The sequence below is a fragment of the Lathyrus oleraceus genome, chromosome 7, assembly GCF_024323335.1.
Source record: "Lathyrus oleraceus cultivar Zhongwan6 chromosome 7, CAAS_Psat_ZW6_1.0, whole genome shotgun sequence".
In the NCBI taxonomy this organism is placed as follows: Eukaryota; Viridiplantae; Streptophyta; class Magnoliopsida; order Fabales; family Fabaceae; genus Lathyrus; species Lathyrus oleraceus.
Window position 1 is genome coordinate 10,134,219 of NC_066585.1, and position 72,089 is coordinate 10,206,307.

Here is a 72,089-nt window from a genome sequence, read left to right on the forward strand (position 1 = left end):
ACAAAAGTAAGAGAAATAATGATGTATAATTCAAGCATGCTTGGTGATCTCAAACCAATCACAAGGAGTCCCACCCAAAGGCAAAGGGAACCAAGATGCTAAAGATCCTTGAGGCAATGCAAATGCAATGTTATGATGCCATGAGGGATCTTAGGGTCAAAATTGGGGTCTTACAGATGCCCCTATTTAAGGTCATTCTAGCCGGAGAAGTGAAGGTTAAAATCTTCGTCTCGACGGGGTAGAATGGGATTAAATAATAACAAAGAGACGAATTTTGATCCCTAAGAGACCTCATGATGCAAATGTAGGTATGAAAAATGGTAGCACTCTGTGGAGATATGTGTCCACAAAAGCAAAGAAATCAGAAGCCACTGATAATCCATATGAGCAATTCACTCCATGGGACCAAGACCCTGGGGACTCTCCTGGGGATAGAAAATGGATAAAAATGCGCGAGCAGGTCACGACTCAAAGCGTGGGGAACAGAATTCCAAAGGGAAAAGATCCAATGGAAAGACTCGAGCTGACTCGAAGATGCATGTATTGGGGAATATGTCAATACAGCAAAAAACTATCCACAGCGGATACTTCGGATAAAATCCGGATGAAAACAATCCACTAAGGGACTTCGCTGGGGATGTCCACAAGGACACTCCTGGGGAATCAGCGGGACGAGGTATTACCGGTTATTGGGTAATAAGCTCAAGGAGACATGTGATCTGAACGCCAGGTATGAGGGTGAGAGATACAACATGCTCAGGAAGAGATGAATATCCAAGACCGGCATAAGGGTGAGAGATATCAAAACTTCAAAACGTCTGAGGAAAACCTAAAAGGTATACTTCAACTCAGGAATTCTGACTCCACAGGGGACAAAAAGTCATAATAGGGAGCAGAGAGGAAGGAACACCAGGGATACCGGTTACTGGGCATATAATAGGTGACCAACCAAGGCGTGAATTGGGGAATATTCCCAAAACACTCATCATCCAAAAGAGGGCTAAAAGCAAACTCGATTATAGGATGGATATTCAACTCCACAAAGGGGATACGAATCTTACTCAACTGGGGAAGAATAAAAGGCTTCAGACCCGAGAGTGCATGAGATATATTATCTATTACCGTCAGAACGTAGATAATATACTCGCATGGACGATTATCCACAACCGGTTACTGGGTTAATAAAGGATAAATCGACCGAAAAGAAAAGGCATCGGGATACCGAAACTAGGTATATAATGATGACCAATTCAGGGGAGGAACAATCATTACCAACAACAACAAGGCAGACGAGAGATGACCCGCTAGGGATAAATTGCGTAATCAGGGCAATTATCCAAGCAGATGAGGGGATATCATCACCGAATATTGGATGAAGATAACTGTCACCAATTAAAGATGAGCAAAAATAGTTACTCTGCAAAAAGGGAAGAAATATGGTTTACAACTACCGGTATGAGGGTAGAGAAACACAGACTCCGCCGGGGATAATAATTACTAATTATTGAGCAATTATTCATTTACCACAGGGAAATAGGAAAAGAGTCTCAAGAGACCGATCTAGGATCAAACTAGATAGGCACACCAAATCAAGACTTGTCCCGGTGAGGATATAACTCAATGGGGAAAACCATCCCAATATATGTGTCGGGAAGGAACAAAAACAATCGACATCCACGAGGATATAACCCGGTGGGGAATATGCAAGAAAGGATAGACGCTTTCTGCCTATGGAGCTGACTCTATATGGAGAGATCAGACACACACGTCTACTTGGGGAAGTATATCACCAAATAGCAGAAGACAGCAAACAACGATATATGGCAAAGAATGCAACATGAATATCTGAATGTTATAATTATGCATGTATACGCGTGGTTTATGTATGATGTATGCTGACAAACATGACATATCTAACACCACCAGGTCCAGGAATCAACCACCTGGTACTACATCTCAAGAGAGAAAGCCAAGTTCACCGGGGAGTATCCAATCTGCTGGGGATCAGAGATACCAGGAAGCAAAGAACTCTGTAAGGGATGAATCATCAATCATTCCAGCTGGGGACGAGAGTTATCACAGACAAGCTCCACCACACCAACAACTCTACTGGGGACTCTATCCGAGGAGATAAAGGATTTATCGGGATCAACCACCAAATACCGCTCTTGCCCAAAGAGATCCAAGCTGCTAAGGAAGAAAGATTGCTACTCTGCTGAAGGGAAGAGAGGTTACTCTCAACAAGCAATCCACTTGGTAGGATAAACCACAAGGGGTTCCGGAGGGAGGAGATACAGTCATGCCAGGAATATGGACAAAAATCTTACCCTGTTGGGGATCGTACCACCCTTGGGAGAGCACTGAGGATCTCCTAAGTATCCTTTCGTCATTGTGAATGTTCACTTTGTTTAAAAACAAATTATAAAAAATTTGATCGTTCAAAACAATGATATTTTCTTAATCAAAACATGCAAAACATTTGTTGAATAGAAACAGATAAGAGTGCCAATAATTGGATAAAAGGCTCAAATTTATTTGATAGAATGGTAGTCTGCGAATGGCAAGACTCCATAGATCTTTACAAATTTGAAATTGATATATATTGGAAAAGGGCTACATTGAACATAATGACCATTTCTCAACCAATTCTGAATCCGATGTATTTGAAGCTTTAGCTGATAATGAGCAAGGATCTCTGACGGACGACAGTTGTAGAACAAAGTCTTGTCAGGATGCAGTTACTTGCCAAATCCCTAATTTTTGCCTAGATTGCCCCAGGATGAGGTACTCAATCTAGCGGGATACCTATATTCATTTTTCATGTCTCTAACTTTTGCCTGGACCGCCCTTTCGGGTTTTCAATCCACCGAGACGCTCATTTTTGCCTAAGCCGCCCTTTCGGGTTTTCAACTTAGCGAGCTACTCTGTTTTTATTTTTAGGTGAAGTATTTCTTGACTGCATTTGAATTCATAGGACGAGTGAAATCCTCCCCATCCATAGTTGTAAGTATCAAAACACCACCTGAAAATGCTCTCTTAACAACATATGGACCTTCATAGTTTGGAGTCCACTTGCCCCTGGAATCGGGCGCGAAAGACAAGACTTTCTTGAGCACAAGGTCACCTTCTCGGAACACACGAGGCTTGACCTTCTTATCAAAAGCTTTCTTCATTCTCTGCTGATATAACTGACCGTGGCACATGGCAGTCAATCTCTTCTCCTCTATCAAATTTAGTTGGTCATAATGACTCTGAACCCATTCAGCATCAGTCAACTTGGCTTCCATCAAGACTCTCATTGATGGGATCTCCACCTCTACAGGGAGTACAACCTCCGATCTTGACTTAGCGATCATATCGTCAACATACGCCTCAATCTCCTTATGCATCATGTCATGGAACAAGGTAGTCATAGCTCGTTGATACGTGGCTCCGGCGTTCTTCAAACCGAAGGGCATCACTCGATAACAGAATGTTCCCCAAGGTGTGATGAATGTTGTCTTCTCCATATCCTCGGGTGCCATTTTAATCTGATTATATCCGGAAAATCCATCCATAAACGAGAAGACTTTGAATTTAGTTGTATTGTCTACCAACATATCAATATGTGGTAGAGGGAAATCATCTTTTGGACTAGCTTTATTCAAGTCTCTATAATCCACACACATCCAGACCTTTCGATCCTTCTTAGGCACGGGCACAATATTGGTCACCCATTGAGGATACGTAGAAGTCACCAGAAACCCCGCATCAATTTGCTTCTGAACTTCCTCTTTGATCTTCACTGCCATATCAGGATGAGTTCTTCTGAGCTTCTGCTTTACAGGCATGCACTCAGGCTTTAAAGGTAGGAAATGTTGCACAATATCAGTATCTAGACCAGGCATGTCTTCATACGACCAAGCAAAGACGTCGACATATTCTCGTAGCAACTTAATCAACCCCTTCTTAATAGATTCTTCCAGAAGTGCCCCAATCTTCACTTCTCGCACATAATCTTCAGACCCCAAGTTGACTGTCTCCAGATTCTCAAAATGCGGTTGAATGATCCTTTCTTCATGCTCAAGTAGACGGGTAATCTCGTCAGGAATCTCTTCAACATCATCTTCCTCTGCCTCAAATACAGGGAATTCAAAATTGGGAGATGGTGTTGGGTCATTATGTTCAATGGTTTTAGAAATCAACCTGCATAATGATTTTGGATATGAAAAGCTTTAGAATTCAAACAAGGCAAATCATTATGCATATGAAAAAGATCGATTTTACTCTATTTTTTAGGGTTTTATGTGATCACCAATTTCATGCAAAAGCAAAAAGGGAAAATAATTGGAAAACAAACATTTAACATGAATTTATTGAATGAAAATATCATTGTATTTATGCGCCATCAATGTCATCACTCCTCCTTTTGGCATGGGGGAAGGGTTTTTAAACAAAGTGATAATTATGTTGACTTATGGACAACTGTTGGAATATCCACAGCGACCCAATTGTTGCAGACCCCTCCAGGGATGATGAAATTGCCAGAATCCTTTGTATCTTCTTATAAAACGGCCGTCTGAGGTAAGTGAGAAATAAACCACTTATACAACAGAAGCAAACAACACACAATGGTGCCACCACCCTTTGCATTCCTCATATGTAAAGAGAAGTAGGTATCGCCCAACAGAGTCGGAACGGGATTAAGAGTAGAGAAGATCCTAATAGCGTTCACATCCACAAACTTGTCGATGTTGGGGAATAACACTAGCTCATAGATGAGAAGTACAAATATGGCCTCAAAGGCGTCCTCAATCATGGCCTTCCCATACATAGTAGCTTGAGCAATGAGGAACTCAAAAGGGAGACCTTGAATTCCCCCTTTGGTAGTCATATGAGCATCAACCAGAGATTCATCTATGTGTAACATGTCTGCTATCTCTTGAGAAGTGGGAATACTCTCCAAGCCACTGAACGGCAACTGGTCTAGAATAGGTATACCCACAAGGTAAGCATACTCCTCAAGGGTAGGCAAAAGCTGGAAATCCGGAAACGTGAAGCAACGATACAAGGGATCATAAAACTGCACCAATACACTCACCAATCCTTCATCCACCTGAGTAGTCAGAAGAGGAAGAAGCTTCCCAAAACGAGCCTTGAAACCCAAAGGATCTAATACATAGGATGTCAGATTCCTTAACTCTTTCAAATCTGGTTGCCTGAAGCTGTACTTCTTTGTATTCCTTCTTTGTCTTTCCATGTCTGAAATTTTTGCAAATAAACCCCTTAAGTTCCTTGAAAATTTTCTTATTTATTGATGATATGGATGCAAATGGGTGCATGAATGCATGAATGCAACAATCACACTCAAGGATCAAGCAAAGCACACCAAACAAAGGTCATAGGATGGATCATGTTATCCTTAATATCAATCATCCATTTTGGTGGATTATGGTTTACACCTTATCAACACCCAAGTTCCATTGATATTAAGGATTCATGAATGGATCAACCATGAATCAAGGGTTTGTTGTAAGTCACGAGCATGGAGTTAGGTTAAGAACCACCCAAAAGGGAGTGTACTAGGGTTTAAACCTGCCAAACATGTTCTACAAGAGGTTCCCATAGTCATCATCCCATCTTTCGGATATTATTGGAGAAACGACTACTCGTATTCCAAAAATATTCTCAATAGAGACTCTTATGAGTGTAGTATCGCGTAACAATCGTATCAAATCTTACACTTGAACAACTTTCGCACGACATCCTAAGAATATGCCAAGATGGGCTTGGTAAACTAAGGTCCTTGGCTTCTAAGGTCTATATTGGAAAGAGTAATGTCTAACCACAACTTACTTGTGTGACATTATTGATCCCAACATAATCTCCACCAAGTGAATGGACTTGTAAGTCAACTTGCTAAGGAATAACTCCACACAAGTCGACAAGACTACGCCATTCTCCTATCCTAAGTGAACTCGAGTCCGGGTATAGAACTCATCTCACAAAGATCACCAAGCATACAAGGAATTAATATCAAGCAATTCAATCATTACATACAATACAGTAATCCCAAATTGCACAAAAATATGTCACACAAAAAAATACAATACAATACAACAAATATGAAAAGTAGGCAAAACCCACTAGGATGTTTCGATTCTCCAGCAGAGTCGCCACTTTTCTGTAGCGGAGTATTCGTTACCATTAGAGATATTGACTAAATCCAAGGTAAATCATACAAGTCGAGTCGCCACCGCACTTCTATTTATCCAAAGGAATGGTTAGAAAGCGAACAAAAACCTAAAAGTTTTATCGAATCAAAAACTAGTAAAAATGTCAGAGATCTGGGTAAGGGGGTTGGTTATACAATGGGAAGGTATTAGGCACCCAAAGTGTAACGCCCCGATTTTTATTAAGTGTTATTATTATTATTCTTATAATGTTTGATTTATAATTATTTCGGTAAAATATTTTATTGTGTGTTAATATATTATTAGAGTTTAATTATGAAAATTGTGGTATAATAGCTATTGGACCTAGTGGTGTATATAGTAATTAAGGGAGGTGTCACAATTAAGCCCATTAGTTAGTTTTTATTTAATTAAAACAAAGAATAGAAATAGAATAGAAATAAGATAGAAAGAGAAAGAAGAGAAATAGAAAGAAGTAGAGAGAAGGAGGAGAAAAGAGAAGAAAAGAGAGAAAAGTTAGGGTTTGGAGGAGGAAGAGGAAATTGGAGAAGAAGAGCATCATCTTGATCAATCCAAGCTTGCTAGAACACTATAGAGTAACTCAATCATCATCTCTAAGGTAAGGGTGTGAGTTATCATTTCCTATAATTATGAAAATGATGGGTTTTATGTGGGTAATGATTGTTAGAGGATATTGTTGGGTTTTGATGTTGTGATTGGATTCCTTGCTTTGAAAATGTTGTTTGTGTTCTTGATGTAGTGTTGATTGTTTGTGATTATTGAACATGTATCAATTCTTTGCAAAATGTTAGGGTTAGGTTTAGAAGAATGATAAATAACATTGTGTGTTGTGTTGTTGTTGATGGTTTGGGGTTGATGTATGTTGTGAAAAATATGCTATTGTGTTGATGAATCAAAGTATGAGTAATTTCACAAATCGTGAATTTAGGAAGTGTTGGAAATTAATTGAATGATGTTTAGAATGATGAAATAAAAGTTAAATTGTGGTTAGAATGGCTTTGTAATATTGAAAATATTGTAGTTCGTTGAATTCTGAGAATGAGACTTTTTACGGAATCGTAATCGGAGGTCCGGAAGGTATTTAACGATCAAAAACGCATTTTCTCTGTTTTCTGCTAAATTCGCGGCGCGAAAGAGAGTTCGCGGCGCCAACTGAGTTGAAAACAGAATTCTTTTGTAAACTTCAAAAAGTCATAACTTTTGAACCGTAACTCCGTTTTGGTCCCCGTTCGAAGCGTTGCGAAGCTTATGTAATTTTCTACATGTTGTTGATGTTTATAGGCCATTATAAGGGCTTATTTTAATAAGTGATTATTTTAGAAAAGTGATTAATAATTGATATAGTAGGAAGCCTATTTGATTAATGAGGAATACCACTTAACTATATTGTGTAGGTGTGCGATGTAAATAAACATAGCATGAGGTTGAATTACCTAAGAGATTGTATGATGAAACAATTGATTGTGATGAATATTCTCATTTGTTTTATATATAAACATATGTATGAATGTTGGTGAAGATGATGTTGTGTGAATGCTTTTATGCATGTGAATGGCGACGTGGCCTAAATGGCAATAGCGACGTGGGCTTCGGCCATTGTGATGAGTTATGTTGATGCGATGATGATTTTGGTGTATGTGTATCATTTATCATGGAGTCACATACATTTGCATAAGCGACGTGGCCTTTTGGCAATAGCGACGTGGCCTTTTGGCAAAAGCGAAGTGGGCATAAAGCCTTGGCCTTGATGGCAAAGCGACGAGTCGGTACCGCATAGCATTTGCACAGTTGAGTCACATATGTTGGTTATATTTATTTCCGCATTTTGTGATAATTGTTGTTATGTGACGGTTTATGATGTGCGGTGATATTTTGCGATGATGCGATGAATCGTAATGTTTTATGATGGATTGATGAAATCTTTAAAGTGATGAGATGCTATGATGTAACATTGATGTTGTGGATGATTAATGACTTTGTTTATGATTAAATACATAAGCATTCAAGTGAAGGATTGTGCGATGTGGTAACAATATTTCTAACTTTCTGAATTTACTTATATATTGCTTATCATTATCTTGATTATATGATTTGAGTATCTCACCCTTTTGTTGTTGGTCGTTACCTTTATATTGGTAACGTGCAGGTGCTCCGCGTTGAGAGGAGGATAGTGATAGCACACTTTTGGCGTCATTGCTCTGATTAGGATTGTAACACTCAGGGGTTAATGAACGCTTTTCATGATTTTGATAGTAACAATGCCCTTTTGTATATCATTGTATATGATAGTTGTGATGGGCATTTGTTTGCTTGTTTTCTTTTGAATGTGTAAATGTACGACTCAACTTAATTATCTAAATGATTTCCGTTGCGATGTTTTGTGTATTGCTGCTATATGGACTAGGTGAATCCATATACAGTGTTGTTTATTATTTAACAAGGACTAAGTGGATCCTTGCGCAATTGCCGTGTTGTGTAATTTGTTTAAGTGTTGGTGAAATGATATATGTGATGCCTCAATTTTGTGTGAAATTTGTTTACTCTGATTTTTAATTGAATTTACGACGGGTAGAATTGGGGTGTTACATTAGTGGTATCAGAGCAGGTCGGTTCATCCGACCACGTTGTTGAGTCTTTTGTTGTTTAACGACCTTGTGTTGTTAATTTGTTGCTAATCCTTGTTTGTGTTGTGAGAAGAAGTGTAAGATGGCCGGAAGAAACGCTGGGAGGAATGATGAGGCTCTTGCTGCAGCTATGCAGGCAATGGCTCAGGCGTTCTAGAACCCACCCAATGCTGACGAGAACGTGGGGTCTCGTAGTCTGGCGACGTTTCAGAGGGAGAACCCGCCTACTTTTCTGGGTAGGTATGATTCTGAAGTAGCCTTGGCTTGGTTGAAGGAGATTGAAAGAATCTTCAGAGTGATGGATTGCACTCTTGTGCAAAAGATCCGTTATGGAACTCATAAGCTGTCAGGTGAAGCCGATGATTGGTGGGTGGACACTCGTCTAAGGTTGGAAACTGCGGGCGAGGAGATTACTTGGGAAGTGTTTCGTAGATAATTTCTGAGGAAGTATTATCCAGAAGATGTGCGAGGAAAGAAAGAGATTGAATTCCTCGAGTTGAAGCAATGGAACTTGTCAGTCACGGAGTATGCTGCTAAGTTCACTGAATTGGCTAAGTTCTATCCTCACTATGATGGAGCCAATGCCGAATTCTCTAAGTGCATCAAGTTTGAAAATGGATTGCGTCCGGAAATTAAGAAAGTTGTGGGATATCAAAAGATTCGCGTCTTTGCGGATCTGATTGATAGTTGTAGAATCTTTGAAGAGGACAACAATGCACACTATAAGATCTTGTCTGAGAAGAGACGGAAGCATGCGACTTTGTATTGATTATAGACAATTGAATAAGGTGACGATTAAGAATAGGTATCCACTCCCAAGGATCGATGACTTGATGGATCGTTTAGTGGGTGCTCGTATTTTCAGTAAGATTGATCTAAGGTCGGGCTACCATCAAATTAAGGTGAAAGATGAGGACATTCAGAAAACTGCTTTCAGGACTCGTTATGGACACTACGAGTACACGGTGATGCCTTTCGGCGTTACTAATGCGCCGGGAGTATTCATGGAGTACATGAATCGCATTTTCCATCCTTATTTGGATCAATTTGTGGTGGTGTTCATAGACGACATTTTGGTTTATTCTAAGTCGGAGGAAGAGCATGTGGAACATTTGCGTATTGTTTTGCAAGTATTGAAAGAGAAGAGATTGTATGCTAAGTTGTCTAAGTGTGAGTTTTGGTTGAGAGAAGTTAGCTTTCTTGGTCATGTTGTTTCCGGTGACGGAATTGCGGTTGATCCATCGAAGATTGATGCGGTGTTGCAATGGGAAGCTCCTACGTCAGTTACCGAGATAAGAAGTTTCCTAGGCTTGGCGGGTTAATATAGGAGGTTTATAGAAGGCTTTTCTAAGTTGGCACTTCCTTTGACAAAGTTAACTTGTAAGGGTGCTGCTTTTGTGTGGGATGTCCTATGCGAAGAAAGTTTCCTTGAGTTGAAGAAAAGGTTGACAACGGCTCCGATTTTGATTTTGCCAAATCCCGATGAACCGTTTGTGGTTTATTGCGATGCTTCGAAGATGGGATTAAGAGATGGCTGGAATTGCTAAAGGATTATGACTTTGGGTTGAACTACCATCCGGGAAAAGCGAATGTGGTGGCCGATGCTCTAAGTAGGAAGACTTTGCATATGTCGACCTTGATGATGAAAGAGTTGGAGTTGATTGAGAAATTCCGAGATATGAGCTTAGTGATCGAGGTGACACCAAGAAGTGTGATTTTGGGTATGTTAAAGATTAACAATGATTTTCTTGATAGCATTAGAGAGGCTCAGAAGTTGGATATGAAACTTGTTGATGTGATCATTGGACTCGGACAATCTGAGAATGAGGATTTCAAATTGGATGCACAAGGTGTGTTGAGGTTTCGTGATATGATTTGTGTTCCCGATGATGTGGATTTAAAAAGGATGATCTTGGAAGAAAGCCATAGGAGTAATTTGAGTATTCATCCCGGAGCGACTAAGATGTACCAAGATTTGAAAAGATTATTTTGGTGGTCGGGAATGAAGCGTGAAGTAGCTCAGTTCGTGTATGCGTGCTTGACTTGCCAGAAATCAAAGGTGGAGCATCAGAAACCTGCGGGGTTGATGCAACCGTTAGAAATTCCTGAGTGGAAGTGGGATAGCATTTCCATGGACTTTGTGACGGGTTTACCGAATACATCTAGAGGATGTGATGCTATTTGGGTGATTGTTGATAGGCTTACGAAGTCGGCTCACTTTATTCCTATTAACATAAGTTATCCGGTGTCGAAGTTGGCGGAGATTTATACCAATGTTATTGTGAAGCTGCACGGTGTTCCTCTTTGTATTGTTTCGGATAGAGATCTGAGGTTCACTTCAGAATTTTGGAAGAGTTTGCAAGAGGCTTTAGGTTCCAAGTTGAGGTTGAGTTCGGCGTATCATCCTCAGACGGATGGTCAAACGGAGAGGACTATCCAATCCTTGGAAGATTTGTTAAGGGCGTGTATTCTTGAACAAGGAGGTTCATGGGATACTCACCTTCCGTTGGTGGAGTTTACTTACAACAATAGTTACCATTCAAGTATTGGAATGGCGCCTTTTGAAGCTTTATATGGGCGGAGGTGTAGGACTCCGTTGTGTTGGCATGAATCTGGTGAAAGTGTGGTACTTGGACCCGAGATTGTTTGAGAAACTACCAAGACGGTTAAGATGATTCAGGATAAGATGAAGATTTCTCAAAGTAGGCAAAAGAGTTATCATGATAAGAGGAGAAAGGATTTGGTATTTCAAGAGGGTGATCATGTGTTTCTAAGAGTCACACCTACGACCGGTGTTGGACGAGCATTGAAAGCTAAGAAGTTGACTCCTCGTTTCATTGGACCGTATCAAATTACGAGTAGAGTGGGAAAAGTTGCTTATAGAGTGGCGTTACCGCCAAACCTCTCGAATTTGCATGACGTGTTCCATGTGTCTCAACTTAGGAAGTATATTCCGGATCCGTCTCATGTGATTCAAATGGATGATATTCAAGTGCGCGATAACCTTACGGTTGAGACGATGCCTTTGAGGATCGAAGGTCGTGAGACGAAGTCCCTACGGGGAAAGGAAATTGATTTGGTGAAGGTTGTTTGGATTGGTGCAGTCGGAGAAAGCACGACATGGGAATTGGAGAACAGGATGCGCGACTCCTACCCTGAGTTATTCGAATGAGGTAATTTTCGAGGACGAAAATATTTAAGTGGGGGAGAGTTGTAACGCCTCGATTTTTATTAAGTGTTATTATTATTTTTTTTATAATGTTTGATTTATAATTATTTCGGTAAAATATTTTATTGTGTGTTAATATATTATTAGAGTTTAATTATGAAAATTGTGGTATAATAGCTATTGGGCCTAGTGGTGTATATAGTAATTAAGGGAGGTGTAACAATTAAGCCCATTAGTTAGTTTTTATTTAATTAAAACAAAGAATAGAAATAGAATAGAAATAAGATAGAAAGAGAAAGAAGAGAAATAGAAAGAAGTAGAGAGAAGGAGGAGAAAAGAGAAGAAAAGAGAGAAAAGTTAGGGTTTGGAGGAGGAAGAGGAAATTGGAGAAGAAGAGCATCATCTTGATCAACCCAAGCTTGCTAGAACACTATAGAGTAACTCAATCATCATCTCTAAGGTAAGGGTGTGAGTTATCATTTCCTATAATTATGAAAATGATGGGTTTTATGTGGGTAATGATTGTTAGAGGATATTGTTGGGTTTTGATGTTGTGATTGGATTCCTTGCTTTGAAAATGTTGTTTGTGTTCTTGATGTAGTGTTGATTGTTTGTGATTATTGAACATGTATCAATTCTTTGCAAAATGTTAGGGTTAGGTTTAGAAGAATGATAAATAACATTGTGTGTTGTGTTGTTGTTGATGGTTTGGGGTTGATGTATGTTGTGAAAAATATGCTATTGTGTTGATGAATCAAAGTATGAGTAATTTCACAAATCGTGAATTTAGGAAATGTTGGAAATTAATTGAATGATGTTTAGAATGATGAAATAAAAGTTAAATTGTGGTTAGAATGGCTTTGTAATATTGAAAATATTGTAGTTCGTTGAATTCTGAGAATGAGACTTTTTACGGAATCGTAATCGGAGGTCCGGAAGGTATTTAACGGTCAAAAACGCATTTTCTCTGTTTTCTGCTAAATTTGCGGCGCGAAAGAGAGTTCGCGGCGCCAACTGAGTTGAAAACAAAATTCTTTTGTAAACTTCAAAAAGTCATAACTTTTGAACCGTAACTCCGTTTTGGTCCCCGTTCGAAGCGTTGCGAAGCTTATGAAATTTTCTACATGTTGTTGATGTTTATAGGCCATTATAAGGGCTTATTTTAATAAGTGATTATTTTGGAAAAGTGATTAATAATTGATATAGTAGGAAGCTTATTTGATTAAGGAGGAATACCACTTAACTATAGTGTGTAGGTGTGCGATGTAAATAAACATAGCATGAGGTTGAATTACCTAAGAGATTGTATGATGAAATAATTGATTGTGATGAATATTCTCATTTGTTTTATATATAAACATATGTATGAATGTTGGTGAAGATGATGTTGTGTGAATGCTTTTATGCATGTGAATGGCGACGTGGCCTAAATGGCAATAGCGACGTGGGCTTCGGCCATTGTGATGAGTTATGTTGATGCGATGATGATTTTGGTGTATGTGTATCATTTATCATGGAGTCACATACATTTGCATAAGCGACGTGGCCTTTTGGCAATAGCGACGTGGCCTTTTGGCAAAAGCGAAGTGGGCATAAAGCCTTGGCCTTGATGGCAAAGTGACGAGTCGGTACCGCATAGCATTTGCATAGCATTTGCACAGTTGAGTCACATATGTTGGTTATGTTTATTTCCGCATTTTGTGATAATTGTTGTTATGTGACGGTTTATGATGTGCGGTGATATTTTGCGATGATGCGATGAATCGTAATGTTTTATGATGGATTGATGAAATCTTTAAAGTGATGAGATGCTATGATGTAACATTGATGTTATGGATGATTAATGACTTTGTTTATGATTAAATACATAAGCATTCAAGTGAAGGATTGTGCGATGTGGTAACAATATTTCTAACTTTCCGAATTTACTTATATATTGCTTATCATTATCTTGATTATATGATTTGAATATCTCACCCTTTTGTTGTTGGCCGTTACCTTTATATTGGTAACGTGCAAGTGCTCCGCGTTGAGAGGAGGATAGTGATAGCACACTTTTTGCGTCATTGCTCTGATTAGGATTGTAACACTCAGGGGTTAATGAACGTTTTTCATGATTTTGATAGTAACAATGCCCTTTTGTATATCATTATATATGATAGTTGTGATGAGAATTTGTTTGCTTGTTTTCTTTTGAATGTGTAAATGTACGACTCAACTTAATTATCTAAATGATTTCCGTTGCGATGTTTTGTGTATTGCTGCTATATGGACTAGGTGAATCCATATACAGTGTTGTTTATTATTTAACAAGGACTAAGTGGATCCTTGCGCAATTGCCGTGTTGTGTAATTTGTTTAAGTGTTGATGAAATGATATATGTGATGCCTCAATTTTGTGTGAAATTTGTTTACTCTGATTTTTAATTGAATTTACGACGGGTAGAATTGGGGTGTTACACAAATCATCCTAGGTACTCCTAGGGAGCCCTTTTCACACTTGTTGTAAGGTTGGCATTTTGTGAAAATTTATTTGTGCAAACATGATTGAAGGGATGAGAAAAGCGTGTATGTTTATCTAATATACTACTTACTAAAAGAATGGTCAAAAGAAAATGACTCGCACGGACGTCGCATCCGCTGCATACGTATCTCATATGAATCTGAGAATCAGAGTCTTCGTAGCTCGGCTACCTATGGGTTAAAGAGGAGTGTGCTCGCTAAGACATTGCGTCTTATGCCTACGTATCTCATCTGGGATGAAAATCAGAGTAAAACGTAGTTCGACCACCTATGGGGTAAGGGTTGTGTTTTGGGGTGAACGACGTTACTACGCAATCTACCGGATGCTCGACCTTTGGAGACTTACTCGCCTGTAGTAGAAGGAGATAACGTGTTCTTAGGAGAAGAAAAATCAATGAGTTGTTGGTGTTTAGGAATGTTCATGCAAAAGGGGTAATGAGGATAAGACCTCATAGCTCTTAACCCTGGACAGGGTGAACTCATGACAAAAAGTGGGGGTTCAGAAAGGTGGAACCCTCTCCACTGACTGACCGGACGAAAGATCTGGGGTTTTTGTTCTGAAGCATCGACACGTAGTGTGATTTTAAAGAACGACGCACTGAATAACGGGGGATTGATTATTGATCCCTTTTATCCGTCAATCGCCTCTTCATGGAGGTCTTTAGGCAAAAAGTAGTAAAATACGGGAAAGATAAAGGGATCGAGAGATCTACCGTACGGATAAAGGTCCGAAGTAACAGCAATTAGATAAATAAGAAACCCAAAGACTCTTCCAAGCTAACACCATCAAAGAAAGTGAGTCAGTACAGGCAATCGGAATAAACCTCCAGGTGGTACCCCACAAATAAAAAGGAACACCAAGCAAGCTATCCCTGCAGGAGTCATGTGAGCCCTCACAAAAAAACTCAACAAATAGGTTAGAGAAACAAGATAGGGTAATCAAGAGTTGCCCCCCAAATCAAAATGTAACCACATGAATCATGCCATTAAAATTCACAAAAAGCTCACAAAAAGCAACCAAGGGTAGGAGGCCTAAACCTCTTGTCAAACACATGCATCAAAAGGGTATCAAATTCACCCATAATACCTCATACATTCAAAGCATTCAAATTAAAAGCATAAAGTAATGGGAATAAGGCAAACCTGACTGGAGAGATCGAATGAAATTGAATTGCCCGGTTGGGTTTGCAAAGCAATCTGAGGGTTTATATGAGAGGGAATTGGTTCTTTGCCGATGAGTTCCCTTCAGTCTCTGGAGGTTGCTCTGAACTCTGTTAGCTCTTCTCTCACTATCTTTTTCCCTGCCAGGGTAAGAGGAATAGAATTCCCTTTTGTTTCACTGAAACTCTGAATTTATAACCTGATTTTTGTGGACCTGTGAGCTCAAATGAGAGAGGCCCAACCAAAAAATTTCTGTTATATATATATTTTTTTTTTTTGCTTTTTCGTTTTTTTTAAACACGTGGGCTTCGCCTAGCGAGCATGACAGTTCAAGAAATTCCTCTGAGCGTAATTGATTCTGGTGGCTTTTCTTGGGACTCGCTAGGCGACCCATTCTGCTCACCTAGTAAGCATGACAGCTCATGAACAAACTTTTACTCCTTAAAGATTAACGTTTTGACTGACGAATAGACCATATTTGAACCTGTTGGAAGTATCTCAATCCATTCCCTTGTGTTGACTGATCATCTAAATAGAACCCACAAAGTGTCTTGGATGATACTCAAGCTTCAAACAAAATATGTTAGTGACACATTTTTGTGCTTTTGGTTAGTAAACAAAAGTAAGAGAAACAATGATGTATAATTCAAGCATGCTTGGTGATCTCAAACCAATCACAAGGAGTCCCACCCAAAGGCAAAGGGAACCAAGATGCTAAAGATCCTTGAGGCAATGCAAATGCAATATTATGATGCCATGAGGGATCTTAGGGTCAAAATTGGGGTCTTACACTTGGTAGCCCCCAGACGTAGGTGTGTGTGACACCGAACTGGGTAAATAATTCCTTGTGTTATTTACTGCACTTTAAATTTAAGTTCTGCATCATTCTTGTCTGCGCAGAATTGGATGTCATAACATCCAATATTGATCTCTGCTGTGTCTTTGTACCAGATGGACAAAACTGGGTGTTCTTCCATTCTATGGTGATATAGTAGTAGATGTCGTGACATCTGTGAATGTGTGCATATCAGTACTGGGTTTTAATTTGTATAACTGTCTTGCTGTATTAGTAACAATGTTGGATCAGATGTCATTACTTGGAGTAGAACATTTGAACTCTGACTACACCAGAATTTCAATTGGTATCAGAGCGGGCATCCTATTCTGTTTCTGGATGAGATCCATGGGTGATACTTTCTGGTATCTTGCAAGGAGTTATGTTAGTACTGATGTTGGAACCTGTGGAAGGTTCTGTGATTTCCCTGAATGGTCCCTTGAAGTGGGTGGATGGACTATTCATAACAGGAACTGTGTGTACCTGTCTCTGGAGGTTGGCAATTGGCCTTTGTGTGGGACAACTGTGCTAGTATTGAATCATATTCAAACTTGGTATGTTCTTGGAGGCTGATCTAGTGAAGTGTGTGTTCATAGGTTGAGTTGTATTATGATTTCCGCTGCATAATACCTGGCAAAACTCAAACTCTGATGTAGTTTCCCCTCATGTGGATGAAAGGTTGCTGTATTCAAGATTTCATCATAATCTACTGAAGATGTCAAAGATACTTGAGTCTCCTCAAGTCCACTCATCATGGTAAGAATCACCTGATCACTGATTCTTTTACTCTCTTGGGTAGTGTATATGAAGACCTTGAAGACTTTCAAGGAGGGTTTGTTCCAAGGAGGTGGAACTAATGTTCTATGTGATGTTAGAACATGTTGTTCAATAAGTATGCAGGTACTGGTTGAAGAGCAGATGTTTTTAGGTGTCAAACAAAGGGATACTTTTGTTTGGAACCTACTCCTGACCTGGAAGAGGAGACATCTGTGTGTGCTAAGTTGACAATGGTAGGGTCAACTCTGTGTGTGCTCAAGAAGGTCACTTTTAGAAGTCTGATCTCTAGAAGTGGAGCTGGTTGAGATGTGACATTGTGCAATTTCCTGCTGTTTGTCTTATTCCTGTAGATTGATCAGGGTTGGATAGTTGTTCCCTGAAGTACTATGTTGTGTTGGAAGACAAGTCCCCTGGATGTTAGAAGTCAATAATGGGGTAACCTGATTGCTATTTCATTTAAGAGGATTGGGACCATGATTCTTGTTATTCAAACACCACGCTCAGAAGTGGCAGTTCTTTCAAGGAGTGAGAATATGAAGATTCAGAGGTTGGTTGAGGTAGTATGCTCTGGCAATGCATATCTACTATTGACTGGTGTTGTTTTTTTTCACTAGTACTTATGGTCAGCTGGAGTCTGATTGGTGTGATTGGAGTATGTATAGGTATAACTCATAGAGTTAGTTGCCACTGGTAGGGATGGTGTATGTCATGTTGAGACATTTGTGTACAATGCATGGATATTGGTGTGGAGTTTCCATGATTGTTAATTTGAGGGGGAGTTTTGGTTAACCTCCTCACGTTTGGTCAGCCTAGGGTCTGGTTGGCTGTTGACCTGTGTCACATGGGTTCTGGTTGTTGTGTGACACATTTGCAAGGAAGGATTCATCTCTCTCATTCCTAAGGGTGAATCTAATCTGGAAAGATTCTCAAAACTGTTGAGGTGCTCGCAAGCAGAAGATGTTGACACAAGAAGAGTATTTTCAAAGTATTCTTATGGTGGAAGTATCTGAAAGGATAATTGGGAAAAGATTTAAGATCAATGTCTACTTGTGCCAAGTACAAGTATTTAATTGATTATCCTTGGAGCTCAAGATAACTAATGTTCTTAAAGATGTTGGAACATCTCTTCTTCAAGACCCTGTGCAGAATCACAGGAAGGATAGTACATTGGTTTATGATCTATCTCTTTGGTGGCAGCAAAAGCATATGATCTCTGAAAAGGTTTCCTGGCAAGAAACATGTTCAGCCTTGGTGTGTACAAGAAGAAGAAGACATCATAGTCTTGATGGTGGTTACTTGGATCAGTTTATTTCTAATCTAGGTAAGGAAGTGCATTGGCTAATGCACACTGTGGAGTTAAGAACAAGTGGCAGCATTCTTGACATCATGGAAACAGCCTTGCTTTAGGAAGTGGAATCCTTGGTATAGCTGAAGGGTTAGTTTCTAACTGGTCCTTCTGAAGACTCATGCATTAGAGTGTCTGAGGTCTTTGGAGAAGAAGCAGGGATTCATCAAGGTGTGAGCTTGGATGACTTAACTACAAACCTGCAGGATGGAGGTTGTTTATTCAAACTTGGTTCCACAATCAAGTCTATGAGAGTGTTGAACTCTTGTTCTGTGTAGGGAGTGATCGCTCGACTGTGTGAGTCGAGAATGGGGTACAAACTGCAAGTGCACAGTTCTATCGCGTAGTTTTAAAAGATATCGATCCCACAGGGACTTATGAATCGATATACCGTTATCTAAGGTTACTTCGTAAAGCTAAGGTGGATAATGGTTGATTGTTTGGGGGAAAAGCTAAAACTAAAATAAGATCTAGATTAAATATTAATAAAGCGGATATCGGTATGTAGTTCGTCGTAATTAGGGAATCAATTCTTTGTCGGTTTCTTGGTTTTAAAATAAATCGTTTCAGTTAACTTTATTGATTAAAGGTTTTATCTCAAACTCTCGCTCTGTTGAATAAACCATGATTTTATGTTAATGTAGCTGTCACTTATAATTAAGTCAAAAACCATTTTTTGAAAGCAATAAAGTTGCAGAAACTCTTTTTAAGAAAACACTGACCGTTTTAAACACCCTTATCTCAAACTCTCGCTCTGTTGACTTAGGTTATACAATTAAATCCGAATGCTTAACTCTCGTCCTCACATTCAATCTTTAAAAATACTTTTTGGAAAAGGTCAGAATTTAATTAACTCTAAAACTTGCTCTCGCCCTGATCTAGAATTAATGCCTAATTTACACTGTCCAGTTAAAACCTCAAACTCTCGCTCTATTGATTTTAACTTCTTTATGTCTTTTACTTTTGTAAAAAGTCTTGTTATTAAACCTGTAAATTGAGACCGTAAAAAGATTAATTTTAATTTTAAATTTAATTAGACCGACTTAGTCTTGATCCCTTATTCCGCTTACTTTACATACCGATATCTAGGCGAATTAGCCAGACATGCTAAACAAACATAAATATATATCATGCATAAACAGACTCATCCCAGGCAGATAATATAAATAAATAATAAAACAAAGCATTAAATAATAATTAAAGAACCTGAATGCGTTAAACAATAGTCTTGAACACTCCACCACAAGCCGGTAGGATTTGTTCTTGGATTCTTCAATTAAACAATAAATTAAACCAAGGAAATAAAAACTAGATTCTAACGTAAGGTTAGATCCGGTAAAAAGTTACACAATAGTTTCCGGTGTAGAAACTATTGTGCGAAAAGAATTAACTAAATGCTAAAAAGGAAAATGTAAATTGCAAGGGAAATAGTGTAGAACTTGTAAAAAAAATAAATAAAGAAACAATGCCTAAGTTTCTGGAAAAGAAAATTGCAAAAGCGAAAAACGGCAAAGGAAAAAAATTGGAAAAACTTCGGAGGGGAACCACTTTAGGTTTTAAAAGTGGCTATTTATATTGGTGTCATTAAGTAACTGCCTGCTGCCAAAAGGTCTTCAACGTGGCTAATTGCATGGCGTGGATATAGGGCCCAACACTCCTCAACGTCTCTTCAAGTCTCTGAGGCGTTACTTGCGCCCAAAAAGTAGGGGAATGGTGTGACGTTCGTCACACCATGTGTGACGTCCGTCACAAGGCTGTTTTGCGTGACGCTCGTCACGCCCTCTGTGACGTCCGTCACAGGCACAACATTTGTGTCTTGCGCTTTGGGCTGGGCTTTGGCATTTGGTTCTTTTTCTCTCCTTTTTGCACCTCCTTTTCTTCCATTTTTACTTGTGCTTCAAAATAAACCACCTGAGACAAATAGGAAGAAAATACCACGTAATATCTTATAAAATGAAGTGAACTGAAATAAATAGTCATAGAATTTAATGGAATTAAGTCCTAAAATATGATATAATTTCGTGTTATCAAACTCCCCCATACTTAGATCTTTGCTTGTCCTCAAGCAAAATTCAGTATAGAACTCGTTTTAAAAATTTAGCCAGATGAAATTTCAAAACACACATCAATTCGTAATAGGTTGCAAGTGGATTTTGTTTAGAAGCAACTTGAGTTAAATCTTGATATCAACACCCACTGTCACAACCTAGATAACCCCACCTTATGCAAATCAGTTCAAGTACACTATGATAGCTATCCTAGTTCCTTTACTCTTATTTCACCCGTTTTCATTCTAGCGAAATCACATTAAGCCCTTTATCTTTTCGCGCACATAGTGGAGTAACCGGTTAGTGATTATGATTCCCTTTTAGCTAGAAGTTCTGGTACATAAGTCGGATAACTTCGTTATTCAGTCCATTGCAAATTGCGGGGGATCGAACCGTAGTCCGCCCTACCAAGTTCAGTACCAGATACCTACTGAACCAACTCATAATGGATCTTTCATATTGTGTTTTTGTATGATCTGCAACCTTTAGATTAAATGATCTGGTAAGGATCACCTAATTTAATTAGTGCATTTCCTGATATATTTATATATATATATATATATATATATATATATATATATATATATATATATATATATTTTTTTTTAAATAATAATTAAAATAACAATGGAGGGAAAGGTACATACTTGGAAAATGAAAATAGAAAGAACATGGTTTCCCCCCCATACTTAAACTAAACATTGTCCCCAATGTTTTAAGGAAATGAAATACAATATGGAAAGGAAAAAGAAACTACAACTAAGGTTGTCTTCCGCCTCTGGTTCTTGGACCTGGTGATCTCTGACGTAAGTCTAAGTTGTCGAACCTGCTGAACAACTCAGTAAACCGCTGGTCGGTTATGGCATTCCTAGCATCCTGTTGTTGTTGCATTTGATGCATCATCTGCATCATCTCGACATTCTGTGCCTGCATACCATCAATAGCATCCATGATGTCGTCGTTGGTTGCAGGTCTTCTTCGTCGACGACGTTGGGAGGGTGGGCCAGTTGCATTGTCGGAAGGGTTGAGCGGGACTGACTGTTGTGTAGGCGGATGATCACCTTGCTCCATTGCTTCAAACTCGTCTGTGTGCGGGTTTGTTTGTGAAGGCTCGGTGGCTTCGGGAGCGTTTAGATCATAGAGGTGGCGGTCGGGGTTTGTGACATCAGTTAGGGCGATATTTGGTAGAACAACGCTTGGGACTGCCTGGTTGTTCACCATAAGATAATATCCTCCGCCTACTCTGTTCTTAATCAGGCGGCTGGATCGACAGTAGCTGATATCCATAGACAGGGGAGGTAGAGATTCTAAAGTTTGGAGTTTATCCCCTAGGTTTAGGCCAAGTGCTATGGTGGTGATTAATCCACCAATTATAAAAGGTTGCTGGCCTCTAGGACATAAGGTACGGATATGATGAAATAGAAAGGAGGCGGCGTTTACCTGAGTATCCGGTTCGAAGACGCATTGGAGGAAGAATAGCTCCTTTGAGTTGACCTTGCTGTTGTTTGGTCTTCCAAAAACTGTGTTTTGCAAGATGTGGATAAAGTACCGGATAGTGGGGTTATGTACATGGGAAAGAAGGAGCTCTTCCCAGTTGTAGGTATCGATACCGGAAATTTTCTTGAAAAGGCCGAAAACGTCAACTGTGTTCCAGTTTGAGTGTGGAGGGATTCTGGGGTGTAGCAGACCTTCTATGGGAAATTGTAGCATGGTACTCAATTGGTTTTGGGTTAAGGAGTACTCGGTGTTAAACATACGGAAGGTTGCGGTACCGGTTAAAAATTCGTCTTCACCGGCGGGAGTGGTGTAGTCGTATGAACTTAAGAATTCTAAGGTTAGGGATGGGTAGGTGGGTTGATTATGAGTGCAAAGGAAGGTTAAGTCGGCTTGACGGAGCATCCATTCGATACCTTGGAGTAATCCTAATTGTTGTAAATAAGTTAAATCGGGGTACCTGGTGGAAACGACGCCTCGCTGTTGGAAACGCTCGAATTGCTCTCTTTGATAATTTTCATCTTCGGATCGGAAGATGATATTTCCGAAATTCTGATTTCCCGCCATTGTGATGAATGAATTTTGAAGGGGTGATTTGGAAAGAAAAGAAATGTATTTGATAGGAGAGAATGGTTTGTGGTGAATGAAGGAAGGTTTGGTGGGTATTTATAGGAGAAGAATTTGGAAGTTGGAAAGAAAAAGTGGTTGAAAAGTAATTAAGCGTGGTTGAATGGAAATTAATGGGGAAGGTAAAAAGTAAAAAGGTGTAACGTTCGTCTCCAACGGCTCCTTAACGTTCACTAGTCTGAAGGGTGTTACGCTCGTCACAGGGGTGTGACGTTCGTAACAGGCACTTGGCGTGCCGTCCGTTATGGATTGTGTGACGCTCGTCACACATTCCTTTTTTGCAAGGCTTCAGTAGCGTTCCACAAAATCATTTTGGTAAAGGGGTTTCGTTCAGGTTGTAGAGCCAGTTACTGCGGTTATGAATGCTAGTCCTAGGATCGGGCATGGTGAATAGGCAAAGAACCTGGTTATCAATAATAAGCTCAAACTCGTCAGACCCTAGGTTTGCTATAAACATAGTGTTGAAGAGGAAGGGTATACTCATAGTAGTAATGCCACAAAAAGGGCTTAGGTCAAGCATAGGCTGACGTAATCCAATAGCATTACCTATCATAGTTATCAAACCGCCTATTAGGATTGGTGCTCGCTCATCCTGGATAAGGTGGTCCAAATTAGCTAACATAAAAGTAGCACCGTTTACTGGACGGTTCTGGGAAGCACAAAAAATGATGAAGAGTTCATCATGTGAAACTGAAGTACTGTTTGGCTTCTTCCCAAATAAAGTGTGGGTCAGGATCTTATGGAAATAGCGAAAGGCCGGGTTGTGTATGTTTCCAGAGAGAAACTCATGTTCTTCGGGCTCATCATTTCCAGTCAGCTTACCCCAAAAGTGTTCAAGTTCTCTATGTTCAAAAAGTTCTTCCTGGCTTACTGTGAATGTGTCAAAGGAGGTAGGAAAACCCAAAAGGTTGGTAAAGTCTCTAATATTAAATTGGTACTCCATGTTGAACATTCTGAACTGGATAAAACCTCTGCTAATTCCTTTCCCATGGCTGGGTAGATAGATTAATGAGCTAAGGAATTCTAGTGTGAGTCTCCGGTAGGTGGTGAAATGTCTCAGGATAGGGGATGTCTCCCATCCTATCTGGTTCAGCAAATACAGGACACTTTGTCTCAGTCCAAGGGCAGTCATAGCCCAATCATCAGCATATAAACTAGGTAGCATCTCTCTAGTGGCTAGTTCTTCAAACTTTTGTTTCTGAGCCATTCCTCTGAATTTGATACCCATACGATCAATATGTCCCATCTGGTTAGTGCTAGCTAGAGAAAAGAAGACATGAGTTTTAGTCAGGATTTGGCCGAATGCCGAAAGAAGGAAAAATTATTATTATTATATTTTTTTTTCTTCTTTAAAACAAAATAAATCAGGAATGAATACTAAACAGAAATTAAAAGAATAATTGAGGAAGAAATAGGAAAATGATAATAATAGAATAAGAAAATAATAAAATAATTGTGGGTTGTCTCCCACTAAGCGCTTTGTTTAAATGTCGCAAGCTCGACAAAGAAACTGTTAAATATAATCTATAGATCCTGGGGGCATTTCGTCTAAGTGTAGGATTTGCGAATCCCCATTGGTTTCCGCATAGTGATAGTGTTTTAGACGTTGCCCGTTTACGGTAAACGGTTCTGTGGATTTGCCTTTAATTTCTATTGCTCCACTGGGAAAGATGTTAGTGATATGAAAAGGACCTGACCATCTGGGTCGTAGTTTTCCCGGGAATAACTTTAGTCTAGAGTTAAATAAAAGGACTGCGTCGCCTTGCTTGAAGATTTTCCTTGATATACGCTTGTCATGCCATTGTTTTGTTCTTTCTTTATAGATTCTGGCATTTTCATAGGCGTCTCTTCTGAGTTCCTCTAATTCGTTTATGTCAAGGATTCTCTTTTCACCGGCGGCTTTATAGTTTAGATTCAGATTTCTAATAGCCCAATAGGCTTTATGTTCTAACTCTACCGGGAGGTGACAGGATTTTCCATAAATGAGCTTAAATGGGGTCGTCCCTATGGGGGTTTTATAAGCAGTTCGGTATGCCCACAAAGCTTCTGGTAATTTCAATGACCAATCTTTCCTTGAAGTGGCGACCGTTTTTTCTAGTATTTGCTTGATTTCTCTGTTAGATACTTCCACTTGTCCACTGGTCTGAGGGTGGTAAGGTGTCGCTATCCTATGTCTCACTCCATACTTGAGCAGTAGTTTTTCGAGTACCTTGGATATAAAGTGCGATCCACCATCACTGACTACTATTCTTGGGATGCCAAATCTCGGAAATATTATATTCTTAAAGAGTCTAGTTACTACTCGGGTGTCGTTTGTTGGGGAAGCTATAGCTTCGATCCATTTTGATACGTAGTCAACTGCCACGAGTATGTATTTGTTACCGAAAGAGGATGGAAAAGGTCCCATGAAGTCTATTCCCCACACGTCAAAAATCTCTACTTCCAAAATACCTTTTTGCGGCATTTCGTCACGTCTAGATATGTTTCCCGTGCGTTGACATCTGTCACATTCCTTAATAGCCGCGTGTACGTCCTTCCATATAGTTGGCCAATAAAAGCCGGCTTGTAGGATTTTAGAGCAGGTCTTGGATGTGCTTGTGTGTCCACCATAAGGAGCGGAGTGGCAGTGTTGGATTATATTTTCTACCTCTTCTTCGGGTATACATCGACGGAAAATACCATCGGGGCCTCTTTTGAAAAGTAAGGGATCATCCCAGTAATAGTGTTTTATGTCGTAGAAGAATCGTTTCTTCTGCTGGTAAGATAAAGTAGGTGGGACTATTCCGGCAGCTAAATAATTGACGAGATCAGCGTACCATGGTGTGACGGATATAGCTAAGGTGGTTTCTACTTGTTTGTCGGAGTTGCTCTCTTCCAAAGTAGCTATAAGTTTGTCGTACGAGAAATCATCATTAATTGAAGTTCTTTCCGGTTCAAGGTTCTCAAGTCTAGAGAGGTGGTCTGCCACTACGTTTTCAGTTCCTTTCTTGTCCTTGATTTCTAAGTCGAATTCTTGTAGCAACAAGATCCATCTTAGGAGTCTAGGTTTAGCATCTTTTTTTGTTAAAAGGTACTTGATAGCAGCGTGATCAGTGTAAACTATTATTTTGGCTCCGACCAAGTAAGAACGAAATTTATCTAGCGCAAATACCACTGCTAGGAGTTCTTTCTCGGTAGTGGCGTAATTCATTTGCGCTTCATCCAGGGTTCTGCTTGCGTAATATATAACGTGAAGCTTTTTATCCTTTCTTTGTCCTAAAACAGCACCTACAGCATAATCACTGGCATCACACATTATTTCGAATGGCTCATTCCAATCTGGTGTCTGCATTATGGGTGCTGAGATCAATGCTTGCTTAAGCGTTTGAAATGCTTTTAAACAGTTATCGTCGAATATGAATTCAGCATCTTTCATCAATAGTCCGGTTAAAGGTTTAGTTATCTTAGAGAAGTCTTTGATGAATCGTCGGTAAAAACCGGCGTGTCCTAAAAAGCTTCGTACTTCTCTCACGGTTCTTGGGGGTTGAAGATTTTCGATTACCTCTATTTTGGCTTTGTCTACTTCAATTCCTCTGTTCGAGATGATGTGTCCTAAAACAATTCCTTCTTGTACCCTAAAGTGGCACTTTTCCCAGTTAAGTACTAAGTTTACTTTTACACATCGCTCAAGAACTCTTTCTAGGTTTACAAGGCATTCTTCGAAACTTTGTCCGTATACGGAAAAGTCATCCATAAATACTTCCATGATGTTTTCGAGAAAGTCGGCGAAAATTGCCATCATGCATCTTTGAAAGGTTGCAAGAGCATTACACAGACCAAACGGCATTCGTCTATAAGCGAAGGTACCAAAAGGGCACGTGAACGTTGTCTTTTCTTGGTCATCAGGGTGAATTGGTATTTGAAAGAAGCCTGAATAACCGTCTAGATAACAGAAATGTGAATGTTTTGCTAATCGTTCTAACATTTGGTCAATGAATGGTAAAGGGAAATGATCTTTTCGGGTTGCTTTGTTTAGTTTCCTATAGTCAATGCACATTCTCCATCCCGATTCGATTCGTTTAGTTATAGTTTCCCCTTTTTCGTTTTCAATAACGGTTATGCCTCCTTTCTTTGGTACAACGTGAACAGGACTAACCCATTTGCTATCAGATATAGGATATATAATACCTGATTCCAATAACTTGGTTATTTCCTTCTTTACTACCTCACTCAGGATCGGATTTAGTCTTCTCTGGTGTTCCCTAGAGGTTTTACAGTCTTCTTCTAACATGATGCGGTGCATACAAATAGAAGGACTTATTCCTTTAAGATCGGTGATGTGGTACCCTAGTGCGGTTGGATACTTCCTTAAGATATGTAGGAGTTTTTCTGTTTCGAGTCTTCCTAGGTCTGCATTAACTATCACAGGTCGTTCAAGTTCTAAGTCTAGGAATTCATATCTCAGGTTTTTGGGAAGTGTTTTCAGGTCAGGGGTTGGTTTGTTAAGACATTGCGTAGGGTCCGGTGTTATTGCTAAACATTGGTATGATTTGTCTTCTACAAGGCGGTCAGACGATTTGTCTTCTCCTAACTCTGCTTCTTTTATGCATTCATCGATGATATCCATGAAGTAACATGTATCTTCTATTGCAGGTGCTTTCAAGAATTGGGAAAGAATGAACTCAATTTTCTCTTCACCTAATTCGAAGGTGAGCCGTCCTCGTTTTACGTCTATGATTGCACCGGCAGTTGCTAAGAACGGTCTTCCCAGTATAATGGGTGTAATATCATCTTCTCTAATGTCCATAATTGTAAAATCAGTGGGAATGTAGAATTGACCTATGCGTACGGGAACGTTTTCAAGGATTCCTACAGGATATTTGATGGAACGATCTGCTAGTTGCACAGACATTTTGGTTGGTCTTAATTCTCCCATTTCCAGTTTCTTACATATGGATAAAGGCATAACGCTAATTCCGGCTCCTAAATCGCATAAGGCTTTGTCGATGACAAATTTTCCTATGTGACAGGGTATAGAGAAACTACCCGGATCCTTGAGTTTAGGGGGCATGTTTTGGATTATAGCGCTACATTCGGCAGGGAGTGTAACGGTTTCGCTATCCTCAAGTTTCCTCTTATTAGAAAGAATTTCTTTTAAGAATTTAGCATATGAGGGCATCTGCGTAATAGCTTCGGTGAACGGAATTGTAACGTTTAATTGTTTAAGGAGATCAACAAATTTTCTAAATTGGCCCGCATCTTTGGTTTTAACAAGCCTTTGAGGGTAAGGGATAGGTGGTTTGTAAGGTGGTGGAGGTACATAAGGTTCCTTCTTTTCTAGGGTTTCCTTATTACTCTCTTCCTTTTCCTTAGGTTCACTTTCCTCAGTTGATTTCTTAGGGTTTTGGTTTTCTATCCTTGGATCAGACGGTCCTTCCACTTCCGTTCCACTTCTTAATATAATTGCATGAGCGTGGCTTCTCGGGTTAGGTTGGGGCTGTCCAGGGAATGTACCAGTTGGGGCAGCAGTAGGTGCTTGTTGTTGAGCTACTTGTGATATTTGTGTTTCCAGCATTTTGTTATGGGTAGCCAAGGCATCTACTTTGCTTGCTAGTTGTTTAAGTTGTTCGCCAGTGTGTACATTCTGGTTTAAGAAATCTTTATTGGTTTGTTGTTGGGAAGCTATAAAGTTTTCCATCATGATTTCCAAGTTGGATTTCCTAGGGGCGTTATTGTTAGGCATGGATGGGTTCGGTTTCTGATATCCCGGAGGTATAGCTGGGGCTTGATTTGGAGACTGTCCAGGTGCGTACAAAGCGTTATTACTCTTATATGAAAAGTTTGGATGGTTCTTCCAATTTGAGTTATAGGTATTCGAGTAGGGGCTTCCTTGAGCATAGTTTACTTGCTCTGCTTGGATTCCTGTCAAGAGTTGACAATCCGTAGGAGTGTGACCTTGGATTCCACAGACCTCGCAATTCTGAGTTATAGCAACCACGGCGGCTGGAGGTGATACATTTAAACTTTCAATTTTCTGGACCAAAGCATCCACTTTTGCGTTAACGTGATCAAGGTTACTTATCTCGTACATGCCAGTTTTCGTTTGAGGTTTTTCCACCGTTGTTCGTTCGGTTCCCCACTGATAATGGTTTTGGGCCATGCTCTCGATAAGCTGGTAAGCATCAGCATAAGGTTTGTTCATTAATGCACCACCTGCAGCGGCGTCTATTGTTAACCTTGTGTTGTATAAGAGACCATTATAAAATGTGTGAATTACTAACCAGTCTTCCAAACCATGGTGTGGGCAAAGTCTCATCATGTCTTTGTATCTTTCCCATGCTTCGAAAAGAGACTCGTTGTCTTTCTGTTTAAATCCGTTTATCTGGGCTCTTAACATAGCTGTTTTGCTTGGCGGAAAGTATCGGGCAAGAAAAACTTTCTTCAACTCGTTCCATGTGGTGACTGAGTTGGAAGGGAGAGATTGAAGCCATCTTCTAGCGCTATCTCTTAATGAGAAAGGAAAAAGACGAAGTCGAATTGCCTCTGAAGTGACACCATTAGCTTTAACAGTATCAGCGTATTGGACAAATACGGATAAATGAAGGTTTGGACCCTCGGTAGGATTTCCAGAGAATTGGTTCTGTTGCACAGCCTGCAACAGCGAAGGTTTAAGTTCGAAGTTGTTTGCTTCGATTGCGGGCGGAGCAATACTTGAATGCGGCTCATCTTGCGATGGAGCGGCGTAATCTCTAAGAGCGCGAGATGGTTCTGCCATCTCGGTTATCGAAGGAAAAAGGTTTTTGAAATCAGGAAGTTCTACAGGAGGGAGATTGTTTGCAGCACGATATTCCCGAATTCGTCGTAAGACTCGGAGATATAGTTCGATATCGTTGATTCGTAGATAGAGCGGTTCGCCTTGTGAGCGAGTGCGTGGCATACAAATCAACGAAAGAAAGAAATAGAAGAAAAAGAAACCTTAGTCTCTACAGCGTAACGGAAGAGTTACGATATCGATTAAATAAAAGTCCCCGGCAACGGCGCCAAAAACTTGATCGCTCGACTGTGTGAGTCGAGAATGGGGTACAAACTGCAAGTGCACAGTTCTATCGCGTAGTTTTAAAAGATATCGATCCCACAGGGACTTATGAATCGATATACCGTTATCTAAGGTTACTTTGTAAAGCTAAGGTGGATAATGGTTGATTGTTTGGGGGAAAAGCTAAAACTAAAATAAGATCTAGATTAAATATTAATAAAGCGGATATCGGTATGTAGTTCGTCGTAATTAGGGAATCAATTCTTTGTCGGTTTCTTGGTTTTAAAATAAATCGTTTCAGTTAACTTTATTGATTAAAGGTTTTATCTCAAACTCTCGCTCTGTTGAATAAACCATGATTTTATGTTAATGTAGCTGTCACTTATAATTAAGTCAAAAACCATTTTTTGAAAGCAATAAAGTTGCAGAAACTCTTTTTAAGAAAACACTGACCGTTTTAAACACCCTTATCTCAAACTCTCGCTCTGTTGACTTAGGTTATACAATTAAATCCGAATGCTTAACTCTCGTCCTCACATTCAATCTTTAAAAATACTTTTTGGAAAAGGTCAGAATTTAATTAACTCTAAAACTTGCTCTCGCCCTGATCTAGAATTAATGCCTAATTTACACTGTCCAGTTAAAACCTCAAACTCTCGCTCTATTGATTTTAACTTCTTTATGTCTTTTACTTTTGTAAAAAGTCTTGTTATTAAACCTGTAAATTGAGACCGTAAAAAGATTGATTTTAATTTTAAATTTAATTAGACCGACTTAGTCTTGATCCCTTATTCCGCTTACTTTACATACCGATATCTAGGCGAATTAGCCAGACATGCTAAACAAACATAAATATATATCATGCATAAACAGACTCATCCCAGGCAGATAATATAAATAAATAATAAAACAAAGCATTAAATAATAATTAAAGAACCTGAATGCGTTAAACAATAGTCTTGAACACTCCACCACAAGCCGGTAGGATTTGTTCTTGGATTCTTCAATTAAACAATAAATTAAACCAAGGAAATAAAAACTAGATTCTAACGTAAGGTTAGATCCGGTAAAAAGTTACACAATAGTTTCCGGTGTAGAAACTATTGTGCGAAAAGAATTAACTAAATGCTAAAAAGGAAAATGTAAATTGCAAGGGAAATAGTGTAGAACTTGTAAAATAAATAAATAAAGAAACAATGCCTAAGTTGTTGGAAAAGAAAATTGCAAAAGCGAAAAACGGCAAAGGAAAAAAATTGGAAAAACTTCGGAGGGGAACCACTTTAGGTTTTAAAAGTGGCTATTTATATTGGTGTCATTAAGTAACTGCCTGCTGCCAAAAGGTCTTCAACGTGGCTAATTGCATGGCGTGGATATAGGGCCCAACACTCCTCAACGTCTCTTCAAGTCTCTGAGGCGTTACTTGCGCCCAAAAAGTAGGGGAATGGTGTGACGTTCGTCACACCATGTGTGACGTCCGTCACAAGGCTGTTTTGCGTGACGCTCGTCACGCCCTCTGTGACGTCCGTCACAGGCACAACATTTGTGTCTTGCGCTTTGGGCTGGGCTTTGGCATTTGGTTCTTTTTCTCTCCTTTTTGCACCTCCTTTTCTTCCATTTTTACTTGTGCTTCAAAATAAACCACCTGAGACAAATAGGAAGAAAATACCACGTAATATCTTATAAAATGAAGTGAACTGAAATAAATAGTCATAGAATTTAATGGAATTAAGTCCTAAAATATGATATAATTTCGTGTTATCAGGGAGGAAGTTCTTTCAAGTGGCAGAAGAAGGAGCTGAATTCAACAGGTAGATGTTAAAACACAATGTTGTGACATTTAGTTTAATATCAGAATCTTAGTTGGTGAAGTGGCACATGAACTTAAGATAGAAGGGTCTACAGAGTTGTAGATTGGGTACTTCAAAAAGATCGTTCTCATTGCAGTTATTTGGAGTTGCTGGATGGAGAAGATGTTACATGTTCATGTCTTAGAGAATCTAAGTTTTGTTTAACATGTAGCTTGAAGTTCAAGTCTCACTTGGAATGTCAGAATATCTTTGGGAGAAGTCTGATAAACATGGAGAGGTTAAAAAGTGGCATTTGACTTTTTCATATGAGGATTCATGAAGGAGGTAATCAACCAGTGGCATTTGGTCCATCTCAGAAGTGAGTTCAAAGAATCAAGATAATCAACATATGGCAGCTGATTATTCTTGAGGAAAGTCTGAGACAAATTACTTTTGAGCAGAAAAGTAGTAAGTTGAAGACAAAAGGAGGTGTTTTCTATTCATCTCTTGGAGCTTGTGGTAGGAGTTCTGAGCTATCTATGGAAGATTATCTCTTGTAATGGGATGAGAATGTATATGTCCCAATTTGTGTCTGGTTTCTTTTGGATCAAGCGGGTGACTCAGTGATATCTGAAGATTATCAGATGGTGTTCTTTGTTATGTTGTGAAGGATGTCCTAACTAATGTTAGAACATTTTGTGAAGTGGTTTTCTGTTCTGGTTAGAAGAGAGATTGACACAGAGTGTGGATGTGTTCAGCCAAGAGGGTTGAACAGAGGGTGTGCTCTTGAAGACATGAAAATGCGTCTTACGTTTTCCATACATCAAGTGGTTTGGGTTCTCTTTGAATCAGGAAGTATGTGAAGGTCCAACTTTGGGGTGTTGGATATGTTCATGTGTGATCTCCAAGTTTCAAGAGGAGAGTTGGTTGTTCATGACAGGGGGAGTTCTGTCTTTGTGCTGCAAGTAATCATCAAGCTTGTGGTCTATGTGTTCTCAGATAACAAGGTATGGCACCTTGTTAGTTATTGAGATGATGTGGTGTGTGTCAAGGCTGAGTGAGCAGAAGAATGTCTGACCGGATGTCATGACATTGCCTTGGACAATATTGTTATTTCCTTCTGAAACTTACAGTCATAAGGAAATATGGATGTGGTGTGTCTCATTATGATATATTAGAATGAGCCTGTGTGTTTGTGTGTCTTACTAGTTGCATCCTTAACTAGTAATTCTGTTTTTGTTGCACAAATTTAGGGGGAGGAGAAGTACCCTTGTGCATGTGTGTATTAGTAGTAACTATAAAGCTAGTAATTGTGTTGCTTCAGCTGCTGTTTAAACTATTGTTATGTTGTTTAACTGCTGATAGTTTACCTTGTGAACAAAAAGGAAAGATATATGTTTTAGCCAAAATTTGCCAAAGGGGGAGCAATTTTGGTAAAACAAAGAGTGTTCACAAGATGTTATGTGTGATGTCTTAACATAAGATATCCTATGTACCTGCTGGAGTTTAAAAACATGTTCATGCAGTATTTGTTTCAGAATGTCATACACAAGGTCATGGCATCTGATATGATATGTACCTGCTGGAGTTCAAGAACATGTTCATGCAGAAGTGTTTCAAGAAGTCATACACAAAGTTATGGCATTTGATATGATTGTACCTGCTGGAAGTTATAAAAGGAATTATGGAATTATGCAGGAATTTTCCAGGATGTCAGACCCGATGTCATGACACCATGTATACAAAACATTCAGTGTGAATGTAAAATCAAGTGTGTGCTTCTGAAATTTGCTTTGTACTATTAAGTGTTGCTTTGGCAATATTTTTGACAAAAAGGGGGAGTAACAAATGTACCCCAGGACAACAGATTTCATTGAATGTCCTCTAAACAAGAGGTTATGGTGATGTGTGCATTCTACTTGTGTTGCTGCTGTTTGAAGTTTAACTTCTATGAGTGCTGAGTGTATTAGCCAATTTAATTCTCTGCTTGGATGTGTGTTTTCCGCTGCTGTGAACTCTGTTGTGATGCCAAGTTGTTTTAGCCAAAAATTTGCCAAAGGGGGAGTTTGTAGATGTTTTTGATTGACTGCATTTTATGTTAAAACACTTACTGTACTTAGATGTCTTGACTGATGTCATGACATGCTTAAGTAGTATGCTGTAGGATTAGCTAATACAGGATGTACTGAATGTCAAACTGAATGTTATGACATTCATCTTTGACAGCAGATACTGAATTATAGACTAATCAGTTCTGTTATAGTTCAGTATTTATTTCAGGCTGATTTTCTGTTCTGTTATGACAGTCATTCATGACAGCATTCTCTGAATGTTATGACATTCACTCCTGACAGGCCAGTTAGTTTTTCTGTTATTTATCTCAGGCTGATTTTCAGGAAACTAACAGCAGGCTGATTTTCTGTTCTGTTATGACAATCATTCAATACAGGACTTACTGAATGTCAAACTGGATGTTATGACATTCATCCCTGATAGTAGATACTGAACTATAGGCTAGTTGGTTTTTCTGTTATGGTTCAGTATTTATCTCAGGCTGTTTTTCAGGAGAATAACAGACCTAACACATAGCCTACTGTCTGGATGTCAAACTGAATGTTATGACATTCATTCCTGACAGCAGATACTGACTTATAGGCCAGTTAGTTTTTCTGGTATAGTTCAGTATTTATTACAGCTCAGTATTTCTTTCAGACTGGTTTTCAGGAGAATAACAGAGTTAGCATATGGCCTATGTTCTGGACGTCAAGCTGAATGTTGTGACATTCATTCCTGATAGCATATGCTAAAATGTAGGATGGTTAATTTTTCTGTTTCAGTATTTTTCTTAGGCTATTTTTCAGGAATCCAACAGCTGAGCTAAAATCCAGGAAACTAACAACTGAGCTACAATTAATGAACCTAACAAATAGCCTATTTGTTAGCACCCTAATATGTGGAAATTAGGTTAACTTGCTTAACCTTAATTTTAGGGAATACAAGTACAAGGCCCAAGTGCTGCAATATAAAAGGATGGCAATCCTTCTTTCAGAACTCAGGGGTTTTTAGCGTGAAGCATTCATTGTTCCAGTACCCTTCACTGCTGTATTTTATGTGTGTCTTGTATTAGGTGTATCTTGTAAGCCAAGCAATTATCACCTAGATGATTGCATTGGACTAGGGTGTTCATTGAGTTGTAAGTGTTGTGTCACTCTAAGCTTTTAAGCGTGAGTGCTGTGTATCTTGATTAAAGTTGTTAAGCACAATCAAGAGTTGTTTGAAGTGTAACTTCACCATTAACTTTAATCTAATTAAAGGTTGTAATCACTGAGGTGATTGAGGGGGAGTGAGTAGGAACTCTGGTCTTAGTTTAGATTGAAATTGCATTGGGTAAGTATTAAGTGATAGGATTAAACAGGTGGTTTAAGGCCTGAATTAATACTGCTAATAGTGGATTTCCTCCCTGGCTTGGTAGCCCCCAGACGTAGGTGTGTGTGACACCGAATTGGGTAAACAATTCCTTGTGCTATTTACTGCACTTTAAATTTAAGTTCTGCATCATTCTTGTCTGCGCAGGATTGGATGTCATAACATCCAATGTTGATCTCTGCTGTGTCTTTGTACCAGATGGACAGAACTGGGTGTTCTTCCATTCTATGGTGATATAGTAGCAGATGTCGTGACATCTGTGAATGTGTGCATATCAGTACTGGGTTTTAATTTGTATAACTGTCTTGCTGTATTAGTAACAATGTTGGATCAGATGTCATTACTTGGAGTAGAACATCTGAACTCTGACTACACCAAAATTTCAACGTGCACTAAGACACGTAGTATACTAACTAATGTCAAACATAAGCATCATTCAACATTCCATTCATTTTAATTTAATTTTCTTTAGCTATTGAGAAAAATCAACTTGTTAGAATAAAATATAAGAAAAAATTGGATCATAATACATGTAAACAATTGTTCACATGAAGTTGTAATATATTTTATAAACTTTCTAAATATTTGATTTGATCAATTTTGTATATATTTTATTTTAGGAGGGAATGTATTAGTAGACAAAATTGTCGATATGACACATGATTGCAAGGTATGCCCAAATCTTACATACCAAAAAGATGTTTCTCCAAAACATGCACACAACATAATCTTTCTTGAATAACCTTCAAATTGAATAATTTATCAAAATTTATTTTCTAAAGAATAAATTTACCTCACATATATATTTAAAAAAAAATTGACGTAAGAAATGTATGGTTGATGAAGTTGTTTTCGTATTGATATTGTATAATATAATTCAATTTGATTTTAGTGGTATTTAATTTAATTGATGTAATCAAAGTTATAATTCAATTTAAAATACCGGAGATATGATTAGAAAAATATATAATCGATCTATGCATCAAATTGATTAAATAAAATCTAGAAAAATAAAAAGTTGACATAATTCTTATCTAAATTTCAATAGAAAATACAACTAACTCTTAGTTTAATAATAAAGTTAAACATGTGTTTTTTTATAAGCAAAATAGTATTAATGAAAATTATAAGAGATACTCCAACTTGATGTATTACAGACCATTAATTTTCAAAACCTCCAAAGTAGAGGGAGGGGTTCACCCCACCCCACTATTTTCTCTCTCTTAAAACAAAAAAAAACTAACTTTGTAACTCAATTTCTCTCTCCTCCCTGTTGCACCCTATCTTCTTCTTAACAGAATCAGAAACGAGTTTGTCTCTCTCTTTTTTTCCGTTGGGGATTCCTCCTCCCCATCCGTTCTTAACCAATGCCGTATGATTATTTCCTTTCATAAACCCTATTGTGAGGGATCATTTATGTTTTCCTCATATTCAATATTCAATTTTATCATTATTCTAATCATTTTCTGAACCACACAAATAATGATAAAACTTGAATTGGATTTTAGAGGCTCTTACAATTTGGTTATACTTTTGGTGTTTTCTATTGTAATTATCCCTACAACATGTCAAGATGCAGATGTTATGAATATTTTGAAAAGCACCATAAATTCTCCACTTACCTTCCAATGGACAGATCCCGACGTATGCAAATGGAGACGTATTCAATGTGATTCGAGCAAACGCGTGACTGCAATTCAATTAGGGAGCCAGACCCTTCAAGGTTTTCTCCCCAAGGAACTGGGGAAGTTGACGAATTTACAACGGTTTGAGTGTCAGAGCAACGCCCTCACGGGCGCATTCCCTTACCTCTCGAAATCATTACAAAGGCTTGTAATTCACGACAACAAATTCAGTTTCATTCCCGGCGATTTCTTCACGGGAATGAGCAATTTGCAAGAAGTAAGAATTGACGATAACCCGTTTTCTCCATGGCAGATTCCTAATTCTCTTAGAGATTGTGTTGCACTCCAAACCTTCAGTGCTCAAAGTGCTGGAATTGTTGGGACCATCCCAAATTTTTTTGGCCGAGATGGTCCTTTCCCGGGTTTGATTTTCTTGGCACTGTCTAATAATTTTTTAGAAGGTGTTTTGCCTGCAAGTCTTTCTGGAAGTTCAATAGAGACTCTTTTGGTGAATGGCCAAAATGGCAATAATAAACTCAATGGTACCCTTGCTGTGATACAAAATATGGAGTCTTTGAAACAAATATGGGCTAATGGTAACTCGTTTACTGGTCCTATACCTGATTTATCGCGCCTTCATCAATTATCTGATGTAAATTTAAGAGATAACCAGTTGACAGGTGTTGTTCCGCCTTCTCTTGTGAATCTCCCGAGTTTGCAAGTGGTGAATTTAACAAACAATTATCTTCAAGGTTCACCTCCCAAGTTTAGAGACGGTGTTGGAGTTGATAATAATATGGAAGGGAGTAGAAATCAATTCTGCACCAATGTTTCGGGGCAGCCATGTAGTTCTCTTGTGAATGTTTTGTTATCAGTTATTGAACCTTTGGGTTATCCTTTGAAGTTTGCTGAAAGTTGGCAGGGGAATGATCCATGCGCTAATAAATGGTTAGGTGTAGTTTGTTCTGGTGGAAATATTTCAGTTATAAATTTTCAGAGCATGGGAATAACTGGAACTATTTCTCCTAGTTTTGCTAGTCTTTCGTCTTTGACAAAATTGCTTCTCGCGAACAATAGTCTCGTCGGTACTATACCGAATCAGCTTACTAGTATGCCTCTTCTGCAAGAATTGGATGTTTCTAATAATCATTTGTATGGTCGTGTTCCATCGTTTCCTAAAGGCGTGGTTCTGAAATTTGGTGGAAATCCTGATATTGGAAAGGATAAACCCAGTACTACTGCAAGTAGCTACGGGTTTGAAGGTAGTGGTAGTAAAAACAATGCTGTTGGCATCACAATTATGATTTTGGTGGGGGCTATTGTTTTACTTGGTGTTGGGGCATTACTATTTATTAAGTTTTGGAAAAGGCCGGACAATGATTGGAGGAAAAGTAGAAGTCGTCATGAAATTATGGTGGATCATAAATATCAATGGGATGAAAATGTTATGAATGCAAGTGTTGCTGGTGGTGGTGGTGGTGGTGGTGAGGGAGGTGGTGCGTTAAGCCCCACTGGTAACATGGTGATTTCAATTCAAGTTTTGAGACAAGTTACATATAATTTTCGCAAGGAAAACATTATCGGAAAGGGTGGTTTTGGAACGGTTTACAAAGGGGAATTGCACGACGGGACACAAATTGCAGTGAAAAGGATGCAATCAGGAATAACGGACGAGACAAAACCGAATGAGTTCACATCAGAGATCGCGGTGCTTACAAAAGTTCGACATAAACATTTGGTTGCACTCTTAGGATATTGCTTGGATGGAAATGAAAGACTTTTGGTCTATGAGTACATGCCTCAAGGTGCTCTAAGTAAACACTTATTCAATTGTAAAGAGGAAGGGATAAAACCATTAGAATGGAAGACAAGGCTTAGTATTGCATTGGATGTTGCTAGAGGTGTGGAATATCTTCATGGATTGACCGAACAAATTTTTATCCATAGGGATCTTAAACCATCCAACATTTTACTTGGAGAGGATATGCGGGCTAAAGTATCTGATTTTGGATTGGTTCGACTTGCTCCCGAAGGAAAAGCTTCATTTCAAACTAGACTTGCCGGAACTTTTGGATATATGGCACCAGAGTATGCAGGTAAAAATTTATATTGAAATTTGAAACAACCCAGTTGGCTTGTATCTTTGATGATCATTAGATATGATTTGATGTTATCATTAATCCATGCAGCCATGGGAAGACTAACAACAAAGGCAGATGTATATAGTTTTGGTGTAATTCTCATGGAGATGGTAACAGGAAGGAAAGCGCTTGATGAGAGCCAACCAGAAGAGAACATCCATCTTGTAACATGGTTTCGCCGGATGTTATTGAATAAGGATTCATTTCAAACGATGATTGACAAGACAATTGAAATCGATGAAGAAACATATGAAAGCATCAACACTGTTGCCGAGTTGGCAGGGCATTGTAGTGCTAGGGAGCCTTATCAGCGACCGGATATGAGTCATGTAGTGAATGTGTTATCATCTCTTGTTGAAGTATGGAAACCTATAGTGCAAGAAGTTGATGATGTATATGGGATCAACTTTGATATGACATTACCAGAAGCTCTCCAAAGGTGGCAAGCTTTTGAAGGAAAAAGTACCATAAATTTAACACTTTCTCCTTCATCTTTGCAAACTAGTGGTGACAACACACACTCTACTACATCTCCAAATGTCTCTTCATCAAATCCATAAAGGTGAAGTTAGACATAGATTTTTGTATTCAATGTAATTACATCTTCTCTTGTCTTCAATATCGTGCATGATCCTCACCAAATGTTTTATTTTTTATTTTAAAGAAAAAATAACCAAAATTTAGTGTTATCTTAGCATTTTTGAAATACAAGGAGATAGACATGGTAAAAGAAATTTTTATATTTTGTGTTTTCTTTCTTTTCCGTGATTTAAAATTGACCATTGGTGCTTCAATACACCTTACATATATATACAAATTTTAAGTGACACTTAACAATCATGCATAATATTTTAGATAAAGTACAATCTCACTGTCATATATATACATATATATATATATATATATATATATATATATATATATATATATATATATATATATATATATATATTATTTTATATCAACTCTTGTTTAAGGTACACAACCTCTCGAATTATTTTTCTTTAAAAAAAAATTGTGTTGCTTTTCTAGTGCATTTGTCTTGCTTTTGTTTTTGTTTCAGTTTAATTTTTATCTTTTCTAATTGCTGTAATCATTGCCCAAATTATTATTTTTTGTTTAAAAATATATATATATATATATATATATATATATATATATATATATATATATATATATATATATATATATATATATATATATATATATATATATATAAATTAAAATACATACATACAAACATATAAAAACACAACAATTAAAGTCTTAGACAAAGACACTATAATATTCAAGTGATTGAAGTAAATATAAACAAAATATGAGATAGGTTTATTAATAATTAAATTATAAATAAGATGCGTCTGATAAAGAGATTTACGTTTCTACATGAAAAAAGCACTAATAAAAGCGATGTGAATAAATATTTTATTATAATATTTAATTTAATTTAGAAAATATTGTATTATAAAAGTCAAGAAAAGTAAAAATAATAGTAAATCAACAAGTCTGTTTTCTTTTATATCGACATAATGACCCATACATTTTCAAATAAATAATTGAAGTGATGAGAAATGTGTAATTCAGGTTTGAATGTGATATTTCACATAAAATATTCTCATAGTCAAAATCAAATTATAACTATGAGGACAACGAGCCTCAAACTAAACATCTCCTATTAAAAATACACATTTTTTATTTTTTATTTATTTTAAAGTTATTGATGTATAAGTATCAATGATTTGTTTTTGGATTCTAACATGTATAAGTAAAGGGGTATATCACCTTGAGGGCCACCTCTGGAGAAAAAGATAAAGATAGAAAGATAAAGGTTATGTGCCAGGATTTTTGATGTCTTCTCTTCATATAATATGAGTTTAGGGCGACCAGCCTTCAACCGGTTATGCGTCGTCTTGTCTACTTTATATTTATGCATGAAATATGCGCTCCTCAATTGGTGAGTATGGTCATCCAAGGAGATTAAAAGATCCCCAGGAAGTGTTATGCATAAAGCCTCATGATGAAAAGGATCCACAATTAAGGCGAGAAGACTATGAGGATAAGTTTATGAATAAAGTCACCTGAGGAATTCCACAAAGGCGAAGAGACCTCTTCCCCAACCTTTGAGGACACTGAAGGCTAAAGGTCTTAGAGAGATACCTTTTGGGGATGTCAATATAACTACATTTGTTTTTTTTTATATTATTTCACTACGCCAAAAACTGGAATAGACAGCGCACCTTAGAGGGCGCTTTCTTAAAGAAGCGCACTCTAAAGTGAAGAGAAAAATAAGGAGGAATAGACAGCGAACTTTAGAGGGCGCTTTTGTAACAAAGCGCCCTCTAAAGTGAAGCAAAAAAATAATGAGGAAATGGAGGGACACCAATAGAGGGCGCGTTTATGAAAGCGCCCTCTAAGGATACCCTTAGAGGGCGCTTCTAAGAAAGCGCTCTCTAAGTCCATGTACAACAGCGCACTTTAGAGAGCGCTTTTGTAACAAAGCGCCCTCTAAAGTGAAGCAAAAAAATAATGAGGAAATGGAGGGACAACAATAGAGGGCGCGTTTATGAAAGCGCCCTCTAAGGATACCCTTAGAGGGAGCTTCTAAGAAAGCGCTCTCTAAGTCCATGTACAACAGCGCACTTTAGAGGGCGCTTTATTACAAAAGCGCTGTCTAAAGTGAAGCGAAAAAATAAGGAGCAATAGACAACGCACCTTAGAGGGCGCTTTTTTTCCACAAGCGCCCTCTAAGGTCCCCTTTAGTAAACATTAAAATTATAACATACTGCGCGTTTTGTTATTTCACTCTCTGTTATTTTCGTTCTTTTTCACGTTAGGGTTCTAAGGCGTTCTCCTTCCACCTCTGTTAGATCTACGACGTTTCCTCCTTCTGGCACCAAAGGTACGTTTGTTTCGTTTTAGCTTTGCCCTATTTCTTGCTTTGTTTTAGCTTTGCCCCATTTCAGTTTTATGTTATTGTTGTCTATGCTACGTTTGTTTCAACCTGTAAAGTTTCAATATTCATAGTCATTTTAAATTTGATAGCGCATGCGTTAAATTTCAAGCCCTACGTTTGTTTGGGTTTATTAGGCAATTGACGGTTGGTTTTTAGTGACCATGATAGCGCATGCAATGGGACTACATTACCCAGTAGTTAGGGTTATACGACCTATGAATATCTGATTTTGTGTCAACACCAGTATCATTAGAAACCTAGGTCCGAATGTGTTTGAACTCTTCTGAAATTGTTTTTTGTTTATTCTAATTAGTAATGGATAATACATGGATGTCTTCCAATCGATTGTCGAGAGAGTACGAGAATGGGGTATTAGAATTCGTTATTATGAAGTCAATCATTCGTGCAAGGGGCAAGGGATGCTCGAAAGTATCAATTGATATTTGTTTAGATGGAGATGCTCTATTATCGTCAAGCCTCATTCGCGTAGATGATGATGCTGGATATTTGAAAGTATCCCTCTACGACAATGGAACATGTCCATCTAAACATATATCAATTCTATCTTCAAAAGATAAGGGTTCAATGTTGGCAAGTTACATTGGTTTCCTTGTTCGACAACATATTCCGATTACATGTGATAATTGGAGAAGTCCGGACTTGAAGGTTGGCAAAGAAAAAATATGGTCGGAGATACAGGTACTTACCATATATTGTTATATGTTTTTTGTTGCATCAACTTTGCAGCCCTGTATTGTAGGCAGAATTTAGGACTTCTCAAAGTTGATTTCTTGTTACTTTGTCGTTCATAAAATACACCACTAAATTCTCTGCGTTTAATTTTTAATTTTTTTTCATCAGGCTTGTGTCTCAATAGAGGATGGGTATCTACCTAAAGTTACTTTTGTAGTGGTCCAAAAGAGACATCACACCCGTCTCTTTCCTGTCAACCCCAAAGAGACCGATAGAAGTGGAAATATTATGCCAGGTTTTTTCAATATATTTCTCAACGCAGCTGGTATATATTATCATTTGAATTTATCACTTTTTGCTGATTTTGTTGTTCTAAATTGTCAAAGGAACCGTGGTAGACACCGGCATTTGTCACCCTAGGGAATTTGATTTTTACCTTAACAGCCATGCAGGAATTCAGGTAATATTAGCTATGTCATTTAACTTTATGCCATTGTTTACTATTTGTTGCTCAATCGCCTTTTGACAGTTCTGTGTTATTTGCATTTGGATGTGTTCTTTTTGCAGGGGACTACTTATGCTGCCATCTGTTGTTTTGGTTGAGCCTTATTTTGTATGGATGTGCGATAGAACTACTAGACAGCTTTTGGATATACAGAACATGTTTGCCACCATGGGTGGATGGGCGTTTTTGTTTAGTATTGGTTAGAACTACTAGACAGCTTTTGGATACAGTGGTCACTGGGTGTTGGTTGCTATGTTTTATTCTCTTAATTGTAGTACTTTGAGAATATGTTGTTGTATATTGTTGATCAAAGAATCATATATTAATGTTGTATATATGGAGGATTAATGTTGTATATAAATGGATTCATGTTGTATATATCAATGGATTAATGGTGTATAACATTGGATTAAAGGATGAAATCAATATGAATTTTACACTTTTGCAGCATGCGAACAGGTTACCAATTAAATATATATCCACTGTTTTTCAAACAATTTTTTTAAAAATAACTAACACTTTAGAGAGCGCTTTGTCCAGAAAGCGCCCTCTAAACACTTTACATTGACAACTTTAGAGGGCGCTTTTTCCTGAAAGCGCCCTCTAAACACTTTACATTGACAACTTTAGAGGGCGCTTTTTCCTGAAAGCGCCCTCTAAACACTTTACATTGACAACTTTAGAGGGCGCTTTTTCCTGAAAGCGCCCTCTAAACACTTTACATTGACAACTTTAGAGGGCGCTTTTTCCTGAAAGCGCCCTCTAAACACTTTACACTGACAACTTTAGAGGGCGCTTTTTCCAGAAAGCGCCCTCTAAGGTGTCCCTGTATGGACCACTCCAGAGGGCGCTTTTTTCTTAAAGCGCACTATAATGTGGCCACTTTAGACAGCGCTTTCTCCAGGAGAACAAAGCGCTGTCTTTACCTATGCCAGCGCCAGATTGGAGGGCGCTTAAAAGCGCTGTTATAGGCCAAAATAAGCGCCCTCTTTTCCCTTATTTGGCGTAGTGTTTGATTATTTTATTTTTATTGGCGAGTATTATATCCTTGTTGATTGTAAAGAACAAGTTACTTCGTGGGATGTGTAACACCCCGATGAAATAAGGCTAATTATTTAATTTAAATTAATATAATATTTATTAATTTAATTAATTAATTGGAAATATTATTGGATTATTATTGTTATTATTTTGGAATAATAATTATTTGAAAATATATATAAGCTGGAACAAGTAAAAAGAGTTCATTTTGGAAAATAAGGTTTTCACGTGAAACTCAGAGAAGCGGCTGAAAGAGGCAGAGCAAGAGGAAGAACCAGAGAGCAAAGGTTGGAGAAGAGAAGAGCTTGGAGCTCAAAGATTTGCCGGATTAATCAGGTAAGGGGGGTTTATCGTCGTTTAATGGGTATTATGGGTTAGCATGTAATGGGTAGTGATAAACCGTTGAATTGACCCTAATTGGGATTTGTTGAATGCTGAATAATTGTGTTGGATAAGTTGTGTTGAAACTGAAATCGAATCCGTAATTGTGTGAGTCGTGTTTTCCCAAACGTATAGCTTTTTACGGAATTGGAATCGGAGGTCCGGAAGTCCTCTAACGGCGGAAAATGCGGAGAATTCTGCATTCTGCTTTGTGTTAGCGCAGGAACTGCTGCTTTGTCTGCGTTAACCGGTTAACCCAGGGTGTTAACTGGTTAACACTGTTACGAATTGAGAATTAGTGCTGTTTTGCCTGCGTTAACCGGTTAACCCAGGGCGTTAACCGGTTAACACTGATAAGTTTTGGACAGTAAGCGTGTTTTGCCTGCGTTAACCGGTTAACCCAGGGCATTAACCGGTTAACACTGTTGCAGTGTGGAAAAATTGTTAATTTAAATGTTGTATGCCTAATTGGTGGTTGCCTATATCAGTGTGTGATATGGTAGGGATTATTTCCCGCTGTTTTGAGCAGTATAGGTATTAGTAGAGTGTGCTAATACTGTGTTCAATTATTTGAGATGATATGATGTTTTGACAAATGTGTTGATGATGTATGATGATATGCATAATGTTGTGAATGTATATATTATGCATGTATTTGTGAATGGACTGTTGTATGGCTTAGAGTGTGAGCATATGTCCATTGTGGATTGTTGTTGATGTTGCATTGCTAGATGATTAGCGTGCATAGCATAGCCCTTGGGGTTGTAGCTAATTCCCATAGTGAGGAATTAGTGAGCGAATCATTGTGGATTTGTTGTTGATGTTTGCATGCTAGGTGATTAGTGTGCATAGCATAGCCTTTGGGGCTGTAGCTAATTCCCATAGTGAGGAATTAGTGAGTGAGTCACTAGGTCTCAAATGAGTGGGACTAGTGAGCTTAGCAGCCGTATCTGGATTGATCGGTGAGCTTGAACTGTATGTTCAAGAATAGTCGGTACCGCATGTGTGGAGTCTCATTGCATAATGTATGTATGGCGTATAATATGAATGGATGTATTCCAATATTATACGTGTGTTTGTGTTGGCACTGAGTAGGATTGAGTTGATATTGCCGTTGTTGAATGTGTAATCTGATTTGGGTGATGAAATGTGTTAAATTACTTAACATGACATGACATTTTATAATGCTTATTATATCGATTGAGGAACTCACCCTTACAACTATTTTTCAGGTAACGAGCAATGAGTTGAGTAGAAGCTAATGCTTGGAGTCTAGTGTAGTCTCCTTAGTGGGTCATGCTCTGATAGATGTAACATCGGGATGGGATGTTTTTACTTTGTTGAATAATTTACATGTAATATGTTACATGTTTTACATGATTGATGAGATTTCTATCCGCTGCGGTTTATGCAAATGTTTATGTTTTGGATTAATAAAAGAGCATGACAGTTATTGTGTTGAATGGTGTGAGATATTGTGTGACACCCTTAATTGCATATTTACTCTGATAGATACATATTTGTTGTTTTAATTAAATATTTGGGGTATTTTAGAAGGGTGTTACAGGATGCACTATTTTCCCTTGGTACTTTTACATAAGGCGAAGGTTTTTTAATGAGTCGCCTCACTTTTTATCATGTTAAAGTATGTATGTTTGGCTATCCATTTCTTAGAAGGAAGCTTAAGAGTTCGAGAGAAGATTTCCCATAGAGGTGATCAGAATTCACCCATTGAGGCGATCAAATGTTGAATCCTTAAGTGGGATCCTTGTCACCCATTGAGGAAATCAATCATCGGATCCTTTAGTGGGATCTTTTCCTCACATTAAGGTGATCAATTGATGGATACCTAAGGGGGATCCTTACCATCCGTTAAGGCGATCAATCATTGGATCCTTAAGTGATATCCTTGTCACCCATTGAGGCGATCAATCGCTGGATCCTTAAGGGAATCCTTGTCACCCATTGAGGCAAACAAACACTGGATCCTTAAGTGGGATCCTTGTTGTAAGACCCTAAACCCTAAATGCATAATTTATAAAAAATACTGAATAAAATACTCAAAAAGGGTGCCATATTTCTCAGCATAACATTCTCAAATCACAATACCAACAGAAAATAAACTTCAACCTAGCTTCAATTGTCTCATAAATGAAAATCAACTTAATTTAATCATAAAATAGTCAACTCAACAACTCGCAGAAAAATAAAATAAGGTATTCTCAACCCAGTGTTACACTATCAGAGCGACATACAGAAAATTAAACAATTCAAAAATATAAACAATGGAGAAAACCAATTATGCCATCCTCCAATACAAGTAACAACTAAAGCTCATCAGCTGTTACTAAGTATCTGCACCATAGGCGTAAAGAACAACACATAAACAAACAGGGGGTGAGAATACATTCACATATGTTAATGGTGTATAAAACAACAAGGATAGTACAATTAGCATAAATAATTGATCATGCAATCCATCCATAACAATAATCATTCATAAGTGCAATTATGTATGCAATGTATTCATATCCTCTACTCCAATTCATGTGATACCAAAATTGGATATTCAGAGGTGTGCTACTGAATCATCCAACTCGTCACTTGACCAAAGTCTCACTCGTCACTGGACTGAAGTCCTAACTCATTACTGGACATAAGTCTTACTTATCTCTGATATACATGATGCATAAATGATACACAAATATATGAAGAACTCATCGCAACCTCCAACTTTAATACTCATTATTGGTTCCTCTCGAACCTAAAACACAATATTAATATTTGTCGTCATTGCAAGGCCACGACATTGGTTCCATCGAACTAAAACATCTCAACATCAACAAGTTTCCTCTTCATGAGGAATTCACCATAAACTCAACATAATAATTAAAATATATAATTTTCTCATTAATACTCATCAACAATGCATATTCATGCGTTAGTTAACAACTAAATAACAACAACATAACTCATATTTAACTCTAACAACTTTTATTCATGGCTTAAGGGTTACAGGCATATCCTTTAAGATCTCAAGAACAATCCAAATTTAACTTAATTATTTATCAAACTCAACTATAAACATATATATAACTTAAATCCCAATTATTTATAAATATATTTAAATTCCTGAAATTACTCTATACGCACCAAAACTCCCGCCTTTCTAAGCCTTCCTTTTTATTTCCTTAAGTTTACCTTTTACTTAAGATTAAAATAGTATTTTGATATGATACTAAGAGTTTAAACAGCTCTATTCTATTGGCAACACTTAATAATTTAATCTAAACATAAAAAGAATAACTCTAATAACTTCAAAGATTTATAAATTAAACTAAAAAGCTCTAAAACACGGAAACACAAAACATAGGACACAAAATCAAAACGACTCGAAACTCATTGAACAGAACCGCGAAACCCGTCGCCGCCTTCCGACCAACCTGATTCTGCATAATACTTGATTTCGTACAGTACTCGATTCCATATAGTACCTGATTTTCAGCTTCGGCCAATTTTGTACACTACCTGATTTCGTGCAGTACACGTTTTTTGATTTCTACCGAATCTGTACAATACCCGATTTTGTACTAGACAACCCCACATGCACAACAAATCATCATACATCAACCATATAACATCTAACACATCAATAATGCACATATTAAACATGTATACAATCAATTAACTATAAAATCATCATCAAGTTCATCAAATCCAAGCATATATTCATGAACATCAAAAATCAGAATTATACATGCAGATCCATATGAAAACCAACAATCAATAAAGAACGAAAACAACATCACATCATAACAATCTAGAGAGATTTTGCATAAACCATCTCAATATTCAAAACCCTCGTCAATGGAGGAAAAAGAAAGGGAAAAGTAAATAGGATAAGGGCTCATATCTATCTTTCATGCTTAAACGCTCGTATCATGAATAATCCCCTACCTCGAATTTGTGGAAAAAGGTTGAAGCCCTGGCTATGGAGGCTCTTTTCCTACTCTTACTATGCTAGAGTTTTTCTCTTACTCTGCTGACAACTTATTTTCACCAAATAGCTCTCATCCCTCTATTTCCCTTCTCTATTTAAATAAAAACCTTATTTTTTATTTTATTAATTATAATAATTCCCTCGACTCTTAATAAATATATTCACCACCTTAATTTTAATTAATTTCTATTTTCCTCCTAAAAGCATAATTCCTTATTTTTCTATTATTTTAAATAAATAAAAATTATAATAATTTCTACTAAAAACCCAACCATCCTCAATAATACTAATAAATAATTTAAGACATTCTAAACTCAATTAAAAATAAAATAATCAAAATCGGGGTGTTATAACTCTCCTTCGCTTAAAGAATTTTCGCCCTCGAAAATTACCTGAAGGAAGAAACTCTGGATAAGACTCCCTCATCTGCCTCTCCAACTCCCACGTCATGCTTCCTCCAGCAGGTCCTCCCCACACCAGCTTAACCAAAGCGATCTCTTTACCTCTCAAGTTTTTCGCTTCTCGTTCCTCAATCTGCAAGGGTGATATCTCTATAGTTAAGTTATTTCTCACTTGCACGTCATCCAATTGGATCACATAGGACAAATCATGAATATACTTATGAAGTTGAGACACATGAAAAACACAATGAAGGTTCAAAAGAGATGGTGGTAAGGCAACCTGATAAGCAACTTCACCGACTCTCTGAAGGATCTGATACAGACTAATAAAATGAGGTGTAAGATTTTGAGATTTCAACGCACAACCAACACCAGTCACCAGAGTGGCTCTTAAGAAAACATGATCTTCTTCTGGAAATTCAAGAATTTGTATTTGCTTATAATGATAACTCTTATGTCCACTATGTGATGCCTTCATCTTTTCCTGAATCATCTTAACCTTCTCAGTAATTTATTAAATAATCTTAGGTCCAAGCCCAACACTTTCATCTTATTCATACCAACACAAAGGTGTCTTACACCTTATACCATATAAAGCTTCAAAAGGATCCATTATAATATTAGAATGGTAATTTTTGTTATAATTAATCTCAATCAACGATAAGAAATTATCCTAGTTACCTCCCTGCTCCAAAACACAAGCTTTCAACAAATCTTCCAAAGATTGGGTAGTCCTTTATATCTAATAGTCTGTTTACGGATGGTAAGCAAAACTCAACCTCAACTTGGTTCCCAAGGCTGCTTGCAAACTCTCCCAAAATCTTGACTTGAACCTCGAATCTCTATTTAAAACAACTCTCGAAGGAATTCCATGTAGTTTCACTATCTCACTATTGTAGATTTCTGCTAGCTTCTGCAAATGGTAACTGATCTTTATCAGGAAAAAATGAGTTGACTTAGTCAGTCAATCCATAACAACCCAAATTGAATTGTTTCCTTTAACGGTATTTGGCAAACCTACTACAAAATCCATAAATATATTATCCCACGTCCATTCAGGAATAATCAAAGGTTATATCAATTGAGATGGCTTCTGATGTTCGGTCTTCATTCTGACAAGTCAGACAAGCGTACACAAACTTTTTCCTGAAACTTAAGAATCACATTCTCATCTACCTTGAAGTCCACTTATTTACCTTGATTAATTAGTACCCATCGTTCAATCAATTCCAAATCCAACTTCTAACCTTCTTTAATTTCTTATAGTACACTGCTAGTCAACTTCTATATACCTAACTTCAAACTTTGTGGCGTCATCTCACACACCAAGCTAAGATCTATGGACTACTCAATCAAATCCATTTCACTAACCATTAGTGCCTATATATGAAAATACTTCCTACTTAAGACATTTGCCACCACATTTGATTTACCAAGATGGTAACTTAACTCAAAATAGTAGTCCTTCAAACACACACACACACACACACACAAAAAAAATAACAACAACAACAACACATGTTTTAAAACCTTTATTTCTCAAATAAAACAACTTTAAAATGTTTTTGAGACATGCCAGTTGAATTAGGAACCGTCAAAATAGTTTTGACAAGTTTTTAAATTGTCCAATCGATTAGCATATATACCAATCGATTGGGTTAGTGTGAACATTGTCCAAAAATGATTGTGAAAATGTCTTAATAAATGTTTAGATATCTATTCTTTCCATTTTGAGCCTTTGAAAATGATTATTTATGACTCCTAATCGATTAGAACATTTATTTTTGGCTCATGGATCTTTCATTTCTTGTCTCAACCTCTAGCCTGTAAATAGAGGCTTCTCCCTTCAAATTTTTACATCTAGAAATGTGAGCTTTTTATGTTATTCATCTCTCTCTATCTCTCTCTCTCTCTCTCTCTCTCTCTCTCACACACACACACACACACACACACACACACACACACACAATCAATCAATCAATTCCAAACCAACTTCTAACCTGTTTTGATTTCTTATAGTACACTACTAGTCAACTTCTATATACCCAACTTCAAACTTTGTGGCATCATCTCATACACCAAGCTAAGATCTATGGACTACTCAATCAAATCCATTTCACTAACCATTAGTGCCTATATATGAAAATACTTCCTACTTAATGCATTTGCCACCATATTTAATTTACCAAGATGGTAACTTAACTCAAAATAGTAGTCCTTCAAACACACACACACATACACACACACACACACACACACACATACATACACACACACAACAATAACAACAACAACACAACATGTTTTAAAACCTTTATTTCTCAAATAAAACAACTTTAAAATGTTTTTGAGATATGACAGTTGAATTAGGAACCATCAAAATAGTTTTGACAAGTTTTTAAATTGTCCAATTGATTAGCACATATACCAATCGATTGGGTTAGTGTGAACGTTATCCAAAAATGATTGTGAAAATGTCTTAATAAATGTTTAGATATCCATTCTTTCCATTATGAGCCTTTGAAAATGATTATTTATGACTCCCAATCAATTGAAACATTTATTTTTGGCCCATGGATCTTTCATTTCTTGTGTCGACCTCTAACCTGTAAATAGAGGCTTCTCCCTTCAAATTTTTACATCCAGAAATGTGAGCTTTCTATGTCATTCATCTCTCTCTCTCTCTCTCTCTCTCTCTCTCTCTCTCTCTCTCTCTATATATATATATATATATATATATATATATATATATATATATATATATATATATATATATATATATATATATATATATATATATATTCTACTTTCCCTCACTATAATATAGGCGTTATGCTTCAAGAAAGTTATTATGTTTAACTAAGGTTTTACATTCTAGAAAAGGGTGTTATTGTAAATTCATCAAGTTGTGTTTGCTCTTGGTTGAATAATTTATCCTTAAGGAGGTATTTGTTTAGGTTCAAAGTTAAATCTGTTAAAAGCTTTGTTTAGGGATTTAGTTTTTAAATCGTCGGTTCAGTTCGTAAGCTCAGCATGTGTAAAAGCTTACTTTGGTTCGAGATCAACCAGGTGTAAAATCTCAACTCGATTAGTGGTTAGCATGTTTAAGACTTAGGTTCGGTTTGAGATCAGCCAAGTGTAAAATATCAATTTGGTTTGTGGTCAACTTGTTTAAAACCTGACTTTGGTTCGAGATTAGTCAGGTGTAAAATCTCAACTTGGTTTATGGTCAACCTATGTAAAACTCCACTTTGCTATGAAGGATAACTAGTTCAAAACTACAGTATGGTTCAAGATAATTCCTTATAAAATCTTGGTTTAGGCTGGGACTAACCGCTTCGGTTTGTGTTTGGAAGGAAGACTAACCATTTTAATATGTTGTTCTTTGTTTGGTAAAAATCTAGCCTGAAGCTTCATTTTCCTTGTATAAGGGGGTTCAAGAGTTTAACATACTAAAAGCTCTTAAGTATTAATGGATACTCTTAATATCATATATTGGAGACAATATTTGATCTTTTTGGTCGAACCTATATAACTATTTGGTGTCATTTCTCTTACCTTTAATTCTTTAGTTTTCGCATATTTATTTTTTCTCTATTATTTCTAAAATGTTTTTAAACTCTAAAAATGATGACAACATGTATGGAGTCATATGTCTAATAATAGCTTCCATGAACTTGTTGTATGAGTAAAGGATTTGTTTAAGAATTTTTTTTCTTCGACAAGTTTGAGTCTATCATCGTTAAGATGGGTTAATCTAGATACCCCTCTTTTGCTTTTCCAATCAGAGAGTATGGAAACAATCATAGGAATATCGCTTATTCCTCAATTTTTAGAGCTCCTGTCATACCAGCAATTTCATAGAATTTTGTGAGGTGCATGTACAAGTCTTCATGATCTGAACCTGTAAAACGGTTAGCTTGCAGAATTTGCAATAAGCCTATTTTCATTTCACTTTGTTAGACACTCCTTTTTGTTCTATCTAGATGAGCTAGATGCCTGGGACTATTGTGACATGGTGTGTGTTAGAATTAATTCATATTTTCATAAACTTGTCGATAAAGTTTGTTAGATGGTATTTTAGTATTTCTTCTAAAGTCCCACTTGCATTTAAATAAGTGAGTGGTGTGAACAAATTGTACATTTATTCCTTATTGCAGAGTATGTGCATTTTTTGTGTAACCGTTTTTTAGTAGTGGAAGATTGTTATTATTCTCTATTTTCTCTCTTGTTCATTATTCATCTTTATCACCTTGTGCACCAACAATTGGTATCCAGAGCTCCAGTTCAGATCCATGGAGAAACACCGCGGGAAACACAAGTGAAACGATGAGGCGTTGTGTGATTGATTTCTACTCAGAGAATTCGTGTTGAATTTCTGTTCAGGATTGTAACAAAATAACATATCTTGGCTCTGAGGGATTTGGAAACATTATGTTTAGGTGAGATCTGAGTGTATTGCACAAGGTTGAAGATGAACGGAAACGGTAATCTGAGTACCAAGCTTCCAGTGTTTGATGGAAAGAACTAGAATCGTTGGATGATTCAGATGCGTGTGTTGTTTCGAGCTCAAGATATTCTTGACCTCATCAATGACAGTTACATTTAGGTTGCACTTCCAGAAAATGCAACAGGAGCATATCTAAGGAAGAATAATCAAAAGGTGTTGTTCTACATCATCAGTGTGTGTATGTGAACATGTTTGAGCAAATCGTTGATTCGACGATGACGAAAACTGCATGGGACACACTGATACAATGCTACGAAGGTGATGCATCAGTGAAGAAAGTGAAGCTTTAGTCTCTACATAAGCAGTATGAGAATCTCATCATGAAGAACAATGAGAAGGTACCTTACTATATCTCTAGAGTAATTCTGATCACAAATGAGATGAAGCCGTGTGAAGAAACTCTCTCTAAAGAAAATATCATTGAGAAGATACTTAGATCTCTTATTCCCTAGTTTAATTACATTGTTGTGGAAATTGAACATTCTAAGGATATGAGCACCATGAGAATAGAAGAGCTGCAAAGCAGTCTAGAGGTGCAAGAGTTGCGTCTGACTAAAAGAACCTTTAAGAGAGAGGTAGAGCAGGCTCTGAAAGCTTCTTTTGTCAAGAAAGACCATAAGCAGTCTTGGTCAGAAGCCAAGAAAACATACTGTAGGTCTCAGAAGTCAAAAACCTCAACTTTTGGGAGTCAAAAGGGAAAGGAGAAGTATGACAAGAGAAACATTCAATGTTACTGTTGTAAGAAGTTTGGTCACTTCGCTGCAAATTGTTAGCCAAATAAGGAGAGGAAATTAGAAGAAGTGAATATAGCCAGAAGTTCTGATGAGGAAGATGTGTTATTAATGGCTTCTAATTATGATAGTGCATCTCTAGAAGACTGGTGGTATATGGACACTGGTGGTTTAAACCATCTTACTGAAAATAAGAAATGGCTGGTTGATTTTGATTCTGGGAAGATGACCAAGATCATATGTGATGATGATAAGCATCTGAATGCTGAAGGAATGGGGAATGTTACAATGATTCTGAATAATGGAAAATCTACATTAATTCAAAACGTCTGGTATATTCCTGGCATGAAGAGCAATCTGATGAGTGTAGGCCAATTAATTGAAAAAGGATTCTCAGTTACCATGAAGGACAATCTTTTGAAGTTGTATGACTGTAATCAGAAGTTTATTATGGAGTTAGAACAGGGAAGGAATAGAACATTCAAGGTGAATGTTAAAACTGCAAACTCTAAATGCCTTAGCGTAATAGGTGTTGTGAAGGAAAGTGAGTTGTGGCAAAAAAAGGTTTGGTCATTTGAACTTTAGAAGCTTAGGGCACCTGAATTCAAAGAATCTGATATGTGGAATTCCTACAATTAAGAAACCAGAAAAATCATGCAATGTGTGCATGAGAGGGAAGCAACCAAGACTGCCATTTGCATCAGAAGTAGCCCCAATAGCAAAGTATGCTTTGGGAGTAATGCATTCTGATGTGTGTGGACCATTTCTAGAACCTTTGTAAGGGGGTAATGCATTCTGATATGTGTGGACCATTTCCAGAACCTTTGTAAGACCCCAAATTGCTTTCAGGATTACCAACTGACCCCACAAACCAACACAGGTCTTTTCAACATGTTTTTTTCCTAACTCACGCACTTTCTAGGAAACTTCCCAGAAGTTCACCCATCCAAATACTACTCCAAGTCAAGCACGTTTAACATTAGAGTTCTTATTTGTTAGGCTACCGAAAAGAAGATGCATCTTGTTGGTATATGTTGTACCAATTAATCCTTATAAGACTTCTTTCAACCATACAGTCATATACCTGCACAACCTCAAGATCCCTCTCATTTCGATGTGAATTCGTTTTTTCCCTAGAAGCTGCTAGGAGTGTCTCATTGTCATGCCTCGTGAAGGAGAATAACGATCTTAAACGCAGCGAAATTTAATTTTTTCTCCTTTAGTGATCCTTATGAATGGGCATGATTAGTGATAGAAATCATTACCTCTTGTGGAGATTGAAACCTTTGATGCAGATCTAAGGAGTGATCACAAACGTTGAATGGTGACAACGCCTCTACTTAGTCCATACGAACAAATTCCTTCAATCTTAGTGCTAGCTGCTACGAATGAAGGCTTTGAGTGTGTGTGTGTGTGTGTGTGTGTGTGTGTGTGTATGTGTGTGTGTGTGTGTCTGTATGTGTGTATGTGTGTGTGTGTGTATGTGTGTCTGCGTGTGTGTGTGTGTGTGTGTGTGTGTGTATGTGTGTGTGTGAGAGAGAGAAAGAGAGAAACGAAATTTTCATCTAATCCAATGCTTCTTCATAAGGGTTCTATTTATAAAAACCACTTGTGTGGGCCGCAAGCTAAAAAACCCACTTAATTGTATGTGGCACATATCTTATGATATACCAAAATCACTTAAGCGCGTGGTACCTTACCATATTTCGTATTCTACTTGTGAATTGTACCTTACGATGTTCTATAATTCACTTAAGTGCACCGTACCTTACGGTGTTCCTTATTTACTCTATCTCTCATTAATCCGTCCTTTTATGTGTCAACCTGTAGGTTCTCGCGACATTGGTAATTACATTAAATCATGTATTTAACATAATAAACAGTGAGCGGTATCTAGAAACACATCACTGTTACCCAAGACACGAAAATGTCATGTGATATGACAAATCCTTTTGTGATAATACTTATGTGTACAATTACCCTTTTGCCTTTATGTCTATATTGAACACAATGCATAGACTGTGTCATCCTTGTCCAGTTCAATATTGGACCTTTAGACATTTATCCTGTTATGCAGGATGGGAAAATTCCATCTAGGTCACTCATGTCCCTCAACATGCTTCGTGGAGTACGTATCAACTATCTTTATGGTCATCCAGTTACGAACAATGTTTGATCAGCAATAAGGCACTCGACTCTACATCTAGGGTCCATAGTGGTTTCAGGTCGAAGGGTGGTATACACCACTATCACCATGATAATAACTTATGACACTTTGCATAACATTCTATATAGTATTCTCATAGCGGGTCAATCTAGTATAAATATTACTCTTAATATTCATACCTATGTTTAAGACTTGATAACTCCTTATCCATGATTTATGAGATGTGATCATCAGTCTATATACATAATAGTCTTAATGCTTTAATGTTATCCCACTTAACAACAAAGCTCAACTACTGATACTTTAAGAATAATGTCCTTATGTTTAACGGGATCTCATGATTAAGTCACACTTGATACATTAAACGGACTAGCTATTCTAGGGACTTTATTAAACAAACATAATAAAGAAAAAACCTTTTATTATTAATAAATAATTCGATACAAGTACCAAAAGTATTGGCCTTTAGGGCTTACACCAACACCTCATACACCGACAACCACTCCCTCGCCCTAGAGTGTTACATGTAATCACTCTCCAGCCTCGGCTGTTACATGCCCACCAGCTTCCGCAGCCTCGGGTGTTACATACCCACCAGCTTCCGCTTGGTTCGTCCCCAAACCACATCGTACTTGGAAAGGTTTGGCTATGATACCATTTGTAATGCCTCAAATTGCTTTCAGCATTACCGACTAACCCCATAAACCAACACAGGTCTTTTCAACATGTTTTTTCCTAATGTAAAACAAGAAAGTCATCAGTGTGAGATGGGTTTATAAGGTGAAGCTAAAGCCAAATAGATTAATTGGAAAACACAAAGCAATGTTGTGAGAGGTTTTCCGCAGAAACCTGGATTAGATTACTTTGAAGAGTTTGTGCATGTAGCAAGACATGAAACAATCAGGTTTATTAATTGCGGTAGCTACTAACAGAAATTGGTCTCTAATGCATTTAGACATGAAATCTACATTTCTGAACGTTCCATTAAAAGAAGAGGTTTAAGTATTACAACCTTCTGGATTTGAGAAAAAGAATCACGAAGGGATGGTGTATAAATTACACAAAGCTTTGTATGGATTGAAGCAAGCCCCTAGAGCTTGGAATTTGAAAATTGATTCATTTTTCAAGAAGCGTAGATTTTAGAAATGTGAGATGGAGTATGGTGTCTATGTTCAACATACTTCTGAAGGCATTATGATTCTGGTGTGTCTGTATGTTGATGACATATTGCTAACAGGAAGTTGTCAGCATGAGATGCCTAAGTTTAAGAAAGAGTCAATGAATGAGTTTGAGACGACTGATCTAGGAGATATAGTTTATTTTATAGGGATGGAGATTATGTACTCTAAGAAAGGCATAATTTTACATCAGCTAAAATATGAACTTGAGCTTCTGAAGAGGTTTGAGTTGTTGAATCATAAAGTTGTTGTTTCACTTGCTGATACAAATCATAAATTGGATTATGATTATGGTGATGGTGATGATGTAGATGTGACAATGTTTAAGAAGTTGGTAGGGTCTCTGAGGTATTTGTGTAGTATCAGACCTGATATTTGCTATACAATTGGAATGGTGAGTAGGTTTATGAGTAAACCGAATTGGTCTCATTACCAAAATGTTGTCTGAATTCTGAGGTATATAAAAGGAACTCTGAAGTATGGAGTTTTGTCCCCTTGTGGTGTTGAAACGAACTCAGAACTTATGAGTTACTCAAATTCTAATTGGTGTGGAGACAGAGTTGACATAAGAAGTACTTTTGGATACTTATTTAAGTTTCTGGGAAGTCTTATTTCTTGGTGTTCCAAGAAGCAACTCGTTGTTGCTTTGTCAACCTGTGAAGCAAAATATATTACAGGTGATATGACTGCATGTCAAGTTATGTGGCTTCTGATTTTACTACAGGATCTGAAGATCAATGTAAACAAGCCTTTGAAGTTGATGATTGATAACAAGTCTGAATCAATCTTGCCAAGAACCCAGTGTTGCATGGGAGAAGCAATCATATTGAGACTAAGTATCACTTTCTAAGAAATCAGGTTCATAATGGAGTACTAGAAGTTGTGCACTATATCACTTAGAAGAAGCTAACAAATGTCCCGACGAAGGCGATCAAGACTGATCAATTTCTCCGCGTGAGGATGGAATTGGTGTTGTTAGTTTTGGTTAAGCTGAATATGAATTAAGGGATGGTGTTAGAATTAATTCATATTTTCAAAAACTTGTTGACAACGTTTGTTACAGGATATTTTAGTATTTCTCCTAAAGTCCCACTTGTATTTAAACAAGTGAGTGATGTAAACAAATTGTACCTTTATTCCTTTTTGCAGTGTGTGTGTGCATTTTCTGTGTAACCATTTTTTAGTAGTGAAAGTTTGTTATTATTCTCTCTTTTCTCTCTTGTTCATTGTTCATCTTTATCATCTTGTTCACCAACAATGTGGCACAATTGCTATTTCGATTATTGTTGGCGTTGTTGTCGACTTCAACCATGATTATTTGTTTTGAGACAATATACTCTTCTAGATTTAGCCTTTCAACTTTTTATTTCTTTTTCCTATTTTTACAGAGGTTTCTGTGTGCGGTTCTTTCGATTTCGGGATCAAATAATAGTTGACTCTATCATGCCACATTATTAGTGATGAAAACACATCATCGAGAATGGAAGAGACCAAAAAAATTCCAAGAGTTGTATAAGGTTGTCTTTGGCTGAAAGATAATGGATGGGATAGGACGAGAGAGAAATAATTATTTTAAACTTGTGATGTTTGGTTCAATTATTTATGGTAGAAGAAGAAGAAGCAAAATGCCTCCAAAAGCCAATTATGGTTCCCTAAAAAATGAAAAGATTTTGAGGGAGAGCCTCGTTTTTTCCTATTTGAACTTAAATATTTTTTCATTGTATGTCATCTTAAATACCATAACATAGAAAAATGTAATTTTATATTAAGAACACATTTATTCACCTACTACATCAATGCTTGTTAACAAAAATCCGACTAAAAAATTCACAATATAAAGAGGGTTGGGGTAAGGTGACTATAATGCCCCGGATTTTGATTCGGCATTACTTAAAAAAAACTATATTTACTTTAAAGACATGCTACAATTTAGTTTCAATATCAAATTATAATTACAAGTTTGAAAAGATATGTAATTTATAGTCAAACAAATGAGTTTGGTAAAACCCTGATTTTCTCCCCGCGATCGCGTGGTACATCACACCATTTTCACTTCACAACTTCAAATTTATTGGTACTAAATGTTGGTTGTAATAGGTCAATCTTCCATCATTCATATAAAATCAAACAAAACATACAGTACAATATTATAAAACAAACCATATAGATCATTCTTTTAGAATTATATGCATGCTCTTAAATCTAAATGATCCGGATATAAACCGTTACACATACAATCCACCATATAGACAATCCACCACAAAGACAAACTGCCACAAAGATAATCCGCCACAAAGGCAAAAGATGCATATGCCATGAAATTCACGTACCTTCCATAAATTCTATAAACTATCATTCAAGCAAATCATTTTAAAATTTATTTCACAACCATCAATTTCCAAATATTATCGACGAGGACAATTTCTTTGATTTACATCATAACCACACACAATAATAAAAATCACAAACAACCAAAGTTTCATCCACATCTCATCATAATACCCAAAAAAACAATATATAAAACTAGTATTTATATCAAATATAATTATATTTCAATTCTCTTTTCAAAATAATTATGCATTATATGGTTTTATTCTATAATATCTAACTATTAGTTTCGTTATAATTAACATGAGGAAGTGTATTTATCTTGTGCATTTTGCTTTCAAACCACATAGAATTGTCACCACAAGTAAGATATTCTCTTTATCATTCTTTCACATACTAATTTAAGTCCACATGCAAAAAAAAATCTCCCTTGACTCGTCGTCCTCCAATTTTTTGATTTCTGACAATTTATGAATAAATTAAAAAGTGAATATTAAAACACACAAAAATGTCAACTTTGAAATTAGATAAAAAAATTACCCAAAAAAATATAATCCAAACTTGATGGAAATATCATTTATGTTCGCCTTGTCATTTTGATGTTGGTTTCGCGTAAATCGGAGTTACAATGATGAAGATACAAACAAATCAACAGGTTATTATAAAAATCTCTCATCGATCCAACGAGAAATTCATCTCGCAGACCCACACTACGCAACCATATTTCCTAGTTGGTCAAAGGATTAAGGTTCTACAAGTGATCCTCAGAGTCATGGATCCTAATGAAAATATCGAATCTTACGGTAACTTACATATCGGGCGACGACATTCTCCCAAGGATCTACTCTAAGTAAGGTTCTCGTATTGACCCAACGAGAAATTCATCTCGCCGACCCGCACTACTCAACCCCATCCTATCTTATGTTTTTAACTCGAGACTCGGGTAAAAAGTCTTTCCCACAAGGTTTGCAATCAGAGTATCCAAGTACCAAAGCATAATGGAACCAATACAACAGATTTATATCAATATGACAATAAAGATAGCAAAAGTAATAAAGAAAAGCCACACAAGTAAACAAAAAAAAGCATACAAAAAACCTAACTCGGCTTAACTCACTTAGGGAAATGTGTTTTATCCCCCAGTAGAGTCGCCATCTGTCGCACCTCGAAAAACGAGAACACGACTTAATCGAAGCGCAATCGCACGCTCGCGGAATAGACTGAACAGAGTCGCCACCGAACTTTATTTATTCCTAAAAAGGAAAGGGGAAATATCGATAAAACCAAAGAAAGAAGAACAATGGTTATGGTCGTCGCAACCAAATCAGGGTTTGGGTGTCGATTACGTAAGGGGAAGGTATTAGCACCTGTAGCGGGGTATTCGTTACCATTAGAGATATTGACTAAATCCAAGGTAAATCATACAAGTCGAGTCGCCACCGCACTTCTATTTATCCAAAGGAATGGTTAGAAAGCGAACAAAAACCTAATAGTTTTAACAAAAACTAGTAAAAGAAACAGAGATCTGGATAAGGGGGTTGATTATGCAATGGGAAGGTGTTAGGCACCCAAAACATCCTAGGTACTCCTAGGGAGCCCTTTTCATACTTGTTGTAAAGGTTGTTGTCTTGTTAAAATTTGTTTGTGCAAACATGATTGAAGAGATGAGAAGAGAATGTACAAGTTATTTACATTTTGTATTTGGATGGATAAACCCATTACCTACGTACCATCTTATAAAAGATTAGGATCAAAACCTCGTAGTTCGGGGTAAAAATTTCAAAATGAGTGGGTGAATTGATTGGTCCAAAAGCCTTAAGGTCTTTTGTTATCAAAGGGAGAAAACTCAACCAAACCACAAATCCACCATGTGAGGATAGCTTCGACATGCTAGTGAGGGGTTAACCCTATAATAAGCATGGAAGACTCATTGTCCATCACTAAGGATATAGGTGAGTATTACATCTACCACAAAGATAACTCAAACCTAATAGCTAAAGGTTATGGAAAATTTGATTAAGAAAGTGGTCATTGGAACCAAAAAAACACATTTGAATGGGTTATATTTACCAATTAGAAGTATATACAAAATGGTCAAAGTGGACCTAAAGATTCAATTCAAGATAAGTGTTATGAAAAGAACGTTTAAAAATCAAAAGCATAAGGCTTAGGTTTCTAATGTTTGAAAACAATGGTTAAATGTTTGCACAAAAGTTTTGGCTTGGGTTAGAGTGGAGAGAAGAAGAAGAATGGCTAAGTCCTAAGCAAAAGCAAAAAGGTAAAGGAAAATAAATGAACCACACTAGGAGTTCCCCTCTTGAGATCATATTGATGATCCAAGTAGCTCCCATCCTTTGGAATAGCAACCACAAAGTATAAGCAATCAAACAAGTCTCACAAGAGATCCTCAATGTATCTTGTTTCTTCCACTTAGATGAACATGGCAATGGTCCTCCAATTAAGCTCAAATGGAAACTCCTAGCACAAAAGCACACACATCAAAAGTTCCATGAAGTAAAACAAGAATGGACAAGAGTGAGTTTAGAGATTTGGTTCTTCTAATCCATCTTCATCATTAAGATCCTTTTACTCCAATTTTGCATAAGGAAAGGTCCTAGAATCTAAGTCCAATTCTCCATTTCTTTGCATAGGGAAAGTCCTAGAAACTAAGTCCATTTCTTTGCATTTGGTTCACCACAATCAAAACTAAACACAAGCAAAATAATATATACACAATTATGTGCTCAAGTGAGCAAAAGGCAAATGGCATTAACATAAACATGTGCTCAAGTGAGCAAAGATAAAAGCAAATGAATAATATGTGCAAGAATAGTAAATTGCATTAAAGTAAATTGCATAAAGTAAATGTTAATTGTCAATAGTTAGTGTTAGTAGTTAGTGTGCCATAAGGCAAATTTAGCGTTATGTTAAACAATCGTAATTGGACTTATGTAGAAGTCACAACTATCTGAGGCCGGTCAATAATAATGTAGGCAACAAACACAAGTTAGGAGTCTTGATTAGTGAACCAAGTCCCAACAACTTGCCATGCCAAAAAGGAGAAGAGAATTGATCTTGTATTGGTTTAAGCCTTTTGCTTGATTTAAAAGACAACCTATCCTTAATGCAAAGCCATTCACTTGATCAATTGATCAAGATGAATTAGATTTGAATCAAGGAAGGTTAAATCCCTCTAATCAATACTAACTTATCAACCTTCAACTCATTGATCAAAAAGAAAAAGAAGAAGAAGAAGAAGAAGGAGATGAATAATGGGGAATGGAAATGGCAAAATTAAAGGGCATTAAATGAAACATCATGTACCAATCCTCATATGTTGACCAATAACATTGAAAGTCAAGGTCAAACAATCAAAAACATAAGTGAGATGAAGATTGGAGGTCAAGAAATGAATAAAATATTTTTGGCATTTTTTAATATTAAAAATAAACTTGCATTAAAATATTAAAGAAAGGTCAAACTTCAAAATCACTTCAAATCAACCTTGAAAGATCCAAGTGATTTATCCTAAGCTCAACAAGGTCAAACAAAGTTTGACAAAAAATTTCAGCATTTTTAAAAGTCAGAAACTATTTTTAATCAATTAAAAATGAATAAAAATAACCTAATTGAACTAAAATCTCAAATAAATCTCAAATCAATTCAAAAATTGATGAGAATATTTTTCATAGATCCATCATCATTCAAATAGGTTAGGAAAATATTTTTGTATTTTTTGAATATCAAAAACTATTTAAAATGAATTAAAAATAACTAGAAAAGAGTAAATTCACAAAAAATATCAAATCACAAAATAAAAAATATTAAAAATCATAAATAGAAACTAGAAATTATTTGGGAAGTAATGCAATTAGTCCCATAATTTTTGGATTAAAAATGAGAGAGATATTAATTTTTGAAAATAATTGGAATTAAAGAAAATAAAAGGAAAATAAAACAGAAAATAGAAATTAGAAAAAGCGTGGACCGTCTGATCTAAGCTCATTAATTGAGTTGGCAAATCAAGAGGCCATGAAGCACGCGCCTACCATGGACCAAAGTCAATGTGTGCACATGAGAAAGAATTAAAAGTCATAACAAGCAAGGGACGAGATTGCATCTGGAAATTAGATCACACGGTCCAGATTTAAACTGGACATGATGAAGCCACCGGAGCCACCGTCTTCTCCGGTGAGCTCCAGGATTCCGGCCAAAATGCAGAGCTTCAAAACTTAACCAAATCGAGCGATCTATACATCAATAGAAAGCTGGGATGATGTACATCATCCCTGTACCATCCTTTTTCCCTCTAGATCTCCATGGTGTGAGAAATCAGAGATGGAAAAATCTAGTGTTCATCATGAACTCAATGAATTGCAAAAATCAAAAGCATAAACATGATGCCTCTATTGAGAGGACTTCAGCCAACACAAAATCACAGCCAATAGGTCAATGGATTAGGAGAATCGAAGAAAATAGCAGTTGGAGTGTGTGCTTGAATTCTGGTAGCTTGAGCTTGTTGCCTTGCTTGCTTTATCAAAACAGAAACTCAATGAAGTGTATGATGAAGGTCTAGAAGCACTAGATCTAAGAATACAACCAGATGAAGCTGAATTCTAGATCTGAATTTTTTTGAAGAAAATGCAATTACTTCTTTAGTGATGGTTAGGGAACGATTTCAGCAGCATTTCAGGTTGAAATTAGGGTGTGAAATGGAGGGAATGAGGTCTCTATTTATAGAGAAAGTGGCAAGGGAAGTGTGAAAGAATCTGTGTGCATGGCATGTGAAGCTTCATTGCATGGGCTTGCATGATCATGCACAAGGCCCAAAAACAATGCCAAATGAACTCTGAGCAATAGCCAAAGGGAATTGGACGTGTAGCTTGCAAGGCAAATTCTCATGTAACAAGATTTCAAATGACTTTTCCAATTGTACCTAAAAATTCATCTCTTCGAAAGTACCATTTAGAAAATCCAAGCATAGGCATATGGGTAATGGTTGGAAAGGTATTTGTATGAGGAACAAATGTTATGTTGGACAAAAACTCATTTGGGGTGTGGAAATTTATGAAATTTGGATTTAAAGTGTGATGTGCAAAACATGTCAATGCAAAGTTTCTAAAATTGGCCAATTTTCAAGCCCTTCTGTTTTGAGGATGCAAGCCTCAAATGGAAAAACCTCCAACATCAAAGTTGTATATATTTTCAAGTCAATCAATATGGACTTAAATCTTGCATCATTTGGATTTTTGATGAAGAAGTTATGGGCACTTGAAGTTGGACTTTTTTGACTTTTAATGCCTTTGACCCAAAAGGACCTATAATGTCTTGCATTATCACATGTATTTCCTTTGCGATTTTGAAACTTTGTTCAACATAACATTTGAAGTAGACATCTTACACTTTCCAATTCATTTGATCCCACCTTAAAATCATAAAAAATGAATGAGTTATGTCCTTGGGAAGTTGACCTAAAATTAGGGTTTCAGTCAAAATGACCTATAATGTATTGGAATGGCAGATGGTCTTCCAAGATTCAAATCAAATTTTGATGAACATGAAAATTGTTCATATTGTTTTTAAGAACATTTTTTCTTTTGGAACCATCTCCATTTGACCAACACATAAAACGTTAGGTCTCAGTGTATTTCAAAATAGTCAGATGAATTGACTGATCAACTTCTCAAGTCCATGCCTCACATTTTGATGAATTGATGATTGAGGACACTCAAATAAGTTCAAATATGCATGAAATGATGAATTAAAGAACTTACCTTGATTGTATTTGACCATGGGCTGAGGTCGCTTCTTGAGCAAGGCATTGTGATACACAGATGAATTAGGGTTTCCTCTGAAGAACAAGATCTCAAACCCTTTGACTTGATTGATCAAAATGATGCATTGAGGTACTAGGGAGCCATATTTGATGGATGGGAGCTTTGGGAACCATTACCATGCTTGCTTTAATCTTCTCTTGGCCATATCATTGCACAAAGGATCTCCTAGAAGCTTTTGACCTTGTGATTGCTCAAACTACAAACAAAAGATGTTATTGACATATTTTTGTGCTTTTGGTTAGTAGATAAAATGGGAAAAGCAATGATATACAATTCAAGCATGCTTGGTGATCTCAAATCACTCACAAGGAGTCCCTCCCAAAGGCAAGGGAACCAAGATGCTCAATGATCCTTGAAGCTATGTAATGCAATGTAATGATGCTATGAGGGATCTTAGGGACAAAATTGGGGTCTTACAGATGCCCCTATTAAGGTCATTCTAGCCGGAGAAGGGAAGGTTAAAATCTCCGTCTCGACGAGGTAGAATGGGCTTAAATAATAACAAAGAGACGAATTTTGGTCCCTAAGAGACCCCATGATGCAAATGTATGTATGCAAAGGGATAATACTTTGTGGGGGATATGTGTCCACAAAGGAGTAAAGAAAAATCCGGAGACATTGACAATCCATATGAGTGATACATTCCACGGGACAAAAATCCTGGGGACTCTTATGGGGATAAGAAAGAAATACGCGAGCAGGGCACGTCTCAAAGTTGGGGAGCAGAATTCCAAAGGGAATAAACCAATGGAAAGACTCGAACTGACTCAAAGGTGCTCGTATTGGGGAATATGTCAATACAGCGAAACTATCCACAACAGATACCTCGGATAAAATCCGGACGAGGACGGTCCACTAAGGGACCTCGCTGGGGAAGTCTAAAAAGACTCTCCTGGGGAAGCAGCGAGATGAGGTGTTACCGGTTACTGGGCAACAAGCTCAATGAGACATGTGATCTGAACACCGACATAAGGGCGAGAGATACAACATGCTCCTGGAAGAAATGAATATCTAAGACCGGTATAAGGGTGAGAGATGTCAAAACTTCGAAACATCTGAGGAAGACCTAAAAGGTATATTTCAACTCAGGAATTCTGACTCCACAGGGGACAAAAGTCATAATAGGGAGCAGAAAGGGAGGAACACCAGGGATACCGGTTACTGGGCATATAATAGGTGACCAACCAAGGCGTGCATTGGGGAATATTCCCAAGACACTCGTCATCCAAAGGAGGGCTAAAAGCAAACTCGATTATAGGATGGACATTCGACTCCGCAAGGGGAAACGAATCTTACTCAACTGGGGAAGAACAAAAGGCTTCGACCGAAGAGTGCATGAGATATACTATCTATTACCGTCAGAATGTAGATAATATACTCGCATGGAAGATTATCCACAATGGGTTACTGGGTTAATAAAGGATAAATCGACCGTCAAAGAGAAAGGCATCGGGATACCAAAACTAGGCATATAATGATGACCAATTCAGGAGAGAAACAATCGTTACCAACAACAACAGGGTAGATGAAAGATGACTCGCTGGGGATAAATTGCGTAAACAGGGCAATTATCCAGGCAAAAGAGGGAATATCAACATCGAATATTGGATGAAGATAACCACCAAGGAGGGGATTACACCTACCGGATACTAGGTAGGAAACCACGAAAAAGTAACCATCATCGATTATGATGAACCAAAGGTTAACTCTGCAAAGGGGAGAAAATAGGGTTTGCAACTACCGGTATCAGGGTAGGAAACCGCAGACTTCGTCGGGGATAATATGAATGATTACTAATTACTGAGCAATTATTCATTTATACCGCGGGGAAACAAATGAAACAGCTTCGAGGGGCCAATTTAGGATCAAACCAAAAAGGCAAACTGAATCAAGACTTGTCCTGGTGAGGATATAACTCAATAGGGAAGCCCATCCCAATATATGTGTTGGGGGAAACAGAAACAACCATCATCCACGAGGACATAGCTCGGTGGGGAATATGGAAGAAAGGATAGACGCTTTCTGCCTATGGAGCTGACTCTATATGGAGAGATCAGACACACACATCTGCTTGGGGAGATCTATATCACCAATTAGCAGGAGGATAACAAGCAAAGATATATGGCAAACAATGCAACATGAATATCTGAATGTTATGATTTATGCATGCATATGCGTGGTTTGTGTATGATGAGTGCTGACAAACAGACATATCTAACACACACAGGATCCAGGAATCAATCACCCGGTACTACCCCTCAAGAGGGAAAACCAAAATCACCAGAGAGCAAATGATCTGTCGGAGATCAGAGATACCAGGAAATAACAAAATCTATGCAGGGGAGGAATCAATAATCATCCCGGTCGGGGATAGGAGTTACAATGAGACCACTTCCACTACATGAGTAGCTCTACTAGGGAGTCTATCCGATGGATAAAGGGATTATGGGGACCAACCACCAAAAATCGAATCTTCCAGAGAGGACACAACTGCTGAGGAGGAAAGATCACTGCTCTGCTGAAGGGCAGGGAGGTAAATAACCTCAACAAGCACTCTACTTGGTGGGATAAACCACAACAGTATTCTGGAGGAAGAGGATACAGTTATGCCAGGAATATGAACGAATGCCTTACCCTGTTGGAGATCATGCCACCCTTGGGAAAACACTGAGGATCTCTTAAGTATCCTTTCGTCTTTGTGAATGTTCACTTTGTTTTAAAACAATTTATGAAGAAAATTTATTTGTTTAAAACAATGATATTTTCTCAACTAAAACATGCAAAACATTTGTTGAATAGAAACAAATAAGAGTGCAAATAATTGGATAAAGGCTCAAATTTATTTGATGGAATGGTAGTCTGCAAATGGCAAGACTCCATAGATCTTTACAAGTTTGAAATTGGTGATATATATTGGAAAAGGGTTACATTGAACATAATGACCATTTCTCCACCAATTCTGAATTTGATGTATTCGAAGCTTTGGTTGATGACGAATGAACGAGAATCTCTGACGGATGATAATTGTAGAACAAAGTCTTGTCAGGATGCAGTTACTTGCCAAATCCCTAATTTTTGCCTAGATTGCCCCAGGATGAGGTATTCAACCTAGCGGGATACAAATATTCATTTTTTTCATGTCTCTAACTTTTTCCTGGACCGCCCTTTCAGGTTTTCAATCCACCGAGACGCTCATTTTTGCCTAAGCCGCCCTTTCGGGTTTTCAACTTAGCGAGCTGTTCTGTTTTTATTTTCTAGGCGAAGTATTTCTTGATTGCATCTGAATTCACAGGACGAGTGAAATCCTCCCCATCCATAGTTATAAGTATCAAAGCACCGCCTGAAAAGGCTCTCTTAACAACATATGGACCTTCATAGTTTGGAGTCCACTTGCCCCTGGAATCGGGCGCGAAAGACAAGACTTTCTTGAGCACGAGGTCACCTTCTCGGAACACACGAGGCTTGACCTTCTTATCAAGAGATTTCTTCATTCTCTGCTGATACAACTGACCATGGCACATGGCAGTCAATCTCTTCTCTTCTATCAGATTCAACTGGTCATAACGACTTTGAACCCATTCAGTATCAGTCAACTTGGCCTCCATCAAGACTCTCATTGATGGGATCTCCACCTCTACTGGGAGTACAGCCTCCATGCCATAAACAAGAGAGAAAGGGGTTGCCCCTGTTGAAGTACGGACAGATGTACGATATCCATGCAAAGCGAATGGCAGCATCTCATGCCAATCTTTGTACGTAACAACCATCTTCTGGATAATTTTCCTGATATTCTTGTTAGCAGCTTCAACAGCCCCATTCATCTTGGGTCTATAAGGAGAAGAATTATGATGTGCTATCTTGAACTCACTACACAGCTCTTTCATCATCTTATTGTTCAAGTTAGATCCATTATCAGTAATGATCTTGTCTGGCACACCATATCGGCATATAAGCTGATTCTTGATAAACTTCACTACCACCTTCCTGGTCACATTTGCATACGATGCCGCTTCAACCCATTTGGTGAAGTAATCAATTGCTACGAGAATAAATTTGTGTCCATTGGACGCTTTCGGCTCTATCATGCCAATCATGTAGATTCCCCACATGGAGAAGGGCCATGGTGATGAAATCACATTTAGAAGTGTCGGAGGAATATGACTCTTATCCGCGTAAATCTGACACTTGTGGCATTTCTTCGCATATTTGCAGCAGTCAGACTCCATTGTCAGCCAATAGTAGCCTGCTCTCAACATCTTTCTAGCCATGGCATGTCCATTGGAATGAGTACCAAATGAACCTTCATGGACCTCAGTCATCAATAGGTCTGCTTTGTGTCTATCCACGCATCTGAGCAGAACCATGTCAAAATTTCTTTTATAAAGCACTTCACCATTGAGGTAGAAACTGCCTGATAATCTCCTCAAAGTCTTTCTATCTTTCGCAGATGCCCCAGGCGGGTAAACCTGGTTCTGAAGGAAACATTTAATGTCATAATACCATGGCTTATCATCTTTCACTTCTTCAACTGCAAATACATGAGCTGGTCTATCCAAGCGCATCACAGTGATATTGGGAACTTCATTCCACAATTTAACCACAATCATTGAAGCCAGTGTAGCAAGAGCGTCTGCCATCCGATTCTCATCTCGAGGAATATGATGGAAGTCAACCTCAGTAAAGAACGTTGAAATCCTCCTCGCATAATCCCTATACGGAATGAGGCCAGGCTGATTCGTTTCCCATTCACCCTTGATCTGATTAACAACGAGGGCCGAATCACCATAAACATCAAGATGCTTGATCCTGAGATCAATGCATTCCTCCAATCCCATAATACAGGCCTCATACTTAGCCATATTATTCGTGCATTTGAAAGTTAGCCTTGCTGTAAAAGGAATATGTGTGCCCTGAGGAGTAATAATCACTGCCCCAATACCATTTACATACTGATTTACAGCGCCATCAAACACCATACTCCATCTGGAACCAGGCTCTGGCCCTTCATCGAGTGTAGGTTCATCGCAATCTTTCATTTTCAAATACAAAATTTCCTCATCCGGGAAGTCATACTGAACGGATTGATAATCCTCAATCGGCTGATGTGCCAAGTGGTCAGCCAAGATACTACCTTTAATAGCCTTTTGAGCTCGATATTCAATATCATACTCAGATAACAACATCTGCCAACGGGCAATCCTCCCAGTTAAAGCAGGCTTCTCAAATATATACTTGATTGGATCCATTCTGGATATCAACCAAGTCGTATAATTTATCATATATTGGCGTAAGCGCTTAGCAGCCCAAGCCAAAGTACAACATGTCTTCTCAAGCATTGAGTATCGAGACTCACAATCAGTGAACTTCTTACTCAAGTAGTAGATAAGATACTCTTTCTTCCCTGATTCATCTTGCTGACCAAGGACACAACCCATTGAATCTTCAAGAACAGTCAGATACATGATCAATGGTCTCCCTTCCATAGATGGGGACAGAATCGGAGGCTCAGACAGATACTCTTTAATAATGTCAAAGGCTTTTTGGCAATCCTCGGTCCAATCATGAGACTGATCTTTCCGGAGGAGCTTGAATATCGGCGCACATGTGGCAGTCATGTGGGATATGAATCTGGAAATATAATTCAAGCGGCCAAGAAAACCTCGGACTTGCTTCTCAGTTTTGGGCGCAAGCATCTCTTGTATTGCTTTGACCTTTGCAGGATCAACCTCAATACCTCTTTCACTGACGATAAAGCCCAATAACTTGCCAGAACGGACTCCAAATGTACACTTGTTGGGATTCAGACGGAGCTTATACTTCCTTAAACGCTGAAAAAGCTTCAACAGGTGCTCTACATGTTCAACTTCCGTTCTTGACTTTGCAATCATATCATCAACATATACCTCAATCTCCTTGTGCATCATATCATGAAACAAGGTGGTCATAGCTCGTTGATACGTGGCTCCGGCGTTCTTCAAATCGAAGGGCATCACTCGATAACAGAATGTTCCCCAAGGTGTGATGAATGTTGTCTTCTCCATATCCTCGGGTGCCATTTTGATCTGATTGTATCCGGAAAATCCATCCATAAATGAGAAGACTTTGAATTTAGCTGTATTGTCTACCAACATATCAATATGTGGTAGAGGGAAATCATCTTTCGGACTATCTTTATTCAAATCTCTATAATCCACACACATCCGGACTTTTCCATCTTTCTTAGGCACGGACACAATATTGGCCACCCATTGAGGATATATAGAAGTCACCAGAAACCCCGCATCAATTTGCTCCTGAACCTCCTCTTTGATCTTTACTGCCATATCGGGATGAGTTCTTCTGAGCTTCTGCTTCACGGGCACGCACTCAGGTTTTAAAGGTAGGAAATGTTGCACAATATCAGTATCTAGACCAGGCATGTCTTCATATGACCAGGCGAAGACATCAACATATTCTCGCAGCAATTCAATCAACCCCTTCTTAACAGATTCTTCCAGGAGTTCCCCAATCTTTACCTCACGAACACAATCCTCAGACCCCAAGTTGACTGTTTCCAGATTCTCGAGATGCGGTT

The 72,089-nt window shown here is 37.7% G+C and overlaps 2 protein-coding genes and 1 pseudogene across 2 annotated transcripts; all 3 read left to right on the forward strand.

The window, feature by feature from the left end:
* The first annotated feature begins 11,489 nt into the window (after positions 1-11,489).
* LOC127101712 (uncharacterized) lies at positions 11,490-11,990 on the forward strand. The gene has a single exon (XM_051039163.1). It carries the CDS (start codon positions 11,490-11,492, stop codon positions 11,988-11,990), a length of 501 nt encoding a protein of 166 aa, XP_050895120.1.
* Positions 11,991-29,065: 17,075 nt separating this feature from the next.
* On the forward strand, positions 29,066-29,165 carry LOC127109049 (uncharacterized; annotated as a pseudogene).
* A 7,064-nt stretch (positions 29,166-36,229) lies between these two features.
* On the forward strand, positions 36,230-39,526 carry LOC127107257 (receptor protein kinase TMK1). The gene is made up of 2 exons (XM_051044556.1): positions 36,230-38,745; positions 38,839-39,526. The coding sequence occupies exons 1-2, from the start codon at positions 36,507-36,509 to the stop codon at positions 39,348-39,350; spliced, it is 2,751 nt and encodes a 916-aa protein (XP_050900513.1). The 5' UTR covers positions 36,230-36,506; the 3' UTR covers positions 39,351-39,526.
* Positions 39,527-72,089: the final 32,563 nt, after the last annotated feature.

What these genes read in the sequence shown, in the direction of transcription:
- LOC127101712 (XM_051039163.1), top strand. Translation starts at nt 11,490, where the DNA reads ATGATTCAGGATAAGATGAAGATTTCTCAAAGTAGGCAAAAGAGTTAT.
- LOC127107257 (XM_051044556.1), top strand. Translation starts at nt 36,507, where the DNA reads ATGATAAAACTTGAATTGGATTTTAGAGGCTCTTACAATTTGGTTATA. An exon ending in TATGGCACCAGAGTATGCAG is followed by an intron (nt 38,746 to 38,838) that starts GTAAAAATTTAT and finishes TAATCCATGCAG; the next exon opens with CCATGGGAAGACTAACAACA.